Below are 50,646 nucleotides of genomic sequence, written 5' to 3'. Positions count from 1 at the left end.
ATTCTTGTGGTTTATTCATTCACAACATGAGGTTTTCATAAATTCACAATATACCGGTACCCGACAGAAACTGAGACAGTCTTTCTGAACACAAATACCCTTTTCACATTTACAGTTTAAAGCGGGTTCAAGTACACAACCATTCTACAATTTACTCTTTTCCAGCGAGTTGATAAAGTCTGTTACCCATGTTTTCTTTGTGAGCATTAGCATACCTGTTAATAACTAGTACAAAACAGATCTACCCTTACAGCTGCAGCATTTTGTACTAGCCAGCATTCAAGAGCCATACTCGTGAACTCTTATGACAATCACGCATCACTGAATTGCAATGCCTATTCCGTAGAATGTATTGCATGAATGAACAAATGAATGTACCATTTACCACACCCAGTAACCTTCTGCACTCACCGCACAGAAACTGTTAAGGCGACCGCACACCTTACGACTGGTCTGCCACCCAATTTCAGAATAAAATGTGGAAGAATTTGATGTTGATATTGAGACATGGCATATCTTACTGTGTGATGTTCTAAATCATTGTACAAATAGTCGAATACCTATGTTCAAATCTGTGACGATGCTATCATCCTTCTAAAAATAAAAACGAATTTAATATCTAGTCGTAATGACGTCATAGCAGTCGTACGATTGGCTATGATTTGAAACTAATTTGGCCTTTACTCCAAAATAAAGGCTTCCAAACTTTCAAAATCGTTATATTAGTATACTTTCAATTAATTTTAACCTCAAATAAAATAATTTGTCCCATTCACATTTTCAGAAAATTAGCAAAATGTGATTTGTTCCAAAATCGGATCGCGAACAGTCGTAAGGTGTGTGATGGCCGTTAGCACTAACATTGCACTAACAGAGCCTGTTACAATCGGTGATGTGGCAGCGATGCCTAATGCTACAACAATGTATCACTTACATGATAATTTGACTTTACTACCCAAAGACGTGACTGGGCTTACTGTTAGCGCTCTGTTAGGCTAACAATGTTTCTGTGCAGCCGGTACTGGTTGTTTGAGGTTGCCTTTGCGTTACTGTTAGTGAAAAAATATAGCAGTGTCCACTTTCAAAATAAATCCGTCAACCTGATATGATTTTTTACTGTTTGTAACAAGCAGACATGATTCATCTGGATGAGATGGGCGATATCATTCCTTTCGATTCAACAAAAATACACCATAAATGGATGTGACACGACTATCACATTATACTAAACATGCAACAGTTGTAATGAAAAAGAACAATGAAAAAGAACTAAAGTCTGTTTGGATCCACAAACATATTCAAGACTAACTCTGTTTAAATCAAACAATTGAAGAAGAAAAAAATGTTTTGGTGTACATAAACTAAGGATGCTCTTGGATACCACTCAGATTTGCCTTCGAGATTTTGTGCCTTTTTTTCCCCATAGAAAATGTGGCATTGCGAGGAAGATGTGAAAAATGTCACACAAACCACCTACTACTTGTCTCAAATCATGGGGGAAGTACTAAACATTATCTATAACTTCCTTTTTGTAGTTTGAAGTGATTTCTTTGAATTTCTGTATTATCGTAATCATTTTACCCAAGTTGACCTTAAATTCATATCCCCCTATGGACTCTGAACTTGCAATTATGCAATACATTGCTAAAGCGGCCTAAGATAAACTTGAAAAGGTGGAATATGTAACAAGAAGTTTGAAAAGTTTTTTTTTTAATTGTTTCAACCAAAATCAAACAGATTTATGCAGACTGAGCTTTGTGCTCTTTCATTTACCCATTTTAATTCAATTTGAGAATAAGTAAAATAAAACCCAAAACAAGACAAGGAAATATTGATTTCATACTTACAACTACTCTACAACATTCAGTATCTTTAAGCAAAGGAAAAAAGAATAAACAAATAATAGATCAAGGATTAAATTTCAATAAATGTATACAAACAATGACAATAATACAAATTATTCAAGCTGATCCAAATAGCCTGCAATATACAGTGAAGGGTAAAGAAATGAATAAAAGATGCTAATATATCCATTAAATTTTATATCTATTCATGATTATAAAACACAATAATATTTCTATATTTTGACAATAAATTTGAATAATATGAATAAATGCAGAATATATATGAAGATTTGTTTATATAACACTTATCAATGAATTCATATTCCTCGGAAGCAGGACTCTTTTACCATTTAACCACATCATCAATGCACTTGTTACAATAACTAATTATAATAGGAACAAAAACGGAACCTGTAAATGACATATGGATAAAGGAAAAAAGGCAAAAGAAAACTCTAAAACACATTAAATTCTGACAAAACACCTTGACACAATAAAGTATTTATTTCTGAAAATATTGTTCGGGGATAAAACAGTAAAAAGAAGGAAGCCAGATTCGTCATCGAATATAAGAGAAACAAGTAACATAACAGAATCATAAAAACGAACAAAGATATTATAAAAAGCAAAGATATTGATGGATAACTAAAAAACAGTGTCCAATTACTGTCTGATTACAACTCCAAATAATTGCAATTCCATGAATTTCAAATGTTATCCCTTATACGGTACGTTTGTTGACAACAGGTAAGAATAAAATATGACATGAACAGTTATTCCACATACTTTTCCATCATTGTGCATGGAATTACCATGGAGTTATTTGTGAGAACACAATGGAATGTATTCTGAACTCGGGTTTAAATTAAACCCTGGTTTAAAGTTGTGGTTTAACTATGGAGAGCCAATTGGAGCACAAATCCCTGACAGTACACATTCGATTTATTAACTCATATGACACCCAAATTGTTCATCATTGATTGTCTGGGAATGATAACTGAAGTATTTTTCTTCATAATGAAAGCAAAGGGAAACAAAATAGTAAACATAAGAAATATACAATATAAACAGAATTTTTGAACGTTTGGCTCCCCATAATTTTAGCACAGACTTAGACCGTGGTCTAAATTAAACCTGACTTCAGAATACGGGCAAATGAAAACTATGGTTGCAGATGCCTGATGGAAAATAGCTATTCCCTAGATCAGGATAGAAATTATGAACTATTAGAAGAGAATCGGATATTCCAAGTACATGCCAATTCCATAAATAATAAATGAATAATAATGACAATAACATTAATAACTTTTGTGTGGACTAAATAAGCACAAATATATTCCTAACATCATTTCTGCTATTTTATATCATTCTTTGATGTAAAAAACAATCTTCACTTTCAAAGAATAGCATTATAGAATTACATTTAGAAATTAAAATGTGTTTTTATATAGTACATTAATCACATAAGAATACTTTAAATATTCATATACAAATCTGCAAATATTGTTTGTTTAATGAAACAAAATAATGATGCATCTATCCAATGAGTTGTGATAATAGACATCGAAAAAACAAACAAGAAAGAATAAAAGTCAAGAATTATGTTGGATTATGCATCCATACTATTATGCGAGAAAATGTGTATTATTGTATTAATATTTATATTGGATTCATGTACATGTATAGTACATGTATGCTTATTCCACATTTCACAATTTGAATATCATTTACTATTAAAAAGTTATCGGAAGAAAAACTGAAAATCTAATAACTTTGAATACCTAACTATAATTCTACTTTGCAATTTTCGTTTTATTTTTGCACTATATTAATCAGTATCTATCAATTTCAGAATCGTTTTTCATTCACCATTTCTTTGTGATGTTATTCAAATACAATGTAGTGTTCTTTGACAAACGATGTGAATGGTCCAAGGTACATCTCATAATGCGTAAATGTTTTTTTATTGCACAGACATATATTACAGCATTCAATTTCTGCACAAGAGACAAACCTCCTATGACTACTGTTTCATATTGGCTATCTTTGTAAAAAAAAATGGGTCTTAATTTGTGAGAGAAAATAGTCCACCATTTTTTTTATGACAAAAATTGATCTTGGTTTTTTATGATTATGTTGTGGAGCATTGTGGCCCAGTGGATTAGTCTTCGGACTTTGAAACAGAGGGTCGTGGGTTCGAATCCCAGCCATGGCGTAATTTCCTTCAGCAAGAAACTGATCCACAATGTGCTGCACTCAGCCCAGGTGAGGTAAATGGGTACCGGTAGGAAGTAATTCCTTAAAAAGCTGTGTGCGCTATGAACGCCTAGCTTAGCCTGGTAATATAGGAGCGCCTTGAGCAAACAAGGTGGATATGTGCGCAATATAAATACCCAATATTATCATTATGATTATTATTTTTTCATCCCTTTCAGACATCAGTTCAAGAATTTGGAGGAAATGTACTTTAACAAAAATCAGACCTCAGCGTATTCCAGTTGTAATCCTCCCATTCCAGCATACACACAATCGGAAATGCAGGAATGGAAAAGGTGCTGAGTGCAATTCATACTAAAAAGACATACATGTAAAATAGGGTTTTATAAGTTGCCTACAGCCATTGGTCAACAACCTAGTCCAATATGAAACAGTCTACAAGAATTCTATGTACTAACTCATAATATTAGTAATAGCTGGATTTACATAGCGCTTTTTGCCTAAGGATACAAAGAGCTTGCTATTATTACCCCAGCTTTAGCTCGATGTACCATTATCGGCGCTCAGTGCATATAAGGAATTAATCCTGCCGGTTACCCATTCACTTCATCTGGGTCGAGTTCAGCAGTGTGGATAAATTTCTTGCTGAAGGAATAAACACTACGGCTAGTATTCGATCCCATGACCCTGTTTGAAAGGCGAGAGTCAGAACCACTAGACCACAGCGCGCCTACAATTATGTAGCTTGATCGGATAGTTAAAGTTTGTAATTGAAGAGCAATGATATACGCATTATTTTTTATCGCAATAAAAACATAAAATGATACATCTGATTAAAAAAACTGTCTTCCGCCGCTCTACATTTAAACACTGTGAGATAAACAAAGTAGGAGTAATTGTTAGCCTTTAAGGCCAATGAGACTGAAAGGATATGAACAAATATCAAAACCTTGGCAGTTTTATTTCCATTTAAAGTACTTCTCGTGAAAAAAAAGAGTATTTCATAATATAAGAAAAGGAAAATTTATGTATCTGATAATTCAGTGCAGTAGTCTCTTTCAATGAAATCGATTTTGAAAAAAAGGTCTTCTCCTTGAGTTCCAAATAGCAGACACAACTTCTGCCAATTTTTTTTTTTACTGGTAACGCAAGATGTCGAAGAGGAATAATGCTTACACTTTTTTAAAAATCATTCAAGTAAAAGGTAAATTCAAATTACAAAGATTTTTAAAATCTCAATTAAGCAATACAATGTGAAAATGCCATGTTGATTTTTTTTCATAAAAATATATTTTTGTTTGGTTCTATCACTTGTCCTAGCAAACAGTATATATCTCTTGAAATAGACTCTGTTATTTTACAAAGTATTATACATATATGTCCCCAACTTGAGGGTTATTTTACAATAAAAACATATATCTATTTTTCCTGCCAATCATAAAAAAACTATTACAATTTGTAGTCCACGCCCTGTTTCACAAAACATAATAATCAGAAATATTTGATATCTGTGATGAATTTGTTCTCAGCCAATCACATGGTCCCATTTCAGTAGCTTTTGACAGTGGCTTAAAACTTACCACTATTTTTTTATAGAAATGAGTAGACAAGAGGCACCCCTTATGGACACCAAGGATTATACAAGTCGAATTTGTACAGTGTGTATTTTTTTTCAGCTCTAAAACCTTTACGTCTTCCTTTTTGCCATGTTTTCTAGTGCAGACCAGGGTTCGGTAAAACAACAGTTAGCGATTAATCACGCGCTTGATTTTCATGATTGATTGTAGTCAATGTAATCGATCGTTAGAAATCTACTAAGATGGTTGCTAAGCTTTGTGTAACGGCCCCAGAAGAATACACTTCAGAATTATTTATTGCCTGATCAGTTGTCAGTACCAACAACTTTCCTTGATTTGGATTGGCTGAGGAGCAGAGACAGGTTTCATGGGAAGACTTGTTGGACGTTTCCTCGGGACGAGTGCCGTTTATTTTTGACAGTTACTATATAGTATCGGTACTTCTTAGCCATTCAAATTTAAGGAAAGTTGTCAGATCAGACAACTGACAAAGATAACAAATGACAAAGGTTCATGAAATGCTCCCCGAATGTCTGACTGTTGCTATGGTAACTGATGAAAGATCAGACAAGTCGTTTCATTAAAATGCTCCCCAGATTGGGAAATATCAAATGAATATGACATTAAAAAGATTAAAGACATGAACACGATTGGCCTAGTAAAGTTATGTGAGATTGGAGCTGGTTAGTCTGCCTCAAAGACCCCATTCTTTATCCCTAACAAATACTTTCCAATCAGTGAACCAACCTATACCCATGTACTTTCTCCCACATTATGAGTCCATTGATATTGAAACATCTTTGTTAAAACATCAATGTTTCAAACACTTTCTATCTCAATAGCTGTGTCTCCTTAGGATTGAATAAGTTTGAGATAGAGGAGTGCCAGGGTATATCCCTCACATGGGATTTGGGTTAAGTAAAAGGGGTGAGAAGACGCATCCCTGACAACCTCCATACATTAAGGTAAGATTGAGGAAGAGGTAGCCCTTTACACAAGAGTGGACCTGAATAAAATGGGAGCAAGGATGCACCCCTGACAAACCCCAATCATTCGCTCAACAGTACAATTACTATGGACACCTGTTCATTGCACCCACAAAGCTTGTATGGAGACCCTGATATTGTCAAGCAATTCACCTCCTCAGCGATACAAAGAGGGTTAAAAATGACAAGTCTGGGGAATAAGACTAGACGCTTAACTAATAACTGACGTCACATGGGTACCAATAAAAGTCAGCAGAAAAGAAAAAAACCTGAGCATCATTGACAGAAGGCATAGCAGTGTCCGGCACCGACTCCTACTTTAGATGCCACGTGACCATCCAAGCCTTGGACTTGTTTAGGGAGGAGGACATTGGTCTTGGTTCCATCGGCACACATTCCATGCTCGTTCCAGCCCCATGCTAGAAGCTTGTTATCCTCTGGAAATAATAATAATAATAATATGCAACACATCCACTTTCCAAACAGTGAAGACACAAAGTATGAGAAGAGTGAAAAATATAAGGGATACAGTGGAAAATTCAAAAACTGATAACAAATCCCCCTAGCAGGATGTCAAAGACACAATCTATGAAAGAGAAAAGGGAAAATTATCAAGGATGGAATTGAAAATTTAAAAACTTCCACATTTGCTTCAAATATTCAATTTATCATTTAACTCTTGATACATTATCTGTGCATGAATTTGAGTTATGTATCTTATAGAACATTTCAACAAAAAATGCCATTTCCAAGAGATCAAAGCATAATATCTGGGTTATCTTTGCAATCTAACTCATGATATACATTACCCATGCATTAATTTGAGTTATGTACCTAACAGACCATTTCAACAATAACAATAATCAACAATGATCATTTCTACTTACTTGTTATTGCTAAACTGTGCTCAGCTCCACAAGCAATCTAAATGAAAACCGAAAATATCATCAACACAGATACATGTATTCATAAAATGATATAAAGCCACTTATCTATAAAGGTTTGCTGTCCTTTATCTGTACATTAAATACAAACTTGAAAATGAATTCCACAAGAATACAACACAAAAAAATACAACAAAATAAACACCAAATGTAGATATAAGCTGCTGGCTAGCCTAATGGGAAGCCGGACCCAGGCCTGGTTCTCATGTTATGCAATGTTGCACATGATCTTTAAAGGGGGAAGGAACTAGCTAACGTTGTGTGTTGTCTCCCACGGACTGTGTCCTATAAATGGCCATCTTAAAATTTACCTCTAATTATTAGTAACATAGAGGATAAATTATCAAAAACTTGAATTTGTGCATAGAAACAAATATGTTCATTGGAAAGGGACATGCTATGCTACTTGGTAACATAATTATTGCGTTATGACTTGGTAATAGTGGTAGCTATTTTTTTACCCGATTGCTAAGAAAGTATGAATGCTTGTAGGCAAGCAACCTGAGGACCGACGGCTTAAGGTCCTCTCCGAGGGACCTGCAAATGAGGACTAATGCCATACCAAAAGGCACTAGCGCACCAAGTGGAAATCAAACCTGGGTTACCAAAATACGAATACCCCACTCTACCGACTGAGCTTTTACCCCCCCCCCCTGAATGTATTGAGTATTGAATTTGTGTGTTATCATTTAAGTGGGCCTATATTAAAAGACTACACTGCTGAGAATGCTGCCTTGTGGGTAATGAGCCTGACCAGATATGAGTAGTTCAGCCTTCTGATGGGGCTATTTAGGCTGATGGTTGTTATAACCCTTTAATAATAATAGTATAGGTACATTTACCCAGGGAACCCACTTCAGTTCTGAAAACTGTTCTCCCAGCGGGACCTACTATTGATATCACCCCAGCTTTAGACATGATATACTACAGAGATGCCAACCTCTTGACACAAAAAATCAGACTGAATATCCTCAAAAATCATATTTTTTAGTGAAAAATCAGATTTTCACGAAAACTCAATATGACCAGAGCAAGCCTTGAATTAAGCACCTGCAGGCCGGGGGGCAATTTTTAAAAAAAAATTGCCCCCGGCTCGCGAGCTTTTTACAGGAACCGGGGGCAATTTTTTTTGGAACCAGGGGCAATTAAAAAAAAAAAGAATATAACTGTGAACCACACTCCAAATTTGTTCATAGTAAGCGCAGCTCCTGCAATTTTTCAATTAGTACAGAAATAGCATGCTAAGTAATAGGCTTATTCAAACAACTAAGAAATCACATTTAAATGTTTAAGTGTGTTTTGACACCCTCACTCCACATCCCCTTTACATGGGCTTATTTACTTTTCATCTTTAATGAACCACAAACAATTACCCCCCCCAAAAAAAAAAATGAAATAAAAATAATCTAAATAAATGAATAAAATAAAAATATAAAAAAGAGAGAATTCAGTCTTTTCAGATCAAATAATAAATTTACCAAAAAAAAATTTAAGGTTTTTTTTTCATGGTTAGAATGTGGGTGAGTGTTTGTGTATGATTGTGACTGTGAGGTGAACTTAGATTGCATATAAATTATGTTAAAAGAAATGAAGAAATTAAATCAATATCTAACTCAGTCTATTCAAATTCCAGCACATAGCCACAGGCCACATGTAAATTTTTAAATGTACATGTATTGTAGGATCATGTACCTTAAGTATTTCACAAGTTATTTGAAAATGCAGATCTTCACAGAAAATGCCTTTCATTCTGGGAGAGTCTAAATTCTGTAACAAGTGGAATGCCTCTGGCCGTCTCACTCCTGCATCACGCAGTTCAATATAGCAGCAGTGCTGACTTTGAATACTACTCTAACTCGCACAAGATGTTCAGTGATACATGGTTACTCTTATGTCCACTTTTTATGAACTAGACCAATAAACTTACAGAGATATGATGGTTATTCAACAAAAAAACCCAACATGGCCAAAGTTCATTGACCTTACATGACCTTTGACCTTGATCATGTGACCTGAAACTCGAACAGGATGTTCAGTGATACTTGATTACTCTTATGTACAAGTTTCATGAATCAGATCCATAAACTTTCAAAGTTATGATGGTAATTCAACAGATACACCCAATCCGGCCAAAGTTCATTGACCTTTGACCTTGGTCATGTGACCTGAAACGCGCACAGGGTGTTCAGTGATACTTGATTACTCTAATGTCCAAGTTTAATGAACTAGACCAATAAACTTTCAAAGTTATGATTGTAATTCAACAGATACCCCCGATTCAGCCAAAGTTCATTGACCCTAAATGACCTTTGACCTTACTCATGAGACCTGAAACTTGCACAAAATGTTCAGTGATGCTTGATTACTATTATGTCCAAGTTTCATGAATCAGATCCATAATCTTTCAAAGTTATGATGGGAATTCAACAGATATCCCCAATTCGGCCAAAGTTCATTGACCCTAAATGACCTTTGACCTTGGTCATGTGACGTGAAACTCATGCAGGATGTTCAGTGATACTTGATTAACCTTATGGCCAAGTTTTATTAACTAGGTCCATATACTTTCTAAGTTATGACGTCATTTCAAAAACTTAACCTCAGGTTAAGATTGATGTTGACGCCGCCGTTGACTTGCACAAAATGTTCAGTGATGCTTGATTACTATTATGTCCAAGTTTCATGAATCAGATCCATAATTTTCAAAGTTATGATGGGAATTCAACAGATATCCCCAATTCGGCCAAAGTTCATTGACCCTAAATGACCTTTGACCTTGGTCATGTGACGTGAAACTCATGCAGGATGTTCAGTGATACTTGATTAACCTTATGGCCAAGTTTTATTAACTAGGTCCATATACTTTCTAAGTTATGACGTCATTTCAAAAACTTAACCTCAGGTTAAGATTTGATGTTGACGCCGCCGTCGCCGTCGGAAAAGCGGCGCCTATAGTCTCACTCTGCTTCGCAGGTGAGACAAAAATGTATTCATTAATAACTTAAATATTCATCACAATGAAGAAATCATGAAGTTTTTTTACAGTTTTCAAAAATTAACATGAAATCTAAACTCTATCTGAAACAGAAAATCACCATCACTTAGGCCATTACTGATAGAATTCTCACCCAGAGCTCTGGCAGAGAATATGAGCTCAAACTGGCTAGCTAACAGCATCCAAGTACCACACTCACGTGCACGGCGTCCTCCTATTTTTTTTTTTAGATGGAGCCTTGTCTGATGATTTATTGTCTGATATTTACCCCTCACCAAGAAAGAAATTAAAAAGCTATAATTCACAACTATTGATTTTGGATTAATAAGGCTCCGTTTTGACAAGCAAAGTCGGCGACTGTGAGGATACAAGACTCGCATATCCTGTGTTGTGAACGGGGATTTATCTCCTGTGCAATTCAAACTACTATATCACAGAATTGTGATATCCTGATTGGAAATGTGTGCATTAGAAATTGCACGTGATGAAGTAGGGAAAAACTGTTACCGCTATTGGAAGCACGCGCGTACATGTATTACAGGAAAAAAAAGACGGACGTAGCTCACTTTTTATGGTACTGAAAAAAAGACGCACTTGGCAATTTGAAACTGTGCTTATCGTAAATTTAAAGTTACTTGATTGGCTTTTCAGATATTTAAATTACATGTATGATATGGATTCACTGCTAGCTCACTCACGGGCGGGCGCATACATACACAACACACATATATGGGACAAAAACAGGACTATGACAGAAAGTCGGGAAATCGTATTTTTGATGGCCAAAATCGTACTGTCGTATTTTACTTGTTTTATCGTACTAAATACGATAAAATCGTACTGGTTGGCATCTCTGATACCACTATTTTTTCTCAACCTCACCTGTTTAGCATTGTTTAGAATGCTTATTTCAGTAGGTATATGACAGCAATCTGGAGTTGTGTTTGTAGGCGTGGCATTGCTCTCCGACTCTGTGTTTCCGTTGGCTAAAACCTTGGCAGCAGGTCTCCCAAGCTGCCCGTAGTCGTTCCGACCCCACGTGTAGACCGACTCATCCTCTGCAAGCATGAAATAGCATTATCACATAATCAAGGCTTGAAAACCCTTGTGTCCAAGGTTCAAAGAATAGGGAATTGCACTTTCAAAATTGTTGAAATTTCAAAGGAATTAATGACAGGTTAAGATTTTAATGTTGGCGGTGCCAAAAATGGCCCTTTTGTAATGGTGGGCCGCAAATGTCTTCCTTCTGCTTTTCAGGCAAGATAAAAAGGAATATACACATCTAATATAAGGCAGCTGGTTTCAAAATGATCAAACACTAGTAAAAACTAGTACTACTACTGCTGCTGCTGTTATAGCTCCCCATAACATTAATTATGATAATAGTCATATTTGTATAAAGCAACTTCTTGGAAATTTATTTTGGTAAAAACAACCCTTGATGCAGGACTCCACTGCATGTCATGGTTCTATTTTCATTCCCTGGGGAGCATTATCAGTGCATCCTCGCCCTTAGGAATCGCCTGTTGTAGCCATCATCTAAGTTCATCCACCGTCAATGATATTTATCCTAAACCCATAAACAGTACAAAGTGCACACACTACACTCCCAGTGGAGTATTGCCATTGCATCCTCTCCCTTCAAAGAGTCTTTCAAATAGAACACTCTCCACTCCCTGGAGAGTTTTCGGGCAGTTACACCCCTTCCCGTTCAGACTCGTCTGTTATAAATAGCATAATCGACAGTTCTTGTATAGCGCATAACACATTATAAATAACGTCTCTATGCGCTTCCAAAGGACTTGGATATTATTACCCTGGCTTTAGCCTCGCAGCCTTTTACAGCGCGCTGGCATTTCAAGGAATAAATTCCTGCCAGGTACCCATTTACCTCACCTGGGTTGAGTGCAGCACAATGTGGATAAATTTCTTGCTGAAGGAAACTACGCCATGGCTGGGATTTGAACCCAGCTAGCATGTGTGTAACGCTTCTGAGGATGCTTTGTCCTGAAAATGTCAGTTTTAAAGAGTACATCTTCTACTCCCTGGGGAGTTCCCAGGCAGTACATTTCTCTCCCTTCTAACTCACCTGTCATAGCTATCATGTGTGTCCAGTCGATATGGATGCTTTTCATCCTAAAAATGTCTAGAGTAGTATAAGTAGTACACTCTCCACCCAAGGTGAATGTTCAGGCGGTACACCCTCCTGCATTTGGGCTCACCTGTTACTGCGACCATATATGTGAAGCCATTGTGGAGGATTTATATCCTTAGAAGGTCAGAGTATTACCAACATTACACTCTCCACTCCCTGGGGAGTTTTCGGGCAGTACAGCCCCCTGCATTCAGACTCACCTGTTACAGCCATCATGTGTGTCCAACCACTGTGGATGCTTTTTATCCTAAAGCCATCAAAGAGAGTTGGGTCTAATCTCTGGGGCGTCTGCTTGGGGTTGGGTGACTTTGGTTGTGCGAGTTGGCTCCACTTGTTACAGCCCCATACATAAACCACACCCATATCTAAAGGAAAACAAGTAAAGTACATGTATTGTGAAAGCTACTATTTCCTTACAACTTTTTCACCCATGTAGAAAGAGAAAAACGTAAAAGAGTGAATGCCCCTATTTTCACATACAGCTTCAAACTATTATATCCATGTCCCTATAATTTTTCAATTCCAAAATTTGATAGATTATAATTTCATCAGCAAGAAAATGACATCGCATGTCACCCTTTACACATCTTATCATCAGTGCGAAAAGGTAAAATGGACCAAAATCTGAAAGGTTTGGTCAGAAAAAGCCCAGTTACCACATGATAAGTGTTCAGTCCCTTATTACCTGATAAAGCTGCACTGTGATATGCTCCTGCTGCAACCTGAACAAACTTGACATCTACCTCGTCCTCTTTTACCGGAACTAAGAATAGATAGAAAAATAAATAAATTGCCAGGGTGAACTGAGGTCAATATTCTTCCTAATAACACATAAAATTCTGTCAATCTCAATTGGATCGTATTATATTAGGTTGAATCGGATTAGAATTAGGTTTGGACTAAACTGGATTGAATATAGGAGTAGGATGGTCTGAATCAGATAAGATTCAGTTGGATTAGAGTACATTTGTTTGGAGTGGATTGGAAATGGATAAGATTGGAGGGAATCAGATAAAGGTAGAATAGAATGGATGAGTTTAGATTTGATAAGATCAGAATAAAATAGATTGGATTGAAGTAGATTTGATTCACTCAGATTGGATTGGCTTAGCTTGGATTAGGTTCAATTTGATCAGGTTGGATTGGATTGGATTAAGTTGGACTGGATTGGGTCTTATTAGATCAGCTTGAATAATATCACAATAGAATACATTAGATTATATTGGATTAGCTTAGATTGAATTAGATTGGCTTTGATTTCATTTAGGATGAACTGGAATGGATTGGATTGGAAAGGATTATATTTAACTAGACAAGAGACTCCATGCTTACTGTGTACAGGTTTATTCCATTGTTGAGGTACCCTCATCTTACTGTCCGTCCAACCTAGTTGACCCTTCTTGCCCGCACCCCATGTCCAGAGCTGACCGTCTGTTGATACGGCCAGAGTATGCCGTAGACCTCCTGATACTGCAGCAAACCTTGGGCAATCACTGCCCGGAACCTACAGATTATGATGATAATAATGTCTGTATTGTGCACTTTTTGATATGAATATCCGACAGTGGCCTAATGCCCCCCCCCCTAGTCTGCAGATACTGAGCCTAGGTTTTTGCAATTTCACAAAATGCATAATGCAGAGTCTGAAGCAGTAAGACTAGATTCAATATATATGCTTGTTTTTTTTCATTGTAAATTCTTTCTCCTCTCTATGTAATGCTATTTATACCTTTTTTAGGAAAATGTGCTATAGAAATGTTATCATTATCAAGATCATTATTATAGTCTAGATATGTACTGCGGGTGCGGTGACACAACATTTGCTGTGGCGAGTCACTGGCGACAATTGCTCTGGGCTTAATGTCGTCTAAGATATAGGGTAAGGGTTAGGGTTGCAATAGGGCAATTCCATAAAATATGTACATCTGAGCCCATGTATGTGGGACCTTCATGAAATTTTCTGTTTCTGATTTCCATTCTTTTTTTATAGTCTGTAATGTTCTCAAATGATCCTGACTTGGTCAGTTTATGAAGTGAGGTAAAACTTGAGAAAAATGGGGTTGATTATTTTACGGAATTGCCCAATAGGGTTTTACGTTAAGTTTAGGGTAAGATTTCGGATAGGGCATAGTATCAAATCCAGGCTTGAAGTTGGTCATTACATTAGCAATTGTCGCCGGAGCAAACGTCATGGGACCGTGGCTGCATCTACCAAAGAGGGTTCAGAGTCTAGTCTCCAGTCTAGACAGGGATAAATCGGTTAAAATGTCAAATTTGAGTCTGTGCTGGCAGACCGCCCCCCCCCCAACATTCAAGGTAACAAGCCAAAAAGCACATTTTCATCAAACACTCCATTAAAGGTCAAGCCCACCCAAATGTTTTTAATAATAAAAATGATGATAATAATGATAATACTAATAATAATAAATAATAATAACAATTTCATTATTTATAATGCTCTTAAAGATAAATGAAAGTAGTTGCAGTAAACACAGATTTCACGAGAAAGTCAGTAAAACCAGGCTTAATTGTTACTATATCATCGAGAATCTAGATCTGGTACAGTTACATAAACTGAACTTTGTGAAATCTTGAAATCTACACTGAAAACTGTTCACACTGAAGATCACCAACACGGATAAGCACACGTGGGACAGTGTGTTATTATTGCTTTGAATGTCGGCCAGGCTCTTGACCCGAATCCCGTGCTTATTTGCTTATTTCTCAGCAATTACAAAATTTCTTCCAGAATCCTTTGGCACATATTTTTTATTTATACAAACAGACACTTTGTCGTAATTTCATTGGATTCTGTACGTACTCATTTTGAAATCGTTACAACTGGCATTTATCTTTAATAAAGACATACACGGTAGGTGTCTAAACCATTTCTCAAAACTGTGAACTTTTTTACCTCTATTTTTCTGGGTTTTGTGACGATACTCTCCTTGAGCGTAAGTTGACCATGTGTATTTGAACCCCAACAAAGCAGCTCATCATTCTCTAAAAAGAAGCAAATAAATTTGGGGAAAATAGGTGATTAATTACCCAATTTTATAAAAACTATGCTAACTTTGCCATTGTTTATTACAATGGAAACATGGCCCAGCAGCCAATCAAAATCAAGGTTTCCATAAAATTACAATAATAGCACAGTAACCATAATACTAAGTCTTGATGAAACAGGTCTAAAGAAAGCAATAAACACCATCATTCATCAAAAGTGATAAAAGGCTTTTAGACGATACACTAAGCCCTACATTTTTCAAAAGATCTCTTCTCTGTGCTTGGCATCCATTGTTCTGTCAAATATTACATCAAATTTTCACTTTCAGTGCATGCTATCTACATCAACCTAAAAAAAAATTGTGACTCGTAAGCAAAGTTAGGCTGCTTGCTATTATAGTGCTTGTGATAACAAACAAGTGACACATTTATTATGATATAATAATCATATTTCCTTTTATAGCGTTTAGCACTAACTTAATCAGAAGTCTCTATGTGCTCTACAGTAATACTACACCTACGTTTTTCAAAAGATCTCTTCCCTGTGCTTGGCATCCATTGTTCTGTTAAATATTTCATTAATTTTTCTATTTTCACCTTCAGTGCATGCTATCTACATCATTCTTAAAAAAGTTAGGCTGCTTGCTATTATAGCACTTATGATAATCATAACAACAAGTGGCATTATGATATATTAATTATACCCACTTTTGTAGCATTTAGCACTAACTTTATATTCAGAAGTTTCTATGTCCTCCAATGCAGCATAATCACACTGGCTTTGGCAGAGCAGCTCTTACGTTTACTTGTTTTCAAGGAATAAATTCCTGCCAGGTCACTGTTTTCTTCACCTGGGTTGAGTGCTGCACAATATGGATAAATTTCTTACTGAACGAAATTAACATCTGGGTTATAAAACTAATATAAAATTTCTAAATCAAAGTTACTATCAACAAATCAGAATGAAGGTTTTGGTAGCTTCCAACTGTTATTATATACAGTGCGTAAAAAAAACCGGGACAGATTTGAAAAGTCTATAAAATTTTTGTTTCTAATTATGATCTCCATATTTTGGTGTCAATACGTGCTCTGAGGTCTTATCCTTCAAATGCAATTAAAACAAATTAGTTTCGTTCATGCTTGAGCGAACACGGAATGTTTTTGTCTGGGGTAAAAAATGAGGCTTGCGCCAAAATGGCATAAAATGATAAATATGATGGTCGCACTTCTTGTTTATCAGCAGACTTCCTCTTAACTTTTTCATTATCTTTGCCATAATTTTCGAATAATGCGGGCAAAATTCATTTCCAAATCTACTTATTTGCTTGAATAGTTCTGTTGTTGTTCCTTTTTAATATGTTCTCTTTTAGCTTGAATATTCCTTCTTTAGGCAAGAACATTTTTTTAAACTAAAGTATGGGAGAGCATGTTTTTTTACATCCTTTCATTGTGTGCTACAAAGGTTATGGTGCCTTTGAACAGTAGCATACTGAGGGGTGGGGCTCGGGCTGCTCCCCCCCCCCAATAAAAAATTATGACCAAAGAAAAAAACGTGGAAAAGAAAATAACAGAAAACATAGAAAGTGAAATATGATATCATTTTCTGAATATTATGTCAAAATTACAAAATTTGATGTTTTAATAAAAAAGTGGAAATTTTTGTTTGCTCGCTTCACAACTTTTCAATACATTTTACCCGATCTGCCATATCTTTCTCCTTCAAAATTGACTCAATACACCATTGCCGTTGGAAGACATGAATCCTTTCCCGTTTGTCCTGTCAAGCACATTATTAAATTTAGTGAAGGATTCAATAACCCCTTGAAAATAGGATTCATGTCAGGTACCATAACATAATTTGTTTCACGTAATAATTATTAAGGGTACCATAACATAATTTGTTTCACATAATAAAAGGATTTGAATAATTACAAATTCTCCCAATTAATAATGCAAATCTTCTTACTTGGGTTGACAAAAAGTCTCTCTTTTCTTGTTTGTGAAGGAAAATTCAAAAGTAAAAGAAGTTTAAATGAAAAACAATATAATTCAGGTAAATAAATAAATTTGTAAATGAAATTTGACAGCACAATTCGAAAATTATGGCAAAGATAATGAAAAGATTAAGAGAAGTGGTCTGCTGATTAACCAAATGTCTAATCAAATTTCTCATTTCTGCCATTTTGGCGCAAGCTTCTTTTTGAACCCCTTACAAAAACGTCCCGTGAACACTCAAGCATGAACAAAATTTATTTTTTTAAATGGCATTTCAAAGATAAAATCTTAGAGCATCTATTAACATCAAAATATAGATATAATAATTTGAAACATTTTTTTAATATAATTTTTAAAACTGTCCCGTTTTTTTATACGCACTGTATAACAAGTTTTATTAAATGGACCCTAGGAGTAGGATTTGAACCCACAACCCCTGATTAAGAGGCAGGAGTCAGAACCCACTACACCATGATGTCTCAAGATTCTCAGAGAAATGCACAAATTGAATAAATACAGTTAAACCTGTTAGTAGTGGCCACCTCTCTATAGCAACCACCTGCCTACAGAGACCACTAAAACTGATTGCCAATTGCCATAAAGGCAGATTGTGGGTATAAGAACTGGGCCCCATCTTACAAAGAGTTGAGATTGATCCGATCAATCACAACTATGGGCGGCCAGCAACGTCAACATATAAAATGCATGTTTGTTCAAAAAAAAATTCTAGATATATGAATTTGTATCCATAAATTCATTGATTTCTTGACAATTTGGCGTGTTCTCCTTTGTTTACAAAAGACATTTTCAAATTTCCTGTAGAAGAAATTATGACACTGATGGATTTCCAGAGAGTTATGATTGTTTGGATCGATCGTAACTCTTTGTAAGACGGGGCCCTGTTCAATAGCTCAGCCACCTGTCTATAAAGGCCATATTTTGTATTTCCCTTGTGGTGGTCAGTATAGGCAGGTTTCACTGTATAAAAAGTGTGAAAAATAATAACCTGTTATAGCCACTGTATGATTCCATCCACACGCAATCTGTTTGAGAGGCCCAAGGTCCGGAACCCGGACCAGTTTGCTGATGTCCGAGGTATGACCAAGACCAAGTTGACCTTTGTTATTACTGCCACATACATGGAGCTCCCCATTTCCTAGGTGTAGCCAAGAAAAAGAATGATTAAGACTTGATTAAAAAACAAATTAAGTTATTCATAAATGATAAATTGAGATAAAATGAGCGAGGACTTCTACCAAACAATCTGTGATTGTGGAAAAGAGCCAATATTCATTAAATTCATCTATTTCTTCATTTGTTCAATTATTTATTCATTTATCTAAATTATTATTTTTTATTTCTCACTTTATTAATTTATTTACAAGATTATTTATTTTTTAAATCATTTATTTATTTATTCATTCATTCATACAGTAATGTTTCAGTTAGACCTGTGGCTCATGAACACAATTAGTTACAAACACATAAAAAATGTAGAAACAATAAGTAAAAATTATCCAAATTAGGTATATTTAATGATAATGATAAATATACATGTCTGTTTACCAAGGGAAGCCACTTCAGTCCTGAAAATTGCTCTCCTAGGGGCCCTGCTATTATTATTACCGGGCAAGTCCAAGAATTCGCGCGCGTTACGTATGGGACATTTCAGAGGCTTTAATGACCTGAAAAATAGTGTTAAATGACTTTGATTAGATTGAATACCCTCATGATGGTAGACATCTAGGAGAAGAATAATCATGCAAAAAATTGTGACATATGACCTTGATCTTGACCTTTTAGAGCGAAAAGATGCGCCGTTACGTATGGGACGCAGAGAAAAGACAATTTTTAATACATTAGTTTCAAATTGAGAATTCTCTGAAAGTATTTCACTTGACAACTTGAAACTTAGTGTGATAGAAGTCTCAATACTATAGTATATTTATGGCAAGTTTCATGTCATAAGCCAAATCCCTCTAATTACAGACTCTAATTAAACAAATTAATGACATGTTACGTATGGGACAGTTACGTATGGGACAATTTGTCCCCATAGAGAACGTACACAATTTTCCCCATAATTCAAAAAATTGAAATAATTTAAAATATGGAAATAACAAAAGAGTTTCTTTCTTTTTAAATGTTCTACTGAGACATATTTGATATCACTGAAGGGGAAATTAGCCATTTCAACCTTTTTATTCCTTGTTTTTCATGGTTTTATGAATTTCTTATGTATTTCTATTGTTTTTATTTTTTCATATTTTTCCATTTTCACATTTTTTGGGCTTCATTTGTATTCATTAATCAGTATTCATAACAAATCAGTGTTTAAAAACTAAAGAAAAGGTAAATAATCAGTTTTTAGAGCACTCTTCAAATTTGTTTTTCTCCATTCACTTTGTACACAAATCTCCCCATTGACATTGTGTGTAAATGTCCCATACGTAACATGTTGTCCCATACGTAACAATTTTTTAATTAACTTTTAATTAAAAAGTAAACTCCATTTTTGAAACTTTTTGTGGTATAACATTTTCATACTTAATAAATTAGAACTTCCCAGAGATGCAACAATACAAGTATTGTATTATGAGAAATAACTTAAAAAAACATCCTCAAAATGTTACGTATGGGACATTCCATCCTTGGACAAGACCTAATTTGCATAATTAATTAGATGACACCACTTTTTTCTGCCAAAAGTAATAAGATGTAAGGGGTCCATGTCCCACCTATGACTGAATCTCAGAAGTTTTGTTTTCATTTTCTATGAATTTTTATAATTGTCCCATACGTAACGCCCATTTTACTGATTATGCAAATTAGGTGCCCCAAATTAGCATAAATATGCATATTATCAAATTTTTCTTTATGAAATTTTAAAATTCCACATTTGGGCTTTCTTACCCCACCAAAGATAACTTCTTAAATTAAAGATTAAATTTTGCCTTCCAGGGTGACCTTTTCTTGGACTTGCCCTACCCCGGCTTTAGCTGAGCTGCCTAGGTGCTCAAGCATTCAAGGAATTTCTTCCTACCGGGTACAAATTCACCTCACCTGGGTTGACTGCAACACAATGTGGATAAATTTCTTGCTCAAGGAAACTACACTATGGCTGGGAAAGTGTTATTGAAGGCCTTCACTTACCTGTTAGAAATAGAGTGTGACCACCTCCGCCCACAATTGTTTTCACATCTTCTGGAAAATTTTTAAGATTTTCAGGTAAAAGGTGATCTCTGTGATGACCCAGCCCTAGCTGCCCATAACTGTTCGCTCCCTAAGTGAAAAGATATACAGTAGGAAACTGGTCAATTAAGCATGAAATTCCATTATTTTAACAAACATTCAATACACAGACAAGAATTTCTAATCATTTTCCATCAAAGATGCTAGGTGAACAATTAGAGACAGTAAATGTACAAAAATAGTTAAGCCCATTTCCGAGATCCGATTTAGTGCTGTGCTTTAACTATGGGAAGCCAATTTTGACATTTCTTACAATACTTGTACCAGCTCATTCTACACTTGAATCAGTTATAACTGCCTGAGGATAAAATAGTTTTCTTAACCATTAAAGCATGTGGAAAGAGCATAATAAAAAGAAAACTTTTGGTCATTTCAGCTTCCCATATAATTTTAGCCCAGATTTAGGTCTTAGAAGTAAGCTAAACTTGACATCAGGGCCCTGTTGTACAAAGAGTTACGATTGATCCAAACAATCGCAACTATGGACGGCCAGCAACGTCAACATCTATTATGCATGTTTGTTCAAAATATTTTCTAGCTGTGATGTATACCGGTATTCATGCATTGTTTTCTTGAAAATTCACTGCGCTTCTCTTTGCATAAAAAGGACATCGTGCAAATTTTTTTCGTAGAAAAATTATGATACTAATGGATTTCCATGGAGTTACCTTTGATCAGAACAATTGAACTCTGTACAACAGGGCCCAGAATTTCATTTTTTCAGAGGGAAACACATCATCAACTGGTACTTTATGTCGATTAGATTTCCAACAATCCAATAAGAATATCTGAATTAGAAAGGCAAGTTAAGATCAATACATCAACAGTAATAGTTTTCAGGTTTCATTTCACAAATAATCACAAGAGTCAAGATAAATTATTTCTCCAAAATATTTTTTGTCACTATTTCACTACTTTAATTCATCATTAATTAGGCTTTAATTTTTTTTTTCAATCTCAATTTTGTTAAGCTTTTACTTTCACTTAAAAACAAAAGACTGATCCATTCAGATTCATTCATCAGCTATCAGTTACATTAAATCACAGTAGGGGGCACGGTCAATATGGAAGACTCTCCAATATATATTGCAAACAATCTCCAATATCGAAGACTTGCTTTGAAAGAGGACGAGACAACAAGACCATAATTTTTTCTTGCTGAGGTCAGAAGCCCATTTGTTTAGTGTGTGGAAGACAACAAAACTCCTCATCAAAACAAAAGTATATGGTAGATTTTTCAAGTAGACGGTGAAAAGGGATAATTTTTCGTGAGGAATCTGTTTATCACATTTTTAATTTTATATCCTTATCTTACTGCATCCTTATGATCAAGTCTCTCAGTCTCAGCCACAGGCATACGGCACTTGTTCACTGCTTCCACCCTGCCTGTGGGAAATCTACAGGTAGGACTATGGTATGCCAATGTTGGACACAGCACACACTTTAAAAAAATCATTTAAATACCACTTTTGTGTAAAAAAATCAAGCATTTGCCCCAAACAAAAAGAGAAAATAAGCCAAACATTGCCACCATTATTTTGCCACACATGGAGATATAACTGAGAACAAGGTTATATCATAACCTTGTTCATTGAATGAGTGGCATACGGTATGTGTACAGTACAGCATTGCCAGTGCAACTGCAAGCTGCATCCGTGGCAGACGGACTACTCTACTGTCACTGACATGACAGCAAGTGCAGTGACATGCCGGTCAAGGTCTGGGGCCAATTGCATGAAAGGGCATGAAGGGTCTTTCCAATTAAGGACCGTCTTTCCTGTCGCCCATCTTTTATGATACGCTAGTATAAGTGGAGGGTTTCTGAAATTTATAATAAAAAATAAGATTCGTTAGCTTGTTCTTAAATCAAATTTTAGGCTTACAATTTCATGATATATTACATCATTTTATATTTATAAACAAATAGGCCTAATGAAATATTTTGTTTATTTTAACGGACAAATAGAATATGTTTGCAGATGATTAAAATACGTTTCACATGGCGCATCATAATAAAAGAAGGTCCTTGCACAGACCCTTTCGTGCAATCGGCCCCTGACGTCTGCCGGTGCGATGGCACTGCGGTCGTGTGCCGGCCCGGCTGCAAGTGCCACGCCACCCGAGTCCCGGGCGCGAAGTGTCGGGCGCCACTGGGCACTGCCTGGCCACTGTCACACAGTCGCACTGCCACCGCACCGTCTGTGCCGATGCCGCAGAACCCGGAGGCATACCGGTAAGTCATCACTTTACTCATCATATTCTAATGCATGCTGCATCAAATCAGGCATCCGATTGATTACCAGAATGAAACATATCGTCCTTGTACTTATTTGCCACATTTCATTTCTAATCTTACCCACGAAAATACTGCTGTGATGGGCGCTGCCATGTTGGATATCCCGTCGGCCCTTGCGCAATCACTGATATGGTAATATTATGCAAATTAGCGTATTGTGGTAATTTACCACTCTGGATTGGCCAGCAATGCGCCTCGCGTACTGGACAATCGCCATAGCGTTTTCCTATTCGTTCATGGCTGCTGCTCCTGCACCTTCGGCCAATCACAGAGTTTTTGCACCTGTAAGTTGTCCATTTTCACTGGATACTGTACCCATCACAGTATGAGTGGAGAGAGTGTGGTCCTAGCGGGAATTTAGAAGTAGAAATAACATTAAATCTTGTGGGATTTACATTGAAATATGGGAAAATGGGTGATCTTTCGTGTGGGAGTTCTCAAAATGTCTTTGTGGATATTGCGTGTGAAATCGTTGGGTTGCGCTGATAATGGCGCGTTGTGTTTGCGAAGTGTATGTGTGCGATATGTGTCGGGTGTAGGTACGGTATGGTCTATTGATGTGTTGGGTGAATGGATAGGCACTGCAATGTAAAAAACGAATATATTATGCAAACTGTATAATATTTTATAATTTATCACTTTATTTATGAGTACAAGTACAACCTTTTCAATCTGTTGATTTAACATTAATCATGTTGAAGATTTCTGTTTTAATTTATACAATATCCTTAATTTAATCCCCAATTTTATTTGCCGCAAATAATTTTGATGAAGGCAGCTCAGACTCCGTCAGGGGCAAGTAAACTTTAAATTTTTCTGCGACTGCGTAATTTACTAATTTATATCCGTAAAAATAGATGATATTGATAATTTTCCCAAAATTAAAAAAAGTTGAATTGAACTTTTATATATAAGAATATAGAAAATATTGAACGGTAGTTTGGAAAACATTAAATCTCATGCATGATCTACGCCATCTTTAACGCTAACTTTAGGACTAGTATAGGGTCCTGGGGTGGTGAGACTACCACATATCGACCACCTCTTTTGAAACCGACCACCTTGCGCGCGTTAAAATTATTGCGTATTACAAACGATACGCGCGGGAGAGTAGGCGCAGTGTCCATAGAAACGGTAAAAATCGATTTCACAAGAAAAAAAGAAGCAACAAAAAGTAGAAATGTAGTAGAACTAATCAAAATTGTATTGACTAAACCCAATCCCCGCTGAAAAACCAAGAAATCCGATAGGAAACGGCTTTAGAACAAATATCCGTCGTCAATCGTCGAATCATGCGCCGGAGCTCACAGTGGAAGTAGTGAGGCGATCATTTAGCATGTTGACGTCATGTAACTGATTTGAAAGAGTAAAAATATTTCGCCACCGCGACACGAATCGACCGTAAACTTAGTGTATCGCTAGTGGTCGGTTTCAAAATACGGCTGCAAATGAGCAAATGTAAAATCGTCGCATTCCTTGTTCGTCGATATATACGCGAATTGAATCGGAGTCGTCGAGCAAAACATGGAAATCTGATCTGCTCAATTTTCTGCACAAATGAGACGAAAACTGGGTAAAATTGGTGAATATTTTCGCAGATATGATGCTTAGAATATTAGGTGGTCGATAAGGGGTAGTTCCAACCATATAGGGTCCTGAGCTGAGCGCATGAAAACTTTGAATTGCACATTAAGGCTTACATGTAAGCATGTTAAACTAAAAAGGTAGAAAATATACGTGAATGAGATATAAACTGGTATTGAGAAAAAATCCTTTTTTGTTTTTTCTTATCTTCCATGCTTGTACGTTGCTGTGCTCTTTCCCAGAATCTTCTTTCCATCCTTTCTTTCTGAAATTCTTTCATTCATTCTTTATTTTGTCTTTCCTATTTAATATTTCTTACTTTAGAATTTATACTTTCTATATTTTTTATTGTTTCTTTATCCTGTTTATCTTTTTTTTCATGTCACTTTTTCCTTCTTTTAATTTTTTCTTAACTTGTCTTCCTCAGTTTTTGAACATTTTATTAGCCATAATTGGTCTTTGGGTAAAGATACGCAACACCCAATTTCCAAGTATGTTGGAAACTTCGTTGCCCAGGGGGGGGTTGGGGGTCACTTCCATTGACGAGTGGAAACCATGTGTGACCATGAATCGGGTTTCAAAAAGCACCCTAAACAAGTATTTTCCGTGTTCTGAAAATGCACCCCTTAACAAGTATTGGCGTGTGAAAGCCTACCCTTATAAAGGTCAAGTCCACCTCAGAAAAATGTTGATTTGAATCAATAGAGAAAAATCAGACAAACACAATGCTGAAAATTTCATCAAAATCAGTTTGAAATAAGAAAATTATGACATTTCAAAGTTTCGCTTATTTTTCACAATATGAGTGAGTCAGTTACATCCAAATGCGCGAGTCGATGATGTCACTCACTCACAATCTTGTTTTTTTATTGTTTGAATTATACAATATTTCAATTTTTACGATTTTGACAATTAAGACCTTGCCTGAACCACAAAATATGTTAAAATAATGGAATTCCACGTGTTCAGGGAGGAATTAAACTTTATTTCACTTGACAATGACAAGAAAATCAAAATATGTCATATGATAAAATACAAAAGAAATATTGAGTGAGTGATGTCATCAGTTCCCTCATTTGCATACCGACAGAGATGTGCATACAAATGTTTTGTGAAATGAAGCGAAACTTTAAAATGTCATAATTTTTGTCTCACCTGCATAGCAGAGTAAGACTATAGGCGCCGCTTTTCCGACGGCGGCGGCGTCAACATCAAATCTTAACCTGAGGTTAAGTTTTTGAAATGACATAACTTAGAAAGTATATGGACCTAGTTCATGAAACTTGGCCATAAGGTTAATCAAGTATTACTGAACATCCTATGAGAGTTTCATGTCACATGACCAAGGTCAAAGGTCATTTAGGGTCAATGAACTTAGACCATGTTGGGGGAATAAACATCAAAATCTTAACCTGAGGTTAAGTTTTTGAAATGTCATCATAACTTAGAAAATATATGGACCTAGTTCATTAAACTTGGACATAAGGTTAATCAAACATCCTGCATGAGTTTCAAGTCACATGACCAAGGTCAAAGGTCATTAGAACTTTGGCCGATTTGGGGGTGTCTGTTGAATTACAATCAAAACTTTGAAAGTTTTTGGATCTGATTCATGAAACTTGGACATAGTAGTAATCAAGTATCACTGAACATCCTGTGCAACTTTCAGGTCACATGATCAAGGTCAAAGGTCATTTAGGGTCAATGAACTTTGGCCGAATTGGGGGTATTTGTTGAATTACCATCCTAACTTTAAAAGTATGTTGGTCTAGTTTATAAAACTTGGACATAAGAGTAATCAAGTATCACTGAACATCCTGTGCGCATTTTAGGTCACATGACCAAGGTCAAAGGTCAATGAACTTTGGCCATAATGGGGGTATCTGTACTTCGCAAGTTTATTGATCTGACTTTGAAACTTGGACATAAGAGTAATCAAGTATCACTGAATATCCTGTGCAAGTTTCAGGTCAGAGGCATTCCACTTGTTTTTATTTTACATCCGATTTTGAGGAAATTTTCAGCGTTGTGCTTGTTGGATTTTTCTCTTTTTATTAACATCAAGTTTTTGTTTGATGGACTTGTCCTTTGATAAGTGGAAACAAAACGGTACCCCGACAATATTCCCTGAATTTTATCCCCTTAACAAGTACAACGATATCTTAATTATTAAATGTCATGGACGTGATCTGGGACGTCGGCTAAAAAGTACATCTCGGGCCTTCTGGCCATAGTAATTACATGGGGCGGGATGTTAATTACCTTCAGTGATAAGTATTTTCCTTCATACCTTTACAGAGACTCAAGTAGAAGTTGAACAAATTCTTGAACCATGGAAGGGAATACAGTAGCCCAGACTTTGACTGCTGATCAGCTCGGTCAGATCCAGACCATTCAGACCCAAGGTGCCCAGGCCGGTGGTCAGCAAGTCCAGCTACAGTTGCAAGGACAGCAGGTATTTTTCTTTAAATTCAAAGAAGTCTTTTATTGTAAAAGATTTCTCCTAAAACAAATGCAAAATGTATGGTGATACATCATATAACACTGTGTGCATATATGTGCGTGTTAAAATTTTTTTTAATGCACCTATGTCACACAGATTCATTTAAATTCAACTACTTTATTCTTATGTGAAAGGCCATATGCTAAATTATTATTACCTCTGACAGTTCCCATAGGAACAGAGTCAGACCAGCGTTACAGAGCTACCAAGTCTCACGCATTATGCGTGAGACTCAAGCATTTTGGACTCTTGTTCATCCTCTCAAATCTCTGTCTCACGCAACTATCACAGCCTATCCCCATATACATTGTACACAATGTCTGTGATCACTCATATTCACAGAAAATCTCACGCATAGCTGGTCTTTGAACTTGGCATCTCTGGCGTTACTCCAGCCAATCATGACAAAGGATATCACCAATTTTTTAAATCAATCGATCATTCAAAAAGAATAAAAATAAAAAAATAAAGACAGTGGCAAGCAAAAAAGAGAGAGAAACAACAGAGTAGTGCAGCAAGAACTAAGCTTTTTCGATATACCGGTATTAGTAATACCGTTCGGTATGAAAGTCATACCGGTATGGATACCGCCGTTGATATTTCAATACCGAAATACCGTCATACCAAAAGTTGAAAATATCATACCGGTATTTTCTTCTGTATTGTCGTTTATGGGTATATTTACAGTAAAATTAAGTCAAAACAATAAGTTCTTTGGCTCTCTCAACGTATTTAATGAAATCAGAATCCAATAATCTAACCTCGAAATGAATACATCGCCCCTTAACTACTGTCTGAGCTCCCTTAGCCGCTGCATAGGGCCTCGGCCCCACCGCTACTGATACTGGGGTGCATGTCGGCTCAGCTCCATGCACTCGTGTACACAGCTACAGTAAACAACGAAGTCGACCGAGACGGAGAGCATTTCATGAAGAGTTTTTTTCAGTGGTTTCAACAACAGATTGCTTTCCGCCAATCACATGCGAGGGTTTGCTAGCTTGTAACATCCCTCTACACAAACAAAATCACTGACAAAACTCTTTTTGAAACACTCCCTAGCCTGCCTTTTGACCACGTGGTGTATTGTGGGCTTCGACAAACTATCAACCTTGGCTTGGGGCGTTGACAGACAAACCACAGGGATTAACAATTGTTTTTTCTTTATGCAATGTTTTTTTCTGGACTGCTCTTGACTTGTTTCAATTATGACAAGTTTACTTTTATACTATAAGCCTGCTACAAAAATCGTCTGACCCCCCCCAAAAAAAAAATAGATACATAAAGAAAAAAAATAATACATTAATGAATAAATAAATTAAATATGAAAATAAAAAAAAGACAGAAAATGTTGATAACATTAACAGGAAAAAAATGTTACGCCATCCCTCTTTGTTTATTTTGATCTGTGAAGTGATCGTAAATGGAAGAAAGTGGCTGAGAATATTTGTGTGATTTGTGATGGGTGTTGTATCCGTTTTGTGCATGTGCGGTCATGAATAAAATAAAATAAACTATTGGATTGTTTGTATGATGGTCTCGTGGCGTGATAAGATGTTGATCAACTAAAATTTGGCATGTGTGAAAGATGAAATTGACAAAAAAAGAGGGGAAGATCGAGATTCAGAGAAGAGGAGGATGTTGATTGTTCGTGGTAAGAGAGGGGTGGTGACGGGGAGAGAATGGGCCGATGGAAAAGAGAGAGTGAAGAATTAAGGGGCTGGGGAGATAAAGAAAAACAAAAGCAAGAAAAAATGAGTGAGAAAGAGGCATCTGGGGGATAAGAAGTTTAGGGGGTGTTTACTTTTAGACAACGTGGAGATTCACAAGAGGGGGGGGGGTTCAACACAATGGACATTTATAAGAAAAGTTATGTACTAGATGTCAAAATTTGAGGTCAACAAACTTTGAACCTTCGACGAACACGTGTTGATGTTAGTGGTAAACAAAAGGGGCGAATCTGAATGTGAATGAGTGGGGCCAGATCGGTGAAGGGAAAATCACGCATATATCCTTGACAGTTTTAGCAGGGAATTTTGGTGCTTGGAAGTTAGGGCATGTACACACGTTTAGCAAAGTAAGTAGCAGTGAGTTTGTGCAGTGTAGCATTTGGCAACTTGACTTATTGATTTCGTACCATGTGCTTGCTAAGATAATTTTGCACACATGCACAGGTAATTCACAGCTCTCGTTGGGGAAAGAGCATGATTGTATAACTTTTGGTAAAGAAAGAGAAAGTTTTTGTCAATGAGAACGGACCATGCTGAGCATTCCTCAGCTTACCACAAGCATCCCCTCTTTATCCGAGGCCATAAACATTGGACACTGTTTGCACAATAAATTGGGAATTTACTCGGTATTAGTCGGTATACCGGTATTGAAGCTATTAGTAATACCGGTATTGAAAATATCAATACCGAAAAAGCTTAGCAAGTACAGATGTATTAAAATATGTTATATCAATATCGACCATTTTGTATGAAATCACAAATCAAACCTCCATTTACTAAAATGTAGAATAAATATGCCTATAATGATCAAGCATACTGAGAACAATCCAAACCTAGATTACTGTTTTATTCAGGATTCTTTAGTACGGGCTACATGTTTCCCTCTTTCAATTTACCCCTATTTGATAGCTTTCGTTTGTTTGTTAAAATAAAGTATTATATCATACAATCCATTATTTACTGTGAGAAATCACACATATATTATTGTTCTTTCAATATTGCTCAAATATGTGTACAAATTTTAAAAAGTTAATTATGTTAAAATGCTCTATATAACTTTATTCTGCTCCTTATATTTTCTCATTCTTATTTCTAACATTACTTATTCCATTTTATATTTCTCTCTGCATTCCCTTCCCTATATTGTACATTGATATGTGCTTTTTGTTTATCTGTTTGTATACTGAAATTTTACTCCCTACAAATTCATGTACAGTTCAGCCTTTGGCTGCTAATTGAATTTATCATAAATACCATTTATATATCTTTGTATCTATCCATTAGTATCTTATTTCGCCTTCCTCTTTGCCACGGTAGCATATCATTGAAAACTCTCATAAAACGCCTTCCTGAGTCCAGTAACACAGAGGTTAGCAATTAATCATACACTTGATTTTCGTGATTAATTGTGCATTGTAGTTGATGCAATTACTCTTAGAAAAATGTTCTTTGAATGATTGCTAAGCTTTGTGTTACAGGCCCATACTAGTATAAATCAGAAATATAATAGCATAAATAAACATTTGGTGACACTCAGTGTTAGAGTGGTCGATGACTGGAACTCTTTGCCTGCTGAGGTAGTCACAGCATTAACAATCAATGGCTTCAAGACAAAGTTAGACAATTTCTGGTCTGCGTGGCATTATGTTCACGCATGGGAATAGTGCCTTTTTCATTTCAACACATTGGCACAGCACATTGCACAAATAGCACAGACTCAGTTTCAAACTTATCCAAGCTAGGAAGACAACAAGTTAGACCTGGAAACTTGACTTATCCAAGCTAAGAAGACAAGTTAGACCTGGAAACTTGACTGCAGGAACAACTGTATTTTTCAAGTAGATGTGGTATAAAGGACAACACAAAAATCTATTTTAGAAGAATTAGTTTAACATAGTAACCTTTTTATTAAGAGATTTCACATTTGCTATGCCTATGAAGAGTGACATACTTATAAAATGTGGCATGCACTAAAGAGCAGCAGCTGAATGCTAAACTAATCCATGTGTTTCACTTTCCTCAATGTTCAGTTGGTCCAGGTCGGTGGGGGCGGTCAGATCTTGGCCGGGGGTCAACCGATCACATTGCAGGTCGCTGGAGGTCAGACGGGGACAACACAGCTCCAGCAGCTGGCCCAAACGCTGCAAGTCGTGGGTTCCGGTGGTCAGGTACAGCAGGTATGTTCCTCTCAAATGAAACTCAAGTCCTCTGAGTTATGGAACAGCCTTCCTGAACTCATCAAAAAAATATTTAACTTCTTAAACTTCTAACAAAAATGCCCCCCCCCCCCAATTTTTTTTTCCATTCTTAATTTCCTTCAAAATTTTTGAAAAGCAACTTTAGCTCCCTACAGAGTGGTCTCTGTGCAGTATAAGTCCAATATGTTGTTGTGATATATATTTCGAGTATCAAGGTGCACAGTCGAAGCCATAATCGGGTTAGTCATCACAACAAAATATACAATTACCAACAATAGTTACTCTGAAAAAGGGAAGAAATAAAGCAAGTGTGTTCTGGTACATGTATAATGCAATCTGTGCATTTAAGTTATATCTCGCTTTATTATTAAGGGGACAGGTTCATATGATTGTAAGTTTTTATTATTGATATTGTTATTTTCTTATTTTATATGTTTATAGCTATATTTTGATGATACATGTATATGAATAATCATAATCTATTTCTCATTATGTTTTGGGGTCTTCTGTGTTGTTGACATGTGCCCTGTCTCCCTCGCTCAAGGAGGTCTGCTTGCTATTGAAGGAATGCTAAATATTAAAAATATGAAAAATGGATGTTAAAGCTTAAACTTGCAGCAAAGAGGGATTCCATAAGAATGACTTGAGGTTAATTTTCACCTTAATAATAGTATAAAATCATATTTTCATGGTGTGTGATACATGTATGTGTGAATAAGATAAATAATTTTTTTCTTTCAGATTCAGCTCATCCCCACCCAACAGCTCCAAGGCAATACCCAAACCACTCAGGGTCAGGTAAGAAAAAGATGATTCAATGATAATAGGGAGTTTTCGCTCAGCAAGATTTCAAGCAAGATTTCAAGAACAGAGGAAATGGTTCACCAATATTGGACAAAGACCTTCCAGCTGTACTTTGTCATTTGATTGGCGTTTGGCAATGCTTTTTTTCAGTTCTTGAATCCTTTGTAGGTCGCTGAGTGAAAATTCTATTGACTGACCTTAAAAGGGGAACATTGAATGTGGCCTACCAGTGGGTTTTGATTCACAAAGGTGGCTTTGAATCAATTGTCTGGAACCATTTATGTTTTGCAGATTCCATGCCGAAAGGGTGCATTTATTTAAAGAGTTAATTTTTTTAAGCGCAATCAACGCAAGAAATCTGTTTAAAAGATTCAAACTACCTTTGTGAAATCAAGACTTAGTTGTCCCTAGTTTAGACGAGGCAATGGGTTTCTCAACAAGGCAACATTTAACTTTCCCCTCGAGCCAGTAAATACAGTTGTATTTCCTCTGCAGAAATTATTCGTAATCTTCAATATCAAAGGGCTTCATCTTCATAATCAATATTAAAGTTTCTTTCCATCTATTTTTTTACCTTTCTTCTTAGATTATACATGACATTTTGTATCGATTTAATAATCCCTATTTACCATAATTATGATGATATTATATTTTATTTAAATTGTGTGCAATCAAGCGACCTTTGCAAGATACAATTTGAAATAAGCCATAAATGATCTTAAGTTACTGGTCCAAGAAGTTGTTTGGTTGACAACGTTAAGTGTATATTTTACGACAATAAAATTGGTCATAGCACTTAATATTCTATTTTCTTCGAGTTTGTGTAGCTTAGGAGGATTTGCAAGGAATATTTGTAATCGATTGTAAATATTCTGTTGCAAATTTTCAATGAATGGATCAAGTTTAGCTCTAGCGCATCAGATTACACTCCTTGCTGCCAGAAGTCAATCACAAATTAACAATTAATTTGCAAGATATATGAATGATCTAGAGACCAAAAATGGACTTGCGATTGATCATAAGTTTCCTGCGACACCCCTTTACAGTTTATTAAACATCCTCCATTGGGGTTAATGTGGTAGAATCAAATGCATACATATATATTACTTTACTAGGCTCAGGTGGTACAGACACAAAGTGCCACATCCCAAGGACAGCAACAGCAGACACAACCGGAACAAACACAGCAACAAGCTCAGCAGGTATTGACACTATTTCATTGTTTTTTTTATTCATTTTGATGGGTTGAAATGATGTTAATATTATCAGTGCTCTCAGCCTCGGCAATTATTTTTGTTCATTTGTGTCTTTACAATGAAGATGAATGCCATAGCAGGATTCACAGTGGACAGATATGGTCCACAAAGAAATCGCTGAATTCGTGAATTTGATTGATCTCATGATGGATGGACAAGAATAGACTTTACAATTAGAAATGATTCACAAAGATTTTAATGAGGCTTTAAAAGTCGCACTTGAATGTCTGTAGGCCTACTGTGCGATATGCATGTATGGCGCATTCACAGCGTTTGTCAGATCATGCGCACAGGTCACGCACTAACACGTATCTATCAGTTTATCAATCAAACTTTGCGTTAAATAAATATGTGCACATTGGTGTGACTCCTAAGTCTCACTTCACTCTTGTGGAACACCCCCAGCGCATTCTTACCTGTTTTGATTAAGCTTTTGCTTTTTAATATGATCCTGCAATCTTTATTAAGACCCTGTTGCTTGAAAGTTACTGTTATAGTAACTTTGCCATCAAATTGTATCCCCCCACCCTTTCATGAGGTAGGCACTTTTTCACCAAGCAACCATGTCTGGTTTGTGGTTAGAGCAGAGCTGCCAAGTAGTACTGATTTTCAATATTTAGTACTGAAAAGTGAGAAGAATACTGATAGTTTCATGTCAAATACTGACTTCTAATGTTTCAGTTGTATGTGTGGTCCTATGGTATTTTTTTTAAATCCTGATTTCCTCACCGAAATACTGATTTTTCAGCTTCAAAAATACCGAAATGTTCCTTTTCTGGTTGGCAGCTGTGTTAGAACAAATCGTAGACAAATTATATTTTCTTAAAGGTAAAAGAAAGTAGTTGGAACAAACAATCATTTTGTGAGAAAGTCTTTTAAATCAAGGTTAATTGTCACCATATTATCATAGATCTAGATCTGTAAACTTATCTTTGTGAAATCCTGAAATCTTAGCTCAGGGGTCCATTGCAGAAAGAGTTGCATTTAAACACAAGTCAAAAAATCAATTGCAAGTCCCAAATGCGCGCTGTTGATTGGTTGAAAATATATAGTTGCGCATGATTTTTAGAGTTGCTATTGATTGCAACTCTTTCTGCAACGGGCCCCAGAACCGACAACCTTGATTTAAAGACCATATCTTGTCATATTTTTTTTTTATTTTCATATTTTATTTCACTTAGATCCAAATTGTACAACCCCAGCAAGTTCAGACAACAAACCAACAGGGTCAGCCGGTGCAACATATCATTGTCCAGCAACCACAGAGCAACTCACAACAACAGCAACAACCACAGCAACAACAACAGCAACAAGGGCAGATACAGGTAAGACTATAATTGGGACGGTAAATTGCCAATTTGTCTACTGCCAACTCGTCCACTCACCACATGGTCTACTTTAATTTAGTCTAATGCCATTCCCGTCCATCAACATTTCAACTGACAACCATTTGGTCTAACCATCATCGCTTCGTCTAATCACCATTTGGTCTATGACCATTTTGTCTCGTAACCACTTGGTCTAATATCCATTTCATTTTCATTCATTTTGCACAATTGACACATACATGTAGTCCAATTAGACCAAATGGTATATGGACTAAATGGCTATTGGACCAACTGGTTTTTAGATGAAATGGTGATTCGATGAATTGGCAATTAAACCATGTGGATAGTGGACAAACTGATGGTGGACCAAATGATAGACGAGTAGGCAATTGGACGAATTGGCATTAGACCAATTAGAAATAAACCAGGGGCCCGTTGCAGAAAGAGTTGCAATCAATCGCAACTCTAAAAATCATGCGCAACTTGATTTTCAACCAATCAACAGCGCGCATTTGGGACTTGCGATTGATTTTTTTGACTTGCGTTTAAACGCAACTCTTTCTGCAACGGGCCCCAGGACTCAGGAGGACGACAGATCTGTTGGAAAAGGTTGTCATATTTTATTTTAGGAATGGGGCGTCAGTGTCGTTATTTTCTTTTATATTTGTTTTTTCTTTCATGTAACATTGATTACTTATAAAAAAATTCACTGGTGAATACCAGTAGGGCAGTTATGATTTTACATTTTCTGTTGGAAAAGGTTGTCATATTTTATTTTAGGAATGGGACATCAGTGTGGTTATTTTCTTTTATATTTGTTTTTCTGTCATATAACATTGATTACTTATAAAAATTCACTGGTGAATACCAGTAGCGCAGTTATGATTTTACATTTTCTAAAAAAAATGTGTAGGAAATCTGAGGTATTAAGTTACCAGACTTAGGGGGTGTTGCAAGAAAATATTTGCGATCAATTGCAAATATTCTGTTGCGATTTTACAACTTATAGATCAACGTTAGCTGTAGCAAATCAGATTAAACTTCTTGTTTTAAGGAGCAAATTGGCAATCAATCACTGATTTGCAATTAACTGCAAGACATATGATTGATTTAGGGACCAAAAATTGACTTGCAATTGATCGCAAGTTTCTTGCAACACCCCATTAGAAGGTAAATGTTAATATTGTATTAAGTTTTAGTCTACCTAATTGCCATAATTTGACTGATATGACAAAATGTAACAGTCTTATGCACTGTTTTGATCATTGGCTGTATAAAATTTGAGACTAAATAGCAAAAAGAAAATCTAGTGAACTATATGGTCCTGAAACAAATGAAATGCCGACAAATGCATAGTATAATTAGTAACGAGTTATGCTGGAATGTCATAATGTGTGCCCCAACTTAAATTGAATTTGAATTGAATTGAATATGAATTGAATTGAATTTGAAATGAATATGAATTGAATTGAATTGAATTGAATTTGAATTGAATTTGTTGATTTAAAAATAACATCAAACAAAAAATAGTGTGATTAAACGAAGATGAGTCACAGATCATTAATTAACCTATGATTTGAATAAATAATAATGATAATAATAACAATGTCAATATGCTATTGAGAATGTAGACATTTTGGAAATAATGATTAAGTGACTCAAAACATGCTTTTTGTTTTTTTTTATATATAGTTGCAGCAGTTGATAACTGCAGATGGACAGACAATCTACTACCAGCCAGTCGTTGCAGGGGATAACCAGGTCACTCTATCAAGTGGTCAATTACAAGGTACATGGTATACCCCTCTCCCCCCCATAACCACTTGCGTTATCAGTAGCCATTGTCAATAAAGAGTTACAATTGATCTGATCAATATACAAATAATGCATGCAGCCGAGTGCGTTAGTGTGCATCATCTGAAGAAACCGAGCTTTCTCTGCATTTACTTATACACACGACAGACCAAGTGCATTACCGTAAGTAACGGTGTATTAACCGCACCTTTTTCTCGGCGGGATAGAAGCAAAAGTCGGGGGTGCGGTTTATACACGGTGACGGGTCTGAGCCGGCCCGCCGTAACCCTTCCCGTACATGTACGATGTCTGCCAGTTCACAACACATCGAGTGGCCGGGCGTAGCCGCCCAGGCAATGTCGTTTAGAGGGGTATGAGCCGCGGGTAATGGGAAGCGATTATTACGATCTTAAATGTTGTCCATAACAAAGGCACCCACCTTCATGACACTAATTTTGACTTTATTCTCGATTCAAAGTAGTGAAGTTCCCTGGCTAATTTAAAAGAGACGCCAAGCATACTCGGTAATATTTTGTCACCGATGAGCGAGAGTTGAGTGAGCTTAGAGATTGCGTTGTAATGTGGTTATAGTGCGACTTAAGCTGGCGCTATTCAAAGTCCCGTTTCGCGCCAGCTTTTTTTTCCTTCCTGTTTGCTTTTCATAAGATACCATGTAAACCACGCACGAGGGAGACGGCACGAAGCCGTAAAAAACAACTGGAAAAAATGTCAATTTCTTTGTTTCTTGAACCTTCCTGTATTCCCATATCCAAAATTCATGCTAAGACATTAAATTCTGAAAATGGTAGTGAGGTTGTGATGCAAGAAATGTGAATGTTTCTTCCTCCTACGCTGGGAAAGACACATCATAATTTGATGTACTGGCATGACTGGTACTGTATCGTAGTTTGCAATGTAATAGCAGTGCTGTGTGTGTGCGTGTACACTGTGACTGTGAGGTGAGTGAGTGTGTAAGTTGCCAATATTGTCGGGATTGTTCTTTCTTTCTAACATTTGTAGATGAATTGATAAAGAACAGCAGATTTCCGCATACCGGTAATCTCTTTGGATACTTTGAAATCTTAAAATCTTAGATTTTGTTTCTTCGTACCTCAAATATGCATGTAAATGTAAGATTTTTTTTTTTTTTTTTTTAGTCCAAAGTTGGGGGTGCGGTTAATACACGGGTGCGGTTAATACACCGTTACTTACGGTATTTGTTTTATAAAATAGCAACACAGAAAAAAAATCTTGAAAAGTTACAGTAGGCTACAGTTTGTTGGACTTCTCCTGGGACTTCTACCGCACTGGTTTGCTCGAGCATGCAATGTCAATTTTCGTTGCGCACCTTTTGGATGTCATGTGACGCGTATTGGCCAATTGCGAAGCTTGAAATAAAACACCTATTCTATAATGTAGACTATATGGAAATACCACAATGTCATAATTTTTTATCATGGAAATTTGCATAAACAAAGAGAAGCACACTGAATTTTCAAGAAAACAATGAATGTATGATCTGTACTTTACATCATATCTAGAAAAATATTTTGGACAAACATGCATTTTATATGTTGACGTTGCTGGCTTTCCTTAGTTGTGGTTGATTGGATCAATCGTAACTCTATGTAAGACAGAGCTCCGAATGCTCCCTTATCGTGAGTGGTGATGAATCACCATGGTATTAGTAGTATTAGGATTTTTCTTTTCTTTTTAGACACGAACACACAATATTCATTTGATGCAATATAAGAGCAATACAGATAAAATATGCCTTGGTCGAGGGCCGTGCTGGGAAACGAGCCCTAAACTTTCATGGTGTAGGCGGACGCCTTATAATAGTAGTAGCAGTAGCCCTGAAAAAATTTGCATTTACTGCAGTATAAAAGCTTATCCAATGTTGCATATTTAAGCAGTAGGTTATGAAGGTAACCTCAAATTCTTAAATGGATGTTTAGTAGGAGTTGTAACTGTAGGAGTAGTAGTAGGAGGAGCCGTCATCATGGAATTGGGAGAAGGACTAGTATTTGTATTTAGATTAGGAGTACTTATACCAGTACTGATAAAATTACTTTGTTATGGTTGTTTATTGTGTAGTGAATAAAGTAAATCTTGCTCCTTTTTACAAATATGCACTTACAATGTTTGGAGAAAAAAAATTAAATGTGAATTGAATTCAGGATTTCACTCTCTGTTATGACCTTTGACCTTGCAGGAAGCAGTAGCAGTAATGGCGGTGCTGGGGATAACAATGGGGTCATGCAGTTACAGACAACTAACCAAGTCCAACCGGGTATGACCTTATTGCACTAACATTATTCACATTTGCATCATTCCATGGAGCGATATCACGTGACGTCACAGTGGTGGGCATAATGATGGGAAACCTGTGCATCAGACCAATAATGATAATGATAATAGGAATTTATATAGCGCCATCTATCTTGAAATTATCTATTCGCATTGTTTATTATTATTATTACCCCGGCTTTAGCTCGAGCTGCCTTTCAGCGCTCAGTGCATTTAAAGAACTAATCCTGCCGGGTACCCATTCACCTCACCTGGGTTGAGTGCAGCACGATGTGGATACATTTCTTGCGGAAGGAAATTACGCCATGGCTGGGATTTGAACCCGAGACCCTCTGTTTCAAAGTCAGAAGACTAATCCACTGGGCCACAATGGTTTATCATGGCTTGATGAATAGGTTTCTATTGTTTAGCCCTCCATCATGGATGGACGATGACGTCACTGGGATCGCTCTATAGCCTTATTTCATTGAAGCTTGCGTTCATGTTAACTTTGTCGTTGTTAACTACCATGGAAACCATTATTGTTGTGATCAGCTGCTGAGTCATGTTGTCATGGAAGGTATGATAATGGCAAAGTTACCAGAATTTTAAGTTTTCTATATGACAGGCTTCACATTTTATGGAAACTCATTTTTTAGTTTGTTTTTCTTCTCTCAAAATAATTGGGATTAGAGCTCTACAATATTTGCAGGAAATATTTAGCTTTGTTTATGCATTTTTTTAAATTACCATCATATGAGGCTCAGATTCATTTTATCTTTTTTTCTTAACTTGCTGTGTTCCTTTTTAATTATCTTCTGACCTTTTGCATAAAAGTTGCTATTATGGTAACTTTTCCATCCAATGGTATTTTTAATGGAATCCTTGATTTTAATTGGCTGTTGAGCATTGTTGTCATGGTAGTTTTTATCACATGGCAAAGTTCCCATAATGGTAACTTTTATGCAACAGGTCCTAGAAAAATAATGTACACTACTCAACTAGCAACGTATGGGATTCAAATTCCTTTACTTTTGGTTAGCATGATTTTAATACCACATGATTCATGATTTTACTGTGTTTTTAATGCAAAATGTTTTGACGTGAGAAAATTGTTTTCCATGAAATTCAGTAAATTTGTGTTCTTCCTGAATACTGTGAATATTTTCCTGTTTTCCAAAGTGTGTGGAACAGCTGGGACTTACATATAAACCTTTGAAGAAGAGCATTCTCTTCAAATAACACAGGGCGTGACACTGGCACTGGTCTGACGGTCCCAGACCAGGTGGGTGTTTCATAAAGCTATTCGTAAGATACAAATGACTTTACGCGCAACTGGTGATCCTTTCTTATGCTATGTGATATCTCTTTGTAATTGAGTTATGACCTAAGAACATGTTCCAGTCTTGCGTAAAGTCGTTCATAACTTTACAAACAGCTTTATGAAACACCCACCAGTAATAATTGCTGTCAGTCCAGTAGTTTTTCAGAAATAGCCAGATTGAATGGTCCAACATGACCAGTAAATAATATATCAAACTGATACACATGCTATTTTCTCTTTTGTAAATTATGAAAAAGGCTTTGGAATCTTCAAAAATGGCTCTCCAAAATTGAGAAATGGCTCTCATGAATTATGTTGTGGGGGGCAATAAAAGCAATTAAAGTCAGCAAACCAGAGTTGCTAATTTTCCGGATTTTTCCGGAATTCCGGATTTTTTCCTTTGCTGAAAAATATTCCGGAAAAAAAAATCGATTGTCAAAGTGAAATCCGTAAAAATTTCCCCTCAAAATCTTGTCACGGAGTTCGCTACGGAGAGCGCAATTTCAATTTTGGATGGCCAATTTGCGCAGACGGAAAATTATTAGCGTTGTGCGCAGCATGAAGTTTAGCTGGTACTGTACTTGCACGGTACGCGCGAGCAATACATTGTAGCAGTTGCAAACGCCGCCCTATACCCTGCAGGGATACGGGTGTCAGCGCTATCCCAGTCGGGCGATCGCCCGGTAAAACCGCTCGAAGCACGGCCCCGTGTGGCTGCAATTGCCTGCTGCTGCGTGAGTGATTGGTTGTCTGCCGCGGGATTTCAGCTGAAAACCTATTTGCTACCATGAAATATGTGTTCTCTGGTGCGTATTCATCAATTCATATGTGTGAACTATCCATCATTTTGATAGAAATTGTGATTTATGGATTTTCAATAGTATAGGATTGTCTTGTTGATGAGTACAGTGAGTGAAAAACGGCACCCCAGCTGCTACATACACCCGTCCCGAGTCGCACCCATTGGCCGCAGCATATTAACCCGCAGCAGGTTAACCCGTACCGTAATGAGTACGGGTTACATGATTTTTTTTTTTTTGAGCACCTTTCTTGCCTATGATATGAAGTTTATTATGTCATTAATTATTTGTTATGTACTACTGTAGATTAATGATTTCAGCCCTCTAAAGAATAAGAAAACGTTCCAGCTTCAGGGGGCTTCGCCCTTGACCCCGCCAGGGGCCCTGGGCGGGCCCCTGGAACCCCGGCCTGGGTTTTCAGGATTTTTTTGAGCTATCAGTTAGCATCTCTGGCAAAATAAACTCAAATCTCTTTTTATATTTCTCTTTATTTTGGGGACCAGTAAATTTTAGGTTCGGACCAGAAAAAAATAGATATTGGGGATCTACTGGTCCGGCATGAACAGGTCGGACCAGTAGAAAATAAGGCTTAGTGTGGAGCCCTGACAATTATCACCTATGTTTATTTTATTTTAGCTACAGGAAGTACAGCTGCAAGTACAGCTGGAGGTAATCAGATTCTCCAAGTAGCAAACAATGGTACAGACAACAGCATCGTTATGGTGAGATAATGTTCCATTACTTATAGTCTTAACATTGAAAAAATGTACAAGAATTCATTCCCTCTTTTATTAACAAGATCTCATTGATAATAATGAAAATATTCCACTTTTATAGAGTGCATCAGTTTCTAAGCGCTTTACAAATAAGTTTTTACCCCTGTTATTGGATCCTCGTTTGCCCTTTGGCAGTGAATGCACTTTCTCAACTCCGTAGGGAGCATTCCAACCAGAGTTTCCAAACCCAATTGCTAGGGATAGGGATTTCTGCATGTTACTGGGAACCCTTTTAACACCTGTGTGGAGAGTGGCAAAGTGTAGTTGAGCCATCCATAATTCAAAATATATAATGGATTATTGAAGTATTATGTAGTGTTATGTAGTGTAAACTGACCCGTTTGGTTTTCCATTTACTGTAGATGATACCAGGCAGTGGGGGTGTTCCCACCATGCAGAGAATTCCTCTACCAGGAGCAGAGCTTCTCGAAGAAGAGCCCTTGTATGTGAATGCCAAGCAGTATCATCGGATCTTGAAGAGGAGACAAGCTAGAGCAAAGCTTGAAGCTGAAGGAAGGATTCCAAAAGAAAGAAGGGTATGTGTGAGGAAGTTTCAACTATGGATGACTTTCCTTCAGGGTGCTACATAAGCACTTGCCTGATTGCCCGGGGCAAGTAATAGTTAGCGTCGGGCAAGTGTTTTGAAGTAAAGTCCAAAACTACTTGCCCGAATTGGGCAAGCAAAATTCTCAAAGTAGAATGACCAAAATTAGGGTCGATATGATATATTGACCCTAATTTGGTTCATGGCAGGCACGATAAAATCATTTTGGAAAAAGAAATGTTATAACAAGGTAGATTAGTTCATGTCAAAAGAGAGAAAAAGGTTAATTTTTTATTTTAAAAAAATGCAAAACTTTCTTTTGGAGAGGTAAAACTTTTTTTTCAACGATTTTTTTAGGCAAGTGAAATCGATTTTGAGCAAGTATATTCCAACTATTTAAAATTTTACTTGCCCAAGTAGGAGTTAGCGTCGGGCAAGTGTTTTGAAGTAAAGTCCAAAACTACTTGCCCGAATTGGGCAAGCAAAATTCTCAAAGTAGAATGACCAAAATTAGGGTCGATATGATATATTGACCCTAATTTGGTTCATGGCAGGCACGATAAAATCATTTTGGAAAAAGAAATGTTATAACAAGGTAGATCAGTTCATGTCAAAAGAGAGAAAAAGGTCAATGTTTTATAAAAAAAAAAAAAAACGCAAAACTTTCTTTTGGAGAGGTAAAACTTTTTTTTTCAATGATTTTTTTCAGGCAAGTGAAATCGATTTTGGGCAAGTATATTCGAACTATTTAAAATTTTGCTTGCCCAACTGGGCAAGTGCTTCTAAAGAGTTATGTAGCACCCTTCTTTCCTTCCAGTCTCTTGAACAGATTTCACTTCATGTACATTCAGCAGCGTGAGAGCAATGAGCGATTTCACCCTAATGACAGCCATATTCACCCCTAATATTTTCATAAATGGAATCACAATGGAATGTTTTCAGATGACAATTTTTCTAAAGTTGCCCCCAAGGTCTGGCTCAAACGATATTCAAGAACATTTTGAAAAGAAATATTGTATTTACATCAGAATAATGAGATAAGCTTTTACAGCATAATTGTTCGTTGTGAGTAAAAAAAAAAGGAGCCCTTGAAAAGAAAGAAATACCTCCCGAATTTCAGCAATCTTTCCAATATGGCAAAAAAGAAAAAAATCCCCCACAAAAATAAAAATTGTTTATTACACTGGCATTCTGGTTAATTAAGGTTTCAAATGTTCACAGTGGGATTATGATAACCAGTCAAATCGTTCTAATGGTGACTTTCCAAGAGATGCCCAAAAGTTGCCTCTTTCGACTTATTTGTTTAGTCGATGCACCTCCCAGGTATCGCTTATAGTGCCTTCTATAGGTAGATGGCCACATGTTTTACTGTACTTTGGCATGATTCAGTGGCGCTGGAACGTTCTGAGCAGATAGAGCTCGGGGGGGTAGTGAACCATTGTTAATGCTCAATGACTTGCCCTCGCAAAGAACATACTGGCTCATCTGCATGAACATTGCAGAAATTAACAACCTCGCATAGATCATGTTTTTAAACCGTTTCTCCCATCCAGAAATACCTTCACGAGTCTCGTCACAACCACGCCATGAACAGGATCCGTGGTGAGGGCGGTAGATTCAACTCCGGCGAAGGCGAAGACCTCAACTCGTCGTCTGCCTCCTTATCAAAACAGCAGCTTCAGCAACAACAGCAGTTACCCACCATGGTGCAGCTACCACAGGGGATGACCCTAACAGCGGGCGCAGATGGACAGGTACATTGATTTGTGAATAATTATATAATATTGACTGGCCTTGAGGGATATACCACATATATTGCCCAACTAGATTCATATTGCCCCGAGTCGCAGACGAGGGCAATATGGGTCTAGACGGGCAATGTATGTGGTATATCCTGAAAGAAAAGCCAGTCAATATTTTTATTATTATCCAAATCAGACATCTAGAGCAAACAACATTTTCAATATAAAGAATATGAAATATTGAAATATCATTCTTACCTCATTCATCATGGTGAACACAAAGAGTCACATCCAATGACAAAATCGCTCCAAAGTGTATGTATTCCAAAATTATGAGGAAATGTCAAGTTCGAACAAGCAATATTCCATAAGAACAAGTTTTTTTCATGAACGCTAAAAAATGTTTTAACTTTCAAACTAGCAATAACCACAAGTTTCCACTCGAACAAACTTTCTTGAACACTGAAAAACAAAACTATGTTCAAACTGTTAAACACAACATATTTACATTGTCTCAGTTTGTTGGTTTAGTCCTTGAAATAATTGATTATGACGTTGCAGTTGTGAAATACAAACGGTGATTGCTGTAGCTGCATTCTACTCGATCGGCTACTACTGGTTGTTATTGTAGATCCTGCAGCAACTTGCTGATTATTCACAACTGGTTGTAACACATCACTTACTGGAGGAGGGACTACTGCTTCATGCTGGACAACATTAGTTTCTTCACATTCGAATTCCAGGAACAACTGCGAACCCAAGTCAAAATTTACCTCTAAGTCATCATCATCTAACACTGAAAGGGCAACATTAGGTGTAGCAATAGCTGTAGCAGGTGGTGGAGCAACGATATCAGCTGCCGTTGCTGGTGGCCGTGTTATGTCAGCTGGCAAAGCAGTTTTCTTTGGCTTTGGCACATTTTGCATTCTGAGAGCCTGTGCCAAAGTGGACGACATTTCATACTTTCTGTCGGTGCTTACACGTCCAGTATATGAAGCCAGGCTTCCTTCGTTGCTGTGCCCGGACACTTGGCAGATGTCCCTGCTTGCAAATCCTCCAGTATCAAGGATTCTGATACATGTAGCCCTTACACAATGATTTGTGTACACCTTGGATAGCTCAGCTCTCTTTGATATCACTGACATGTTCCCAAGACTATTTTTCCCTAGCGGGGTCTTCTTGTACCACGGTCCACTGTACGGAACAGAAGATTTTGGGGTCTGAAAAAGACTGTTGCTCTGTTCACAAAGCTTGGATAGGTATTTCTGGAATGAAGCAACCGGACAATCATCCCTGCCTGTGGCATACATTCGTCCACCATCTGTGCGCGAAGAGAGATTGTACTCATGTGTCTTTTTTGTCATCTCATCAATACTTTGAGTAACAAATTCAAGTCCATTCTCATCCGATTCAATTCTGAAGTGGTCTTTATTGAGTTCATGCAAATTTTCTCTCCCTCTCCTGCAAAAGTACAGAGCAATCTCAAACCAAACCTTAGCTTGCAATCCACTGGGCGTGTCTTGGTCAAATGCATTGGATGAGTACAGCTTTTGGAGATCACCAGATGCAATGGCATCGTGGTGCTGCACAAACCCTTTTCCTATTTTTTTTCAGTTCCACTGTGACAGCCTTGAAAGCAACATTACATTGAGTAAATTCAATATCCTTTGTTATGTCAATAACATTGTGATATTCAGATTTCAAATACCTGTTTAAGCCTGCACGAATGCTGTGAAGTGAACTAGTTTTGTAGTGAGTTCCATCAGTGCGTCGCACCTCAACGTAAAGCTTCGCTAACAACGCTGCAAGTTCACCCTTCTCGAGCAGTTGGAAATCCGAATTCTTGCTCTTCTCGGCGAGATATTCCCTGAATATTGTCACTGCCGTCTTCGTCGACTTTTTAGTGTTGAGTGTGTCTTTGTTTTGGAGAAGGAGTTCATATTCCTCTTCTTCTAGACTGGCAAATCTCGTGGAAGTGGGGGCTGCCATGTTTGTTTACAAATAATGGTCGAAAATCAGTGAATTATCACGGAGCGCCAGCTTCGCCGATATGTTCGATACACACGAACGTCTGCTTTTTTGCGTGCAATCTCAATGCAAAATTTACGTGTGTCAAATCGGTATTGTTAGCGGAGTGATTATCGCAAGCAAATATTTTATTGCAGTCTTCATCTCAAGTACCCGGATGTGAGACCAGGGAAAATACAAAGGTATATTTTGCGTCGTCTCTGCATGCAAAGTAAATATGCGCATTGAGACCGAGGAAAATACAAACAATATACCTATCCCTTCCTGATATTCAGATGATATAGGGCAATACGATTTTGTAAATGACCAGCTCAGATGTCTGATACGGGTAATAATATTTGTTATTTATAATGTTGCACGCATATTCACCATGTTACATGATAATTATACTTGCTTATATAGCGCTTAACACTTACTTTGTCAGAAGTCTCTAAGCGCTCTACAGTATATGCAGCATAATTACCCTGGCTTTAGCAGTGCAGCTGTTACGCGCACTGCGTTTCAAGGAATAAATTCCTGCCAGGTACCCATTTACGTCACCTGGGTTGAGTGCAGCACATTGTGGATCAATTGCTGTAGATGCTGTACTACCTCCTATATTACTAGTACTCCTGCATAGATTGGGTGTCAATTCTAGTTCTTAGATTTTGTGGGAATTCCTTCACACCGGTGCAGCAAGAAATGGATGAATGTGTTGCTGATGAAAACAATTAAAGCAGTGCATGAGGCATATGTAGATTTTTTGTGTAATCATGGTTCATTCTAGACGGAATTTAGTGCCCTTTCGCCAAAAGCATGCATTTACTATTATACCTTCCTTGGTGTACGCGACGAATTAGAGTTAGAATCTTGGTATATGTGGAAGAGCCATGGTGTAGTGGTTCTGACTCTCACCTTGTAAACAGAGGGTCGTGTGCACGAATCCCACCGCGTCTAGCGTTCTTTGGCAAGGTGTTAATCCACACTTTGCCACCTTCGACCCAGGTGCTAAATGGGTACTCGGTAGGATGCGAATGATATTGTATGTTTGAATTTGCCAGCGCCATAATGAGGCTGCGATGAATGCAAGGAATGCTCCCCAGGGAGTGGAAATTGTGCCACTTTTCGTGCGGGATTAAAGTGAATCAAATGACCGGGGTAATAATATGCTGTTAAGCGCTTGAGCCGTTCTGGGAAATGCGCTATATAAAAATTGGCTATTATTATCACGTCATATTAACTTTTTATGATGAATTTATTTTAGTCACATCACAAGTACATGAAAAATCCTAGTTAGATCATTGTAATATGTAAGATATGTCTTTTATTAGTGTTTTTGTTGCTGTTATTATTAGATAATTTTTGTTTATATTCTTTGATTTAGGTAAGCCAAGAAGGGATGATTCACCTCAGCATGCTGACAGGAGTTAACGCGTCCACCGCATCACAGGTTCTGATTGGTCAAGGCAACGCCGTCACGACATTATCATCTAATGGCGTCAGAGGGGTGTCACAATAGTATGCTGTCGGACCTCAGCCAATACGGACAACTAGAATAGAACTCCAAGGCCATAGGGTGCAGGAGAGGAGGGAAGGTCATGTTGGAATTTCTGAGAAATTTTTGCCATTTTCAGAGAACTTTGGTTTTAGGAAAGCTAGAACTCGGAACTTTGGATCAGATGTTTCCAAGGCCCAAGAGTGCAAAGGGAAAGACCAAGTGGGAAACCTGTGAAGTTGTGAGATTTTCTGAGAATGCAGGAGATGGTTAATGCTTCCATCTCATCACAAGTTCTGGGCTCCGTGACACAAAGGTTTGCGATGAATTGTAAGTATGAAAGAACCGCTTTGATTGGTCCCTGGTCAGTATTTTAAACCTAAAGCAGGTGTAACATTGATATTGATTGGTCAGTTCATTTAGCGATTGATCGCTGATCTTTGTGTTACGGAGCCCTGATTGGTCGAGGCAATACCATCACAACATGATAATCTAGTGGCATCACAGGGGTCTCACACTAGTCTCCTTTATGACCTTGACATATATGGACTACTAAAACTCAAGAGAACTTTGGACAAGATGTTTCCAAGGCTGTAGAGTGTATTTGGGAAAGATCAAGTGGGAATACCTGCAAACTTAGGAGATTTTCTGAGAATATTGGTTCAGGGGAGCTAGCATTTCAGAATTAGGATCAGATGTTTCCATGTCCGTAGAGTGCAGAGGGAAAGGCTGAGTGGGAAAACCTGCGAGCTAGAATTTCAGAACTTAGGATCAGATGTTTTAATGGAGCACAATACGAAAGCCCAAGTTGGAATACCTGTGACCTCATTTGAGTACAATAGATGCTGAATTAATTAAAAAGCACCAATTCCAAGCATCAGGATAAATGTTTGAGCTTTTTCAGGAAGGTTGATTTGGGTAATATAAGGGCATTTCAGGTTTGAAGTAAAACCATTGGCAAGTATGTTCCTCTTCAAGAAGTAGGAGTCATAATGAAGGGTTTTTTTTACGGTAAACACCATGCTTGAAAACTTGGGTATATAACCAGGTCGGTTATTAGGAGGTAATTAAGGTTGAGCCAATAGGAAAGCAGGAACGAAGAGGTAATTACAGATTAACCAATGGGAAAGCAGGAGGATGGTGATTGGTCAGTAGGTAATTGGTAACTAATTGGTGCTAATCCCGGATTAATCTTCTATTGTGTAGCAGTGGTTACGTAAGACCTCTATTGTGACCTTCAAAGATCATCTAAGTAGGAGTCAGTTTGGCAGAACCCTGAGACCACTTTAAACATTGCTGTAAACTTTCCAGTTATCTGGAGAGCATATATGCCATGCTAAATTGATTGGGCCCTGTTTCACAAAGGTTTATGATGGATAGAAAGTATGAAAGAATGACACTGATTGGTTCATGTTCAGTGTTTGGAACAAATGTGCATGCATGATGATCCAGATTTGCCATGGGCATTTCTAACAATTAATTGCAAACTGTTGTGTTACAGAGACGTGATGTTCTCATCACAAGTTTTAGCAGTCTTGTATGATGGGGGGAGGGCCTAAAGCTACTCACTTTGTTTTCAAACCTTAAAAACTATGCCAATTTTAAAATTTTAACAAATTATATTTCACTAATTGTAATAAATATTCTAAAGATCCTTAACCAAGAAGAAAGTATCACAACACTCACTAATGCGAAAATCCCGCCGTGTTTTCCGAACACCTCTTGACTTCGCCGCCCTAAACTGTATGCGCAACGGAGTGGTGCGTAGCTTTAGGGCCCCCTACCATACACCAAGAACTCTGGTTTTAGGAGAAGTTTTATTGCCAAGTCAAAAAAGTTATGAGTGGGGTCCTGTCTATTGGTGGCATGTATCGAGAAGCATCTACTTGTTTCGCTAGAATGTTAAAGAGAAAAAATTAAAAGATGTACAAATGCAAATGTACTTGGGATATGGTAGTGTGTCATAATATGAGAAGAATATATGAGGAGTCAAATGCCTTTGGAAATGGCAATTTTTCAGTCCCATGATCCTCTTTCTTTTATTAATGAATGACTTCTTTTCTTTCATGAATGACCAAATTTGCAATAGGATTTGCAAAACTCTGTGTATAGTGGCTACATATCCATCTTTTTGTACCAACTCCACAGCATTTTTCCAAATCTTAAGTCTTCAGCATTAAGAGTTTGGTAAATCGACACTACCATTAAAAAAATACTTTTCACCAAATAGGATTGTGTACTAGTATAGCAGGATTACTTTCATTTTATTTTGCATAGTGCATTTTAAAAAGTCTATGTATATGTAGGAACAGTAAGGTTGTCTATATATGTGTACAAATGCACTTTTACATAATTTCTTTGTTTTTTTTGTGTGAGACAACTTGCATGCGCATGGCCAATAATTTAGATAAAAATGTCTTTTTCTCCAGAACTTTTTGATCATTTTCCCATCCATGTCTTAAGTTCATGTATGTATCTCCCAGGGGAGCATTTTCATGAAATGTTAGTGATTTTTCACTGACTAATTTGCTCTCCACCAATCAGATACAAGGATTTGCAGTAGCTTTTAACAGTAGTAAGTGAAAATCACTAACTTAGTTTCATGAAAACGCTCCCAAGATGTCTGCACTGTTGTAATTGTTATACACTGCACAGTTGAAAAAAGACAAAGAATCAGTTGGAATGTCACATATCGGGCCAATATTTTCGGAAGAAATCTAGCTTGAGTGTTTTTCATAAAACCATTAATACAGTACTTCACGTTTATAATTTCCTGGAGCTCAATAAATCGCTATCCTTATTTTTTCGAGGAGCTCAATTGAGCTCCTCAGAACATTAACATCATAAATCAGAGTCTAGAAAGAGGTGAATATTCCTCATTTTTTGGTAGTTTCCAACTGAATCAAAATAATTTTAAAGGGGAAGTTCACCCTGAAGAAAACTTTGTTGGAAAAATAGCAGAAAAAATTATAAAAAATATTGGTGAAGGTTTGAGGAATCCGTTAAAGAGTAATAAAGTTATTACAGTTCAAAGTTTTGGATTTGTGACGTCATAAACGAGCAGCTGCCCCATTTCTTATGTAATATAAAATGCATGAACTTCAAATTTTATATGGTTTCTGGTGACTTAATTTTGTTTTCTATTCATGATGGAGTGTGAAATGAGTTGTCTATTGATATACAAAAGGTACAGTGAAAACCATTTTCA

At 36.9% G+C, this 50,646-nt stretch overlaps 3 protein-coding genes across 3 annotated transcripts; 2 read left to right on the top strand and 1 right to left on the bottom strand.

Moving 5' to 3' along the window:
- Positions 1-5,358: 5,358 nt before the first annotated feature.
- LOC121421619 (secretion-regulating guanine nucleotide exchange factor-like) lies at positions 5,359-23,433 on the bottom strand. Its single transcript, XM_041616380.1, has 10 exons — positions 23,328-23,433; positions 20,873-21,002; positions 18,726-18,875; positions 15,633-15,721; positions 14,051-14,222; positions 13,404-13,481; positions 12,919-13,083; positions 11,446-11,621; positions 7,512-7,548; positions 5,359-7,061 (listed from the first exon to the last, which is right to left on the bottom strand). The coding sequence occupies exons 1-10, from the start codon at positions 23,358-23,360 to the stop codon at positions 6,901-6,903; spliced, it is 1,191 nt and encodes a 396-aa protein (XP_041472314.1). The 5' UTR covers positions 23,361-23,433; the 3' UTR covers positions 5,359-6,900.
- A 14-nt stretch (positions 23,434-23,447) lies between these two features.
- LOC121421916 (nuclear transcription factor Y subunit alpha-like) lies at positions 23,448-31,351 on the top strand. Its single transcript, XM_041616715.1, has 3 exons — positions 23,448-23,551; positions 27,150-27,306; positions 31,112-31,351. Exons 2-3 carry the CDS (start codon positions 27,184-27,186, stop codon positions 31,349-31,351), a joined length of 363 nt encoding a protein of 120 aa, XP_041472649.1. The 5' UTR covers positions 23,448-23,551; positions 27,150-27,183.
- Positions 31,352-32,018: 667 nt separating this feature from the next.
- LOC121421620 (nuclear transcription factor Y subunit alpha-like) lies at positions 32,019-47,822 on the top strand. The gene is made up of 9 exons (XM_041616381.1): positions 32,019-32,077; positions 33,199-33,285; positions 34,521-34,664; positions 36,360-36,456; positions 38,677-38,754; positions 41,511-41,596; positions 42,013-42,186; positions 43,748-43,948; positions 47,328-47,822. Exons 5-9 carry the CDS (start codon positions 38,721-38,723, stop codon positions 47,460-47,462), a joined length of 630 nt encoding a protein of 209 aa, XP_041472315.1. The 5' UTR covers positions 32,019-32,077; positions 33,199-33,285; positions 34,521-34,664; positions 36,360-36,456; positions 38,677-38,720; the 3' UTR covers positions 47,463-47,822.
- The last annotated feature ends 2,824 nt before the right edge of the window (positions 47,823-50,646 follow it).

Source organism: Lytechinus variegatus, chromosome 9 (genome assembly GCF_018143015.1).
Source record: "Lytechinus variegatus isolate NC3 chromosome 9, Lvar_3.0, whole genome shotgun sequence".
Classification (NCBI taxonomy): domain Eukaryota; kingdom Metazoa; phylum Echinodermata; class Echinoidea; order Temnopleuroida; family Toxopneustidae; genus Lytechinus; species Lytechinus variegatus.
The sequence above is the reverse complement of the archived record's forward strand: the minus strand, read 5'-3'. Positions and strand labels throughout refer to the sequence as shown.

Coding starts and splice junctions, on each gene's coding strand:
- LOC121421916 (XM_041616715.1), top strand. CDS start 27,184: ATGGAAGGGAATACAGTAGCCCAGACTTTGACTGCTGATCAGCTCGGT. Junction 27,307..31,111: donor TACAGTTGCAAGGACAGCAG/GTATTTTTCTTT, acceptor CTCAATGTTCAG/TTGGTCCAGGTCGGTGGGGG.
- LOC121421619 (XM_041616380.1), bottom strand. CDS start 23,360: ATGGCAGCGCCCATCACAGCAGTATTTTCGTGG. Junction 13,482..14,050: donor ATGGAATAAACCTGTACACA/GTAAGCATGGAG, acceptor ATCTATTCTTAG/TTCCGGTAAAAGAGGACGAG. Junction 7,549..11,445: donor TTCTAAACAATGCTAAACAG/GTGAGGTTGAGA, acceptor GTTTTCATTTAG/ATTGCTTGTGGAGCTGAGCA.
- LOC121421620 (XM_041616381.1), top strand. CDS start 38,721: ATGCAGTTACAGACAACTAACCAAGTCCAACCGG. Junction 38,755..41,510: donor AACTAACCAAGTCCAACCGG/GTATGACCTTAT, acceptor ATTTTATTTTAG/CTACAGGAAGTACAGCTGCA. Junction 42,187..43,747: donor GGATTCCAAAAGAAAGAAGG/GTATGTGTGAGG, acceptor TCTCCCATCCAG/AAATACCTTCACGAGTCTCG.